Raw genomic sequence first — 71,639 nt, 5'->3', positions numbered from 1 at the left:
AACACATTTCCCTCACTGGCATCATAATGTGTACCATAGAGGGATATGACCATACATACATACATATGACCATACATACATACATACATACATATGAGCATACATACATACATATATACATACATACATACATACATACATATGAGCATACATACATACATACATACATACATACATACATACATATGACCATACATACATATGACCATGCATACATACATATGAGCATACATACATATGAGCATATATGCATACATACATATGACCATACATACATACATACATACATACATACATACATACACACATGACCATGCATACATACATATGAGCATACATACATACATATGAGCATACATACATACATACGTACATACATATGAGCATACATACATATGAGCATACATACATACATACGTACGTACATACATATGAGCATACATTCATATGAGCATACATTCATACATATGGCCAAACATATGACCATACATACATATGATCATACATTCATACATACATACATACATACATACATATGACCATACATACATATGACCATGCATACATACATACATGTGACCATACATACATACATACATACATACATACATACATACATATGACAATACATACATATGACCATGCATACATTCATATAACCATACATACATACACACATACATACATACATATGGTCATACATATGACCATGCATACATACATACATACATACATACATACATATGACCATGCATATATACATACATGTGACCATACATACATACATACATACATACATATGAGCATACATACATATGAGCATATATACATACATACATACATATGACCATACATACATACATACATACATACATACATATGACCATACATACATACATATGACCATGCATACATACATATGACCATACATACATACATATGACCATACATACATACATACATAAATATGACCATATATACATATATACATACATATTTAAATTCTTTTCATAATTCTTTTTAATTTAAAATTTAAAATGAATTGTGACTTCTTGATGTTATTGAATATTTTTGCATATGTTTATGAAATAAACAATGTTCAAATTGGAAAAGGAACGTTCTTTTTCACTTATGCACCATTATGGTACAATGTTGCCTACAGGCAACGAACCCCAAAAACTTCCAAAAATAAAAATAAAAATAAAATTTCTTCAGATTATGTTTATTTAGTCTATTTTGAGACATAAAAACACTCCAAACATTTTTTCCCTCACTGGCATCATAAAGTGTACCATAGAGGGTTAATGAAAAGAAGTCCAAATTCTCTGTTTTCAGTTTCTTAAATGTGGATATTTTCTGGTTTATTTACTTCTCTCTGACTGTAAACTGAATATTTTTGAGTTGTGGACAAAACAAGACATTTGAGGACGTCATCTTGGATTTTGATCAACATGTTTTCCCCCATTTTCTGACATTTTATGGGCCAAACAACTAATCAATCAATTAAGAAAACGATCAATCTATTATATCATTAGTTGCAGCCCTAAAAAACAGGCAAACAAACAATCAAAATGGTCTGAACAGTTTCCCCACATTTTATACCTTGGAAATCCAAAAGTAATCAAGTTACATTATTTTAATATCGTGATTACATTACTGACTACATTTAAAAAAAAAAAACATGGATTAAACACTGTGATTAACAGATCACACAATTCTGATCAAGGCCAAATCGATCAGTAAAAGAAACATAGAAGTGCCTATAATCGATAACCTTCCTGTACGGTGTGTGAGCAGTGAACGCAGCTCGGTCTCATATGATTACGTCATCGTCAGAACACACGTGTGGCATGGCGCATGGATCTCCTCGGTGCAGCACGTTTTCTTCAATATTGATGCGGTGTGAAACATGAGCAGCATCACTGGCATCACAACACCGTCAGCTGGTGGCGGCGGAGCTCAGCGACAATCACAGCGGCTCTCTGAGCCACTGACAGCTCACCGACAGAGACTACAGCTCCGTTATTCAACACGACCTCCATACACACACACCGAGCTCGCAGCGTGGTGGAGGCTGCTGTACTACAGTTAGTAAACTAACCTGCTGCAGGGAAAGCCCGGCTCACTGGACTTCTCTCTGCACGGAGCCGGATTCATGCAGTCTATCACATAACACCGTCACTACTGGGTTATTTCACATGGAGTCATATTAGTACCATAAAAAAGAATAACTTTGTGAGGCAATAACTCAATTAAAAATGAGGAAATATAAAGAGAATTATGTAAACTATAAGCATGAATGAAATTCATAAAAATAAATAAATTACATTATAGAAACATTAATATATAAAATATACAAAAATCTGATGAAGTTCTGGTCTGATAATATGTGCAGAAATAAATGAAAATGCTTGTAATTATTATTTTATATGCTTTGTGTCCCTATATTGTCACATGTATTCTTTTATGTATTTCACTCCACATATATTTTCTTATTCTTTTACAGATTTATTCTTTTTATGGCACTCCTGTGACTCCACAATTTAAAGACCATACATGTTTATATAACATCTACAACACTACATTAAAATGTATGTCAAACTATTATGATACACTGTAAATTCTGCATGTTTGTGTGTACTGATCCTTATTTTTATTTTTTTTATTTTTTTTATTTTTTTTAAATTCTGTACTGTTTTTGGATCCAAATTACAGGACAGGTTTAATTACTCAGAAATTATTTAACAAAAAAGTCTTAAATCAAGGTCCACTTACTCAGTTTGTACGTTTGGGGACAGTTCAGTTATCATCCTGTGACCTGTGAACCTTTGGTCAGGTGATATCAGGACACTGGTAAACTCCATCCTGCAAGATGATAGAAAGCTCTAGAAAAAGCTTGTAAGTGCGGACGTCTGGTTTTGAATTTTTTCTTCTTTTTTTTTCCAGACTACTGTTCCTCAGTTCATGTGTGATGAATTCACATGTGGATATCTACATGAGGTCTTTGCCCATTTTATGAGCATGATGACATTACTGCTGAAACAGCATTTCACATGTGAGAAATTCACATATAAAGCTTTGGAAAGTTTCCATAGAACTTATCATTATGTTGATATGTGATATCACATCATATCATTTGGTTTGGGTAGTAATGGATTATATGTAAGCGGGATTACCTAATCCAGTTACAAAAACAAGTAACTATAATCAGCACAGATTCCATTTGAAAATAAAACTGTAATTATTATAGTTACACTGTCAAGGATTACTTTTTTTTTATTATGTTTTTAAAATATGAGTTTTTTAAAATTATGTAATTTATTTTCATGATAACCAATGCTCTCCTCACTGATGAAAAGTCTGCCTGACATACAGGGTTTCTTAGACAACTTAGACCACTTTGTGGCAGACCTGGTGAGAGAAAAACTAACAGCGTTGAGCCAAGATGAAAGTTCAAGCAGAGCAGTCCCTCCAAAAAAACTGCTTTAAAAACTCACATCATTGTATAAAGGATACTACATGGGCTCAGGAACACTTTGGAAAACTGTTGTCAGTAAACACAGTTTGTCTCTGCATCTACAAATGCAAGTTAAGACTCTACCATGCAAAGAGAAAGACATATATCAACAACATCCAGAAACACTGCAGACTTCTCTGAGCCTGAACTCATCTGAGATGGACTGACGCAAAGTGGAAAAGTTAGTGGTGGTCTGACGAGTCCACATTTCAGATTGTTTTCACTAATCATGGACGTCGTGTCCTCCGCTCTAAAGAGGAAAGGGACCGTCCAGATTGTTACCAGCGCCAACTTCAACAGACAGCAGCTGTGTTGGTATGGGGGTGTGTTTAGTGCCAATGGCATCATGGGTAACTGTCACATCTGTGAAGGCCCCATTAATGCTGAAAGACACATACAGGTTTTAGAGCAACATATGCTGACATTCAGACGTCTTTTTCAGAGACGTCCTTGCTTATTTTAGCAAGATGATGCCAAGGTGTCACAGGTGTCCCAACAGTGTGTCTTCGTAGTAAAAGAGTTCAGGTACCAGACTGACCTGCCTGCAGTCCAGACGTGTCTCCCATTGAAAATGTGTGGTGCATCATGAAGCACAAAATTTCAAAAGAATTTCACTTTCAAAACTTCAACAATTAGTGTCCTCAGTTCACAAACAGAGTGTTGTTAAAAGAAAAGCTGATGTATCACAGTGCAGCTGAACCAACTTTTTTGGAACATGTTACAGGCACCAAATTCAGAGCGAGTGCATAATCAGTTTGAACATCAAATATCTTGTCTTGATACTATATTCAATTGAATATAGGTTGAAAAAGCTTTTGAAAATTGTTGCATTCTGTTTCTATTCTCAACATTTTTGGATTTGGGGTTCGTAACTCCAAATAATTAAAGCAGATTTGAAGAATTGACTTTTTTCACAGATCTACCCAAATCAGTCTGCATTTTGGCTTGGAAATAATTATCCCTGACTTATAAAAGCAGAGTTTGGAAATCTGTTTGGAAAAGGGCAGGCACTTAAAAAAAAACACTTGGCAGGTAAGCAGATGAACCACCTGTCTACCACATCTAACATGGGCTAACATCAAGCAATCAGATTGCACCTAAAACCACGCCCACAGCTGCCAGTAGTCCCTCCCAAGATGCTGATTGACTGCACCACTTTTGGCGCAGACACAAATGGATAACTTGAAGCCTGGCAAGACGGATTCTCTTGTGATCTTGCGAATCCAAGTGCCTGGAGGCCAGACATATAGGAAAAAAAGTTTTTGAACAAGAAATGACAAGAATAAAGTTGAAATTACAAAAATAAAGCCAAAATACCCAAATCTGAAGTTGAAATGTCAAGGGTAAAGTTGGAATATCAAAATAAAATTGAAAACCATTTGATTTTTTTTTTCTCAACACTTCAACTCTATTCTGTAAATGCAAAATAAAAAATCTTTCTCCTTTCATTTTGTTCCACGTGACAAAAAAACTTCCATAATTTGCAGAGCCAGAACTTTGGTGGTCTCATCTATTATTATTATTATTATTATTATATATATATATTTAGTATAACGATCCAGTTGTGTAATTTTAGAGGAAACAGGTAAGACCGAGCAGAGACATGTCTCTAGAGAGGGAGACAGAGCAGGACCATTAACAGAATAGATGGACACATGTCTCTCGTCTGCTCTTGTATGGATCAAAATCCCCTCCTTGCAATCACTGCACCGCTTTTTACTGCCCTCCATCCATCTGCGTGTCAGGCTGCGCTGCAACCGACCTCTATTTTCTACGGCTATTTTTATTATTGTTGTCATTGGTAAACACCACACATCTGCCTACCCAGACCGCCTTCCCATTGGTTGAGAGGATTGTCTGTCGCGGTACTTCCGTCCGTTTGGCCGCTTTTGATTGGCCGACGCTCCTCTTTTTTTCCTCTTCTTCGCGGCGGTGGGTCGGAGCCGCTGTGTCCCCGGTCTGGCACGTTCCTAGCCAAATTCTCCACGGTGTAAAATTGGATCCCCCGTTTTTCACAAAACCAAAAAAAATCCCCTCTTCAATCCCCTACAGCTGCCTCCACGTTTCGGCCTAATACACATCTCCAAATCTCCCGCAGATAGCTCTGAAGATGGCGGTGGTAAGCGGGATGTCGGGGTCGGCTGTAGCCCGGCTGGAGGGCCGAGAATTCGAGTATCTGATGAAGAAAAGGTCGGTCACCATCGGCCGAAACTCCTCGCAGGGCTCGGTGGACGTCAGCATGGGACACTCGAGCTTCATCTCCCGGCGGCACCTCGAGATATTCACCGCCGGAGAGGATGGCACAGGCACGGGGGAATTCTACCTCCGATGCCTCGGAAAAAACGGGGTGTTTGTTGATGGGGTGTTCCAGAGAAGAGGGGCTCCACCTCTTCAGCTACCACGAATGTAAGTTAAGATTCATATTTCCAGTTTGCCTCGACTGAAAAAAATGTGCGGATTTATGTGTTCATGTGTTGTTATTGTTTTGTTGTCCCGCAGCGGTGTTGCACGTGTTGTGTCAAGCAGCACCACAGCCTGATACGTGCTGCTCGTTTGTATGGCCATAACGTCACACGAAATCTCCATGCGAAATATGCAAGTGTAATCATGCCGTCTCTCAGTGTCAAATACAAAAACACCTTTAACTTGATTCATGACCTCATGTTCATCATTGGGGTTATCTGGTTCATTCGGCATATATACACTCTACCAATAGACGTCAGTGAGCCATCAGACAGTCATGCTTCACCCGAGTGGATTTAAGCTAGCCTTTTCTATTAAAATTAGGCTTTTTTTTAAATCTACCTAGTGTGCTTCATGTAGGCCGAATTTTAAAGTGAATCCTAAAATTTCAAAACTGTCCTAATACGTCTGATCCAATGTTTGTATGGACTGGTGGCAAAGGAGGAAACATTAAAATGACCATAATTGTAATTGAGTTTGGTTTGAGATGTCAACAAGATAACTTGTTGTATTTTGTGCGAATGTTCAACTGCTGCTGTCTCACCTGACATAATAGCAACACAGGCTTATAGCTGCGCTTGTGCTTGTTTCTGACCTCCTTCAAATCTTCATGCCAAATATGCTAGTATAATTATGCTGTTGCTCAGCGTCAAAAACAAAAACACCTTTAACTTGATTCATGACTTTTTGTTCATCATTTGGTGTGTCTGCTTTAATCGGCATACATGTAGCCCACCAAGCATACGTCAGTGAGGCGTCAGTCATGTTTTACCCAAATGCATTATGTGCAAGCTAGCTTTTTATGTTAATATGAGAAATTAGTTATACTTATATTTTTTATCCCACTACTTGATGTGTTTCATGCAGGCCGAATTGCAGAGTGGCACCTAAAAAATCACACCTGTATTAATACGTGCTCTCTAATGTTTGTATTTACTAGTGGCTAAGCAAAAAACCTTAAAATGGGTAAAAACTGTAACAGAATTTGGTTGCATTTGTTTTCAAAACTGGAGAAACTCAGATGCTGCTGTCCCACCCAACATGCTAGCAACACAGGCTAGTACTTGTACTTATGCTTTGATAGGTAATATTTCTGACCTCCTCCAAATCTCCACTCCAAATATGCTAGTGAATTCATACCTTTGCTCAGTGTCCAATACAAAAACACGTTTTAACTTGATTCAGAACATTATGCTATTCATTTGGGGTGTCTGGTTTATTCAGCATCCACCAAGCAGATGTCAGGCAGTGCACCCAAGTGCATGATGTGAAAGCTAGCTTTTTACATTAAAATGAGAAATAAGTTTTGTTATTTTTGTCAGTCAACCTTCCTAGTGTGTTTCATACAAGCCGAATTACGGAGTGGTCCCTCAAAATTCAAAACTGTGCTAATACCTGTTCCTCAATGTTTGTATTTACTGGTGGCAAAGTGATAAACATTAAAATGGCTCTAACTGTAATGGAGTTTGGTTGAGTTGCTCTCAAAACTAGAGATCCTCTTGTTTTTTGGACTAACACTCAAGTGCACCTAACATGTTAGCAACACAGGCTAACAGTCAAATGTTTCTGACCTCTTCCAACAGGTATACACTTACAAAAAGAGAATGGTGATGAATTATTGTTATATACTTGGTACAACACCATTTTTATTTGTGGTATAGCATTACAACTACGAAGCTAAGGTTAGCACTGTAGTCAATTTGATCTGGCTCACTGTCAGCTTGGCCTCATGTTGCCTGCTGGTATGTTTACACTGCTCAGCTTGTTTGTCTTTCAGATGTAGTACACCCCCAAAACTCACGGTGAAATGTCGTTTTGGTATCTTAACTCACTTTTTACATTCAGTCTTCATAAATGTTTAGATAAAGAATGTAAATGTCACCACACCTTAGTAGTAATTCATTTAAGGTGTCAGCAGCTGGTCCAAATATACCCTATTAATAATAAATTAGACATGATGTGTTACATAATGGTCATGGTGGACGTCCATATTTAAACTGTGTGTGTGAGGCCGAATCTCCTCTCTTGGCTTCAGTTAACCTCCTTGACCTGCTTGTTGCCAGGCAGGCAGCTTGTCTGTACAATGTAATAGACATTGTGTTTCCCATTCATTTCAACGCCATTCAAATGTAGATACATACATACATACATATAGTTATTCAAATATAAATGCTGAAATGTTGAAAATAAAGTTGAAATGACAAGAATACAGCTGAATTGATGAGAAAAAAGTCAAAAGGTCAGAATTAAAGTTGAAATGAGGAGAATAAAGTTGAAATGATGAAAATAAACCTGAATAGTTGAGAATAAAGTGAAGAGGTCAGAATTACGCTCAAAATGCAGAGAATAAAGTCAGAATGTTGAGAATAAAGTTGAAATGTCAGAATTAAACTCGAAATGCCAAGAATAAAGTCAAAATGCAGGGAAAAAAGTTAAAATGATGCGAATAAAGCAGAAATTTCCAGAACAAAGTCATAAAGTCTGAAAAGTAAAGTCAAAATGCTGAACATGAAGTTGAAATGTCAAGAATAAAGTTGATAGGTCGGAATTAAACTTGAAACAGTGAAGATAAAGGCAAAATGATGAGAATAACACAAGTAAAGTCGAAATGCTGAGAATAAAGTGTAAAGGCCAGAATTCAACTTGAAACACTGAAGATAAAGGCAAAATGACGAGAATATAGTCAAAATGGGAATTAAGTTGAAATGACAAGAATAAAGCCGAAATACTGATGTATCGACATTAAACACAGACTTGACGTTTTTTTTTTGTGATGCTCTTGACTTTGGTTCTCAGGTGCTGTTTCCGGTTCCCCAGCACCAGTATAAAGATCACGTTCACAGCCCTGTCAAGCGACAAGAAGGAGCCAAGGAACGTGCCGGAATCACCGGTCAAGCCCGTCCAACCCCAAATTTCCCCACTGACCATCAACATTCCTGACAACATCGCCCACCTCATGAGCCCGCTGCCTTCGCCTACTGGCACCATCAGGTGAGAGGGGGGTTCGTCTCTGAGTTTTGTGCAGTGCTCAAAGCAGCATATCATAACGTTGTAAAGCCAGTGGACCAGGCATGAGTTGCATATTTTCTGTCAATTTCACAGTGCTGCAAACTCCTGTCCATCAAGTCCACGGGGGGCGGGACTCTCCAGCTACAGGACAGGCCGCGTTTTGGCCTCTGACCTAATAGGAGACAACTCCCAATCAGAAAACGACAAAGAAGCCTCAGGTGAAGACAGCCCAAAGGTGAGGCAGAGAACTGCGAAATAAAACACGTGGATGAATGCTGGCAGCTCGACTGCTTCATTTTAAAATGGATTTAAACAAGATCTCTCAAACCAGTGGGTGAACCATGAAGGCGGCAGACTTCAGAGAACCTCAGTGGATTCCTGTTGTTGTTTGAGCACTGTGAACATCCCTGGTTACTCATTGAAGTCTAAAAATTGCCCAACGCTCACAACAACACAGACTTTGGAGTACAGAACGAACCTGGTTGAACTTTGCTGGGTCCCAGTCTGTGTGTTCATGCCATGAACAAACTAGAGAGAAAACAGGACTTGAGGTTACCTTGTGTTTCAGCAACAGGGTTCTCACAGGTGCTGGAAATCCTTGAAAACACTTGAATTTTAATGTGGTGTGTTCAAGGTCTGAGAGTGCTTGGATTTTACTGACTAGTTCACTTTTTAGATAAAGAAATAAAATAAGACAGGAAGAGATTCATTTCTTTTACCTTACACAAAATGAAGGAGACTTTGGTCGAGCATCACTTGCCACAATATGCTGGGGGGTTGCTGCTTCAAATAGCGTTAGCTAAAATTAAAAAGAAAAAAAAAATAATTAAGTGATTGTTTTATATTGGCTCAGCCAGGTTGTAAAGGACGCCACGTCTACTCACAGACCAGTGAGACATTTTGAAACATGAAACTTTGTTGTGTTTTCCTTTAATTTGTCTCTCTTCTGTAGAATTCTATCACAAAACACAATTTTGGTTGTTGATGAAGGGCGGCACAGTGGTGCAGTGGTTAGCACTGTCGCCTCACAGCAAGAAGGTACTGAGTTTGAATCCCCTAGTCGGCTGGGGAGTGTGTGACTGCGGTGGAGCTTGCATGTTCTCCTCGTGTCTGCGGTACTCTGGGTACTCTGGCTTCCTCCCACAGTCCAAACACACACAGAGTTCTAGGTTTATTGGTGACTCTAAATTGCCCCTCAATGTCTCAATGTGTCACCCCTGAGATGAAGTGGTCACTGGTCCAGGGTTTACCCCACCTCTCGCCCAATGTCAGCTGGGATAGACTCCAGCTCCCTGCGACCCTTCAAGGATAAGCGCAATGAATTGATGGTTGTTAATAGAACAATAACATCTGATTTATTGTGAGGAGCTTAATCTCTTTGATTACATACATAAAGCATATATGAATATGTCATTAACTCGGCTATAAGGTGCTTGAAAAAGCTTGAAAAGTGTTTGAATTTAACTCAACACATTTCCTCCCAGCAGCTCATATTAAAAACTGTCTTTTATTGTCCACAGGACGACTCCAAACCTCCATATTCATACGCACAACTAATAGTCCAAGCTATCACCATGGCCCCGGATAAACAGCTAACACTGAATGGAATATACACCCACATCACCAAGAACTACCCCTACTACAGAACAGCTGACAAAGGCTGGCAGGTCAGTTTGCACTGGTTTGTACCATCGTTTATACTCAGAGGAAGTGTGAGTGAATTAAGCAATATTACATGACAGGGTGTGTTTTAATGCAACTGTTTTTGTCTTGATTAATCAGTTACTAGTTGTTGGGTCTATAAATTGTTGCTTGTTGTGTCAGTCCAAGCTGACGTCCTCAAATGTCTTGTTTTGTCCACAACTCAAAGATGTTCAGTTCACTGTCAGAGAGGAGTAAAGAAAGCAGAAAATATTCATATTTAAGAAGCTGAAATCAGGGAGTTTTGACCTTTTTTCTAAAAAAAAAAAAAAAAACTCAAACCAATTTATAGCCTATCAAATAGTGATTAATTTAATGATAGATTCATCGATTGATCGTTGCAGCTCTACTGTCGATACTTTTGATAACACTAGTATTGAGACCACCTATCCAGGTCCCACTGCTCCCTCCACCGAACCAAACACACCTTGTGCAACAGCGTGGGAATATTCAAACAGTATAACTCAAACACTATTGTACAGCTGTTGGCACAGGAAGAACAAATGGAAGATTGATCCAAAAGCACTGAAGCCTGATGTCTGTGTGCTCCAGTGCCTTTGGATTGACTTCCACTTTTTTTCCCCGGGACAGGCCTGCAGTCCCTCTTAGTTGGCTGAAGTGCGTTTAGCGTCCTCCTCCAACTGTTGTACAGCTTTTATTCACGCTCTCTCTCTGTGTGTGTGTGTGTGTGTGTGTGTGTTTCTCTGTATTTACGGTGTTTTAGAACTCGATCCGCCACAACTTGTCCCTGAACCGGTACTTCATCAAAGTGGCCCGCTCTCAGGAGGAGCCGGGCAAAGGCTCCTTCTGGAGGATCGACCCCGCCTCTGAGGGCAAGCTGATAGAACAGGCATTCAGGAAGCGCCGGCCCCGGGGAGTGCCCTGCTTCAGGACCCCTGTGGGACCCCTCTCCTCCAGGTACACAACAATTTCATACAGATAATATGTGGGTTACTTCAACATCAGCTGGTAGGATTTATGCTTCAAATATGATGGAAAATATATTTCAAAAGATCAAGCAGCCACTTCAGTTTTTTTTAAAGTGGCTCACGGTTCTCTCAATGTTAATCAAAATATACATTTTAGAACCCCAATTCTTATTTAGCTTTGATTTAGAAGAGCTACAGAGTTATGGTTGAGACACGTCTGATAGAAATATTATTTAATAAATGTGTCAGAAAATAAAAAGTCTGGGCAGTATTCCCGCCTTTTCTAAACCAGGAAATGAGACAGGGGTCCTTAGGGTATAGCTAACCCTTTTAATGCCTGATTAAATCAGGTTTTTGTGTAAATCTGACAGAGTTGACAGAAATCTGGGACACAACTTTAAAGGGCCAACATTGTCATAATGAATCAATTTTTTTAAAAAAGGTGAATATATTATTTATATATATATATTCTCTTGTCTGGGACAAGAGTGTTTTCTGTCAGAGCAAGTTTAGAATTTGAATAAATAAATAAAAGCAAAGCAGAGAGTTCTTTCTGGCTGTTGGTGACTTTTCAGTTTGCTAACTTTTGTGCAAAAAAGAACAGAGTTTTTATGTTTTTAACATGATATCAGGTAGATGACACGTTTAACCTTCAGGAGCTCAGGCAATTAAATCATAATAATTATATGTTCGTTCAGATGTGGACTGTGTGAGAGTCCCACCCTGTTAGTAAATATTCAACAATACTTAATAAACTATAACTCAGTCACATGGCTGTGATGCAGCAGGACAGACATGAAGCCAAACAAAGGCCTTATATATAATAATAATAATTATTTTTTTTATATATATATATTTTGGTGAATCACATCAGTAGTGTAAATAACAATTGAATATGTATCCATCAGTATTTATCTGTATTTCCTTACATTGTGATAGATTTTCCATCCTGTTTCGTACATGTTTCAGTCTGGTTTCTCCTTGTTCGGTTTATGTACCGGGTAGAAATTTTTTAAGCAAACTGGCCATTGAAATAAAACAAAAGTATTTTTTATTGTGGTGAAGTAGCCAGCAAAAATCTGCAAACATGTTTGAGAATCTTTGGTTTACTTTCTTTGTAATTTGGCCCAACAGGAAAATGAAAGGAAATTAAAGTGTAGGACACAAACTTCAAACTGAGAAGGTGGGACGCCATTTCACGGACACACAGTACATCCTGAGTCACCGACAGAAACAAATGACCCTGAAACATTTCATGAACTACATTTATTCATATATATAAATCCTTAAAGGATAAATTTTCACCAAATTGGAATTGGAGTGTTGGTATTAATAATTCTTAAAGTTTTTTGGGGTTCTTTTTTGGGAGGACATGATTTGTCCCAACATGTCAGTCAACTCTGTGTCTTCGTCTGTCCCAGGAGCGCTCCAGCTTCTCCCAACCACACAGGGGCACTGTCTGCCCACTCCAGTGGGGTCCAGACCCCAGACAGCCTGTCCAGAGAGGGGTCCCCAGTCCCCATGGAGCCAGAGCCAACCCCACCGCCAGCCCCCACCCAGACCACTACAGTCCAGCCCAAACTCGCTGTCATCCAAGAGGCGCGCTTTGCACAGAACTCCCCTGGTAAAACTTTTGTACAAATAAAGTTAAATAAATGTTTTTTTTGTTGTTGATTTTTGTGTTCAACTCTGAGGTTTAAAGAATAAAAACTTGTCAGTAACCTGTAGCCCCGCCCTCTGACAGGCTCCCCCCTCAACAACCAGCCAGTATTGATCGCCGTGCAGCGCCAGGTGCCTCAAACGACCATGAAGCCTGTGACCTACGCCATGGCAACGCCAGCCATAGTAACGACGACAGTCAGCTCCGCCCCCGTCATGCAGACGGTGCACGTCGTCCACCAGATCCCGGCCGTCTCTGTGGCGACTGTTGGTGGACAGCCCGCCGCTGCAGTGAGCACAGAACCTCAGGAGAACGGAGGTGGAGAACATCAAGAGATCAAAGGTGAGAGCTGAGATCAGCCCGCGTGGTGACATGAGGTGACTGTGTGTGTGAACTGAGTCTGATACCAGTGTTTTCTCCCATCATTCAGTGAAAGTGGAGCCGGTCCCCTCCATCACAGCCTCGTCTATAGGTGGAGTCAGTCGCATCATCCAGAGCTCTCAGGCTGCTCCTCTGACAACAGTCACCATCGTGCAACAAGCCCCGCTCGGCCAGCACCAGCTCCCAATAAAGGCCATCACACAGAACGGGACCCATCTGGTCCCCATCGGAACTGCTGCTAGCACAGGTGACACACACACACACACACACACACACACACACACACACAAACACACACACACACACACACAAACACTGCTCTCCCAGCAGCCACCTGTCTCACAGAACATTTAAAGGCTTAAGAGTTTTCTTGTAAACAAACTACAGTTGTGTTTACACACTGTTACACACTATTAAATACAATTCACCCCTCATAAAACAGTAAATATGTAAAGCTGCATTGTTTACATCCATGTGTGTTTTCTAGCTGTCTTCTTCTTCCCTGCATTTGTTGTCACATCACTTTGCTTCTTTGCACCAATAATCGATTAGTGGAACAGCATGAAAACAACTGGCAAGAGAGTGAATCAACCTGTGTGTTCATGCGCAAAAAAGGATTCGCTACTGGTTATTAAAAACTCCACAGGGTACCTTCTTTAAATTTGGTTGAGATCTTCAGTCATAGTTAACATCACTGTTCATCAGCCCTAAATATCTAAAGCTCTGCGACAGTTATTGTTGACCCATGTCTGGATCCATGTGGGTTAATTATTTTGTTATCCTGAGATGAAAAGGCTTGTTTTCATGTGACTAAAGATGAATGATTTTGTTGTCTCGAGATAACAACCCTTGTTTTTCATGTAAGTGGGTTAATAATTTCATTATCATGAGATAACAAAGATTGTTTCTTGCTTTGTTATCAAGACAACATAGCTAATTTTCAATGGATTAGTTATTTCATTATCTCAAGATAAAAGTAGTTTTCTCGTGACAGCGGAGTATTTCGTTATTTTCTTGTGGCAGAGGATTATTTATTTTGTTACTTCGAGATAACCCTGCTTGTTTTTTGTGACAACGGATGAATGATTATCTTCATCTTATTTCATTATCTCAAGATAACAGATAACTGTTATGATGAGAGATGACAAGCTTTGTTATTTCGAGATAACAAAATAATTAATCATGAAATAAATGATGTTTGTTACCTAAAGATCACAAAATACTGAACGCGTTGTGATCTTATAATAAATAATTTTTAACCTGGTTATCGTGAAACACTTGTGACTCCGTACTCAGTGACGCTGCCGTTGTAATAACGCCTCTCTTCTCCCTCCCAGCCGTCGCGAACCCTCTTCACCTCCTCGCGGCCCACGCCTCGGCCTCGGCGTCCCTCCCCACCAAGAGGCAGAACGGAGAACTGCCGGACCAGCCCGACTCGAAGAGGGTGAAAACAGAGCAGGAAGAGGAGGGCGGCGGAGCAGCAGCAGCCGCCGCCAACAACAACAACGGCACTACGGACAGAGCCGGAGAAGGAGGGGTCAGTGAACAGATCGGTGACAAGTAGCCTCCCCACCCGATCTGCGTCCTGACCCCCTGCTCTCCTGTACGCATTTGAGCCTCACCCCCCCACCCCCATCCTACCTGGTTATTATCATCTACTCCAAGGTGCCAAAAAGAGAAGAGACGCGGAAAACACCTGCGGGACTACAGAATGTTCAAAACCTCCTCCTCCTCCTTAACCCCCCCGATCCTCTTCCATATATTTAAGACCACGGAATACGATGCAAAAACTAAAGACCAAATTGAAAATGGAGTCAAGAGAGTTGCTTATGACTGTGAAACCCCCACCCCCACCCCCCCCAGAAGTTTGAGACCCAGACGGCAAAGAAGAAGCACAGGAAGATTGAATCCTAGATTGGAAGTGACTTATCGGAAGAGCGAGGAGTCCTGAAAACTCCCCCACCCCCCCCACCAACCCCCCAAAGACGGAAAGCCTCATCCTGGTAGCATTAACAGACAAGCGCTTAACTGTGTCGGATAGAAAAAGCAACCAAGTGAAATCACCAGTAGTGTATTCCGCAAAGGGAAGTGCGTGTATGTGGACATTCCCATCTTCGGCAGCTAGCCTCCATGTCGACCTACCTAACCCGAGTCGTGAGTAGATATGCAGTATTCTGTTGTACAAGTGTATCTTTGGATCTTTTTTGAGTGTTTCTCCGTTTTCCCGAGGCACAGATACTATCTAGTAATAATTAAGATAACTAAAAAGCTATAAGTGGGGTCTTTAAGAACATTTAAACATCACAAACATATTTTGGGAATCCGTTTTTTCGTTGTTTTTGTATGTGGACTCTTTGTTCAGTGAAATGAATGTAGTCTCCTTTTTTTTTTTTTGGTTCCTTTTTGAAAGAAAACACTATCTATGGAGTGGATGTTCTTTTTTCTGCTCATTCACGCAAATGAAATTTCTTTATCACTGTACATCTACAGATTTTTTCATATTTTACAAATATCCTATGAGATAAAAAAGTATATTCCCATGCGTATTTGACCATATGCTTCATCGAGCTTGCATGTTAACGGATCTAGAGACAATGTACTTGAGCAGATTATCTGAATATGGAACTGAAGAAAATTTAGACTGAATCTACGCTATATGATTCTGACCAGTGCTGCACTTAACCCTCTTTGTTTTGTTTTTTTTTGTTGTTTTCCTTTTTTTGTATTTTTTAATTTGCTCTGTTTTCTCCCCCCGTCATCATGGGCCGTGTTTGTTACCTTTGTGTTGAAGCTGGCAGTCTCTTTGCTTGATTATTTTATTCTGTTCAGGCTACTAAAACAGTCTATTCAGATTGTATTCTATGTTACATGAGGAAAAACAAAGTGATAGGTGTTTGTTCTGCTTCAGTGGGTAAAATGCTTTTTTTTATAAATTTATTTAAAACACATAACCTCTTAGTTTGTATTTCTTTGAGTAAAAGCCTTCTCTGCTGGGCAAAATGCAAACTCAAAATCTGTCTGCGTCAACAATTCTTTCTTTTTCTCACAACGAGGAGGGATGAGCTAACTGATTAAAGGGATAGTTTGTGTTATTTGAAGTTAAGGTTGTATGAGGTTCTTACTTCACAGTCAGTGCATTGCCTACAGTTGATGGTGGTCGACATGATCCCAGTTTGGAGAAGCAGCAGGAGTAGTGGTGTTAGAAGGTAAAAAATGTCCTGTTGTGGACAGGGTCAACAGCAAAACACATTTTAGACACTTAAAAAAATCATCAGTTTAAGTGTAAGCTATATTCAGAATATTTTACAAGCCAAATATCACTCTACTCAAAACAACCAGACTCCTTTGGCAAAAACCAGAGGTGGCAAAGGTACACACAATCTGTACTCAAGTAAAAGTACGGATACTTGTGTAAAAAAAAGACTCTGGTAAAAGTAGAAGTACTGATTCAAATTCTTTACTCAAGTAAAAGTGAAAAAGTACAGGCTCTGAAATGTACTCAAAGTATAAAAGTAAAAGTCGTCCTCTGAAGGACTTTTCTATTGACTGTTTCTGTGTGAAACTAACTGAACCTCACCTTTTCTCTGCGGTCGAGTCTCCCTGTCTGTCATCTTCATCTTGCTGTGTCTTATGTCTAATTTGTCTTGTTGCACCGATTCTGTCATTTTCGTCTTATGTCTTTTAAGTCGTTTTTGTCTCGTTATGTCTTTTATGCCAATCAAATACTGATTAATAATTCCCCTCAAATGCATTAAGTAACAAGCCTGTTCTGAAAATTGAAGGAGCAGAAAGTACAGATATCTGTGTTAAAATGTAGAGAAGTAAAGTAAAAAGTTGCCAGAAAAATAAAGTACAGACATCAGGACACCGAAACAGTGGACGAAACAGATATTAGCTTCCTACACCGGTACTCCTGCTGCTTCTCCAAACTAGGGGTGTGTCAACCACCATCTACTGTAGGTTACACACTGATTATGGCGAAGAACCTGTAAAAAAAATCTGAACTATCCCTGGAAGAGTTAACATGTGAAATGGAGGGGTAGCATGCTGTTTGCGTTTGTTAAGGGGGACTTCAGAGTGCATTCCACACAGTTTGGTCAGACCTTCAGAGGAAGTGTGTGTACCACAGGGGTGGAAATGTTTCCTTTGAACATAATCAGCTTCCATCAGGGACAAAAACAGCTTGATTGACTCATGTCCAGTACTGGAGCTGACCAGACCAGAAGAGTGTTGACTGTAAGGACTAAATGAGCTACTTCATACCAGGGATGCACCAACATTTCCTCTGCCGTGAAAAAAAAAAAAAAAGGTCTCACTATCAGCAGACAGTTTGGCTTGTCATAACAAGAAAAGCACCGCTGTAATTGGTAATATTAAATGACTGCATTCCATTTAGGTGAGCTAGTTGCAGGTTGTTTGTCTGATCTGTGCACTTCCTGCTATGACAAGTCAAGACGTCTGCTTCAAGACCTCAAACTCACATCTACGGAAGCCCTGAGAGGCAAGTGAGGAAAAAAAATTCTGGTGTTCCACTTCGTAAATCTGATCTTAATCGTTTTTCTGCTGTGTTTATGACTTAAGAACAGTTTTGCCAGGTAAACAACAACAACAAAAAACCCAGCAAAGACAGTTTCTTTAAAGTTTAACTTGTAAAAATGAAAAAGAAACACCTGCAGTGTCTTCACTTGCTCAATAAAGAACAATTTAATACATAATGTTTCAGTCAAGGAGCTTTTTGTCTTTGATCAAAACATTGTGTATTAAAGGTGTACTACTGTCTTTTTGACAGTTGTGTACACTTTTGCACTTATCAGAAAGACTTCTCAGGTGTGCAAGTTTTTTTTTTACCTTTAAAGTCCAACTGAAATCACTTTTAGTCAGCTCCTTTCGTAGTAAAAAAAAATGTCAATGTGTTTTCAACATACTGTTAATAGTTTAGAATTACTAAAAGGAAGAAAGAAGGCCAAGAATAAAGTTCAAATTTCAGTGTATAGCCAGGTGTAAGAAAAAAAAAACAGAAAAGGAGGAAGTTGCTTTTTGCATTTTGAGAATAAAGTTGAGACATGAAGAATAAAGTTGAAATGTTTACAGTAAAGTAAAACCATCATGGATAAATCTGAAATGTCAAGAATAGTTGAAGGTTGAGAATCGCCTCAAAATGTTGAGAATAAAGTTGAAACGTCCAAAAGAAAAGTAACACTTTTGAGAATAAGTTTGAAAGACTGAGGATAAAGTCAAAATGTCATGTCAAGAATAAAGTAGAAATGTTGAAAATAAATTCAAAACATCATGAATAAAGTTGAAATGTCGATAAAGTTTGAGTGTTGAGAATGAAGTCAAAAAGTTGAAATGTTAATGACTGAAACGTCCAGAATAAAGTAAAACTGTTGAGAATCAATTTGAAATGTTAAGAATGAAGTCACTACGATTAGGATGATTTCTTTTTTTCTCATGTCTACTACTGAATGTTACTTTATTCTCAACATTGCAACGTAATTCTTGAAAATGCAAATATAATCCTCCCTTTTTCTCTTTATGCCCGGCCCTTGTACTCTTCTGTAGTCTTTTTTTAGAGCAGATAAGTATAGTGGAGCAGACAAACAATGCCATTTGATTTCAGCTGGACCTTAAGGCGCTCTGTAATGTTTATGGGGCCGTAAGTACAACAGAGAGTGACCGACCCAGTTACTCACAGATTCAGTATAAAAGGCATAAAACAGCCCATAAAGTTTTAACTGTAAAAGCAGATGTTACATTTTATTCACAAATTTAACTGCAGGTTTTACAATCATTCTGAGTGTGTCAGAAACGAGTTGGCTTTTCAGTTTGTGCAGCGTCTCTGCTGCGGTCAGTGAGCGACCGCCAAGAAGCGCTGTGTATGTTAACCTGCAGTCGTACAATCTGATGCAGAAAGCAACACAAATGAAATGTGTTTTTGCAATTGAATCAACAAAAACGCTGTCACTTAAGATGACAGATGAAAAAAAAAAAGAAGACCGTAATATATTTAATTATACATTAACACAGTTCTGCTTCTCTGCGTGTTCCGCTGTGGTGGATCCACACTGAACAGACCTCCTGTTTATGGCCACAGGCTTCAACAAAGCACTTCAGAGTCCCTGATTTGCATTAGCTGAACTGATCGATGCGGTTAGGGGCATGGTGAAGCAGTTTACAGAGATACACTGACAAACCAGACATAAACCACACCCAGGGATCAAACGAAAAGGTCCTGCACAGCTTTGACTGGAGAGCCACACTGGCCAACGAAAAAAAAAAAAGCAAAAAGCAACCAATCATCCTTCAGAAGATTCCTGAAATAATTATATCGGGCTGATTATGTATCAACATCGAACATGAAGTGCAGACTTGAACCGTGTCCAACAGATTCAACAGAATCACACGAACGTAGAGTGTTTGGCTCTTCAACTTTCCTGCTCAGGCAGGAACAACAAACCCTCAACTTTTATCAACTCTTAAAGAAATAGTTTCACATTTTGGGAAATGCACTTAATCACTTTGTTGCTGTGAATTAGATGAGAGAATTGATACCACTCTGAGGGAAATATAATGCTAAAGCTAGCGGCGGATTATCTTAGGTTAGCATAAAGCCTGGGAACCACAAACCGTGGGGAGAGAGTTAGTATGGTTGTGCCCAATTAACACATTATGTCACATTTGTTTAATTGACGGGGAAATACCAGGGCCAAAAAGGGGAGCAAGATTTTTTTCTATTTTGTATTTTAAGAATAAAGTGGAGATGTCGAAAATTAAGTCCAAATGACGAGAGTAAGGTTGAAATGTTGTTGACAACAACATCGAAACAACAAAAATAAAGTCAAAATACTGAGAATAAAGTCAAAATGCTGACAAAGTTGAAAAGCTGAAAATATAGCTGAAAACTTAATAATGTGGAAACTGATAATAAAGTAGAAACATCAGGAATTGAGACGAAAAGACGAAGCATCGACAATAAAGTCAAAACAAAATCAAAACGTCAAAAAATCAAAGTCAAATTTTGGAGAATAAAGTCAAAATGTCAACAATTAAGTCGAAATGTTGACAATACAGTTGAAAATATAGTTGAAAACTCAATAATAAAGTTGAAATATTGAAAAAAAAGTTAAAACAAAGTTGAAACAAATAAAAAACAAGATATGCAGAATAAAGCTGAAGCGTCAAGAATAAAGTTAAAATGTCAATAATAAAGTCGAGCAAAGATGGGAATTTGAAATGAGGAGAATAAGATCAGAACATCAAGAATGAAGTGAAAATGTTGAGAATGAAGTCAAAATACCAGTTCAAGGTGAAATACCAAGTTGAAATTTCAACTTTATTCTCAAAGTGCAAAACAAAACCCCAAAAACTCCTCAGATTTATTTGTTCTCATGCTTGGCTCTAATACCGAGAATTCAACTTTATTCTCAACATTTCAACTTTACTCTTGCGACGCCAAATAAAAAACGCCTGGCCCTTCTGCAATCCAAAAAGTAATCACACATTACTCCCAGGAAACCACAACCTGTTTTTACGCCGTTTTTGGTTTATGCAAAACCAAAAACACAATCTGACACGTTAGTGAGTTTCAGAGGTGTTGGATAGATGGATTTTGTTGCCATCTGACGAGCCGCAGCGTCAGAGTCGTATCAATCTTTCTCATCTAACTCCGGGCAAGAAGGCGGATAACCAGATTTCCCCAGAAATGACCGTTTCTCAAAGCTTTCTTGGTCACGTAGAAAAAAACTTTCACAAGCTCTTAACAAAAAAAAAAAAAATCAAGGAAAACATATATTGCACCATGTATGACAAAAGGAAGAAGTGAAAAAAAAAAAAAAAACTTTTTTCTCTGCTACTATTCTGTACAGTTCTATGTAGTTAGAAGTTCAGTCTGGCGCGTTGTGTTTATACAGTGAATATAAGAAAATCTAGTAATACTAAGGTGACGCTTCACAACGCAGGAGCAGAGTCTCTTCCAGATGTTACTGTGAGCCTCACGACAGATGTGGAACAAACCTGATTCTGATCCTGCCTTGCGAACACCTATTATGGTACATTGGTATATACACAAACACACATATGTATATATGACAGCTGTAATATGTGCACACATACAGATTCTCTCCAGTCTCGAGGCACTCCCTACAGTTAGGTTAGGTGGTGTTAGTTGACAAAAATCTCAGTATTTTCAATCCGTCTAACTATCAGAATCATCTATGTGATTAAAAATAGCCATTCTTTTGTAAATTCCTCGGAAGACGTCTTAAAAAGCGGCGTGGTGTCCGTTCAAAAAAATAGCTTTCCCTCTTTTCTCTAGTGTTTGCTTTGGGAGTCAAGTGTGTGTCCCTCCGTCCAGAGACGATCCTCAGAGGAGGAGGCTGTGAGAGACTATACGTCTGCGTCCACGCGTTCAGCTTTGCTGTGAGGGTCTGTGTCCCCGAGTCTGTGCTCTGTCTCTGTCTTTGACCTCCCTTCACCTGACGCTCTGTTGCAGAGTCTGTCAAGAGAGGGACAAGTGCAACGAGGGACCTCTCCGTCCTCCTCCATTAAAAAAAAAAAAAAGGAAAGAAAAAAAAAATCAGGCTGTGTAATAGTGAGTCTCCAGAGGGGTCAGAGGTCATATTTTCTCATCGGTCATCTCCAGGAACTGGGCGTACACGTCTCTGGAACACTCCCCTTTCTGGTTGAACAGGAACTTGTAGTAGCTCCCGTCAGCACAAATGGCTGCGTGGAGAAAGCAGAACACACTCAGTCAGCAAACTCAGGCCACACACACACACACACACACACACACACACACACACACAAATCCTGACAATTATCTTGCTATTTTATTAAGTTTTGGGGTGTGCTGCAAAGACAGGGGACAGTTTAATAAAACAGAACAGGCGTGATTTTGAGTAGATGCACGCCTGCTTCTGCGCCTGACGCCTGCGACAGTCGTCGGGGTCAGCTGAGTAGAAAGAAAATAGTTCCTACATGGAACAGCTCACAACAAGGTCTGTGGATTATCTTGGCTAATCCGGTCATGATTTCTGAAAAGAGACACTACTATTGAGTTTATCACATGTATTTATTTGGTGCTTTGAGCAACTCAAGCAGAGTGTCGTCTACTTCTATTATACTGGACAGAAGGCAGATGTCTCTACAGTAGAGCTGTCACAACAACAGAATTTTAAACTCTGATAAAATACTAGTAGAAAACTAGGATTAGAATCTGTCCAGAATCATATAATATATAGAGCAGCAACAATTAATCAATTATTAATGGACTACTAAATAAATTGCCTACTTTTTTGATAATTATTTGTTTTGAGTCCCTTTTTAATATAAAAAATTTACTCCTTTGTGACAGTAAACTTCTGATTGTGGACAAATGAGGACATTTGGACTTTGAGAAACACTTATCAACATTTTTCACCATTTTCTGACATTTTATGGACCAAACAACTAATCGATTGGTGGAGAAAGTGACTGAAAGAATGTGACAGGATTAATTAACTGATTAATCAAGAAAATAATAAACAGAAAAATTGCTAATTAAAATAATTGTTAGTTGTAGTACTAATAATACATGTAGTGAAGACTTTGTAGGAATTTAATAAAAAGTATCACAACCCTGAATCCAAAAAGTTTTGAACGCTGTGCTTCTGGGCTTAAGGAAAAAGGCCGTCCAGTTTGTTACCAGCACTAACTTCAAAAGTCAGTAGCTGTGATGGTACGGGGGTGTGTTAGCATCATGGGTAACTGTCACATCTGTAAAGGCCTCATTAATGCTGAAAGGCACATACAGGTGTTAGAGCAACATACTGAGAAAGAATTTCACTTTCAAAACTTCAACAATTAGTGTCCTCAGTTCCCGAACACTGACAGAGTGTTGTTAAAAGAAAAGCTGATGTATCACAGTGGTAAACACGCTGCTGGCACAACTTCTGTGGAACATGTTGCAAGTATTAAATTCAGAATGATTGTATATTTGATCAGTTTGAATATTAAATATCTTGTCTTTGTACTGTATTTGTTTGAATGCAGGCTGAAAAAGATTTGCAAATCACTGCCTTCGTTTTATTTAGCTTTTTTCACAGCATCACAGCTTTTTCAAAATCAGGATTGCAAGTGTTTAATCACAATGTTGCTGAAACTGCAATATGGTCAAGTGCAAGATCCAAATTGCACAATTCTGCCATTTTTTGATGAAGTAAAGATGCGTGAAAAAACTCATTTATTACTCACTACTGTAGTGCTACAGAGACATCCTTAAAATCTTGTTCTCCAAATGTGCAAAAACATATTTTGTTTGGTACAGACCCCAACAAATATCACATCAGTATAATTTTAAGTTTTCTTTTTTTTTTTTGCTTTTTTTTTGTCATAAATATAAAATGTCATCACTTCATCATTTTATTGTGTTATATATTTGTGTGAAATTTTGTCATAATTAGAGTATGAAATCTTGAGATATGACCAAAAACTTGTTTAGTGAGGTCACGGTGACCTTTGACCTCCAAATTCTGCAAAATATCACCTTCAGGAGAATGGGACAATTCTTTTGTTGTGTACAATGTTATTATGATTTATAGAAACTAAAGCCAAAACTACCAAAATAAGAGCCTGGGTGATCCTTTAGATTCCACAGCACAGATATTCTGTGAGCTGCAGCAGTTCTGATAATGTTGACCACCACTCTGACTGATCACAGAGTGACAAGATGAGACCTGAATCCTGAAAAGCTGCTCACTCTGAACTGAACTCACCTATGACGGCATTGGGCTCTGTTCCAAAGGCACACACACAGGGGGAGCCTGACGGGACCTGGAACTTGGAGAAGCTCCACTTGGAGCTGAAGTATTTGGGAAGAAAGCTGGCTGACGCCAAACTGTGGAGACAAGGACACAATCAATCAGAACGCAGGGCTGGGACAAAAAAGAAGTCCAGTTCACTTTTTAATGCTAGTGTTTAGTTTTTCTGCTCAGCTCTGGGCTCATTGTCATCCAGCAGACAGATGTGACGTCACTCGCAGCAGAGACTAACCTTGACTGTTTGTTCCTTTTGGGGTCCTCTGCAGCGAAGATGTGCACTGTGCCGTGGTCACTGGACACACAGATGAGTGACGCGTCCTGGTTGAAATTGATGCTGACAAAGACAGAGCAGATGGACATGATGACAAGAAGATGACAAGCTTTCATGAGCTCAGTTACAAGCTCATAAAACCACTCACATCAACACAGGGTACAAGATATAAACATGTTACATATCCGTCTTCTCAACACTGTTATTATAAAAGACTGAAGACACTTTCTGTGACAACTACATGATTACTATAGTGGAATTAGGTAATCATTCACCTACACTGCAGTAGTGTTGTTAAAAATATCAAAATATTGATTAATATCGATACTGCATGTTTAAAATACTTTCAATACTTTTTGGAGTACAGATACTCTGTTACCCGCTGTATTTTCTTGCGCTGTCTTCTGTCTGACAGTAAGTTGACACACGGCTGCAGTTTCCACAGTCCTCCTCTCACGTACTCAGAGTGCTGTCTTCTTCTAGTCACTCCTTTCATTTGTTATATCTGTTGTCATGTTACAGCCTTGTTGTATTTATCTTTTAATCAAAATCTAAAATTGTATGCCCTCCATGTTGAGTCAATTTTTGCCTGTGGTATCGACAATCAATATTTTGTATTGCATCAAAATGTGAAATTCCGGTGTCATGACAACACTACAGTGCAGCAGTTACCAACTTGTGGGTCGTGGACATAAAACAGCCTATAGGACCAGATTAATGGAGGGAATACACCTGGACAAACCTTTTAAGGTTTTCCATAAGTCCAAAGATTAAAAAAACTGCAAAGTAATAAGGTCAGTGCTGGAGAATGTGTGGTAATACGTCTGCTGGTCATTTTCACATTTTTCGGCAGTGTCGTAATATTTCTTTCTATTGGACAGATGTGACAGAGATCAGATCTATAATCAGCTCAGAGCTTGAATTTAATTTCAGTGTTATATGTTTGGGGAAAGTATCAACTAGGCTGAAAAAAACAGGACAGATACTTGTTACAAATACTACTAGCAGGTAGTAAAAAAAAAAGCAATAACCAGAAAATGGCTGAGTAAAGAATCTCCTACAATCCTTGAGTGGATAGAAATAGTTAATGAAACTTATACTATGGAACGATTGACTTTTTCTCTGAGACATGCTACCAAGAAATGTGAAAAATACTGGAAACAAATGGAAGTCCTATTTGAACCTGAAGTGATTTCTTTATATATATGTTTGGCTGGAGAAATGAGCCGTTCCTCCTTTGTATTTTTCCTTTGCTCAAACAGAATGGACTTCTAAGTTCAGAAAGAATGGAAGACATCTCTCTGTGTAGGAAACATTCAGGACTCACATTAAACAGAGCCAAGGATCATAAAAACCTCTTGGACCTCAAATGTCATTCATGGACACAAAGGATTTATAGATTTTGATAATGAATGTAACTCAGATTCATTCAATCTTCATTCCACATGTTAAGCATTTCTCTACACCTGTGATGACCCTGTCTGTCTTATGTTCTGTTTTTGTTTAAAAGAAAATAATGAAAATAAAGTTTTAAAAAAATCCTATAGGAACATTCTGAGTGGGTTCATTTGGTTAACAACAACAGCAGAAGAACAAAAACCTGTAAGTGTGTCGACTGTCACACTAGAGTCAGTAGAAGTGCTACAACACACGACTTAATGCAAGTTTCTACCAATCCCTGCTCAATCAGACATGTGACCCTTGACTGGGGTGGTCCTTCTTGTAGATAAGAAGGAGCTAGCTTTTGCCATAACACTGCCAGTATTACACAGCCCTAATTACACTCGCTTGTTGCTTCCAGGGTACAAAATTAGAAACAGCCACCAGCCAGTTGCTGGTTCCTTCCTGCATGTTCCTCCATGGCCTCAGGATGAAGGATGAGATGGGCCCATGGTGCCGCCAATGCAGACCATGTGCTCCAGAACATCTTTCCAAATGGACTCGGGCACAGTTCACACTTCTTAAACGTACTGGATTTTGGGGTCAAGTGTGCTCAGATTCATGCCCTGTTCTCTAGTATCAAAGCTGCCTTCTAGTCGCATCATCTATAAATCCTGCTCTTCTCAATCTCAGAAGTTCTTGAGTATGACTATAAAGGATGCAGTGGTGCATCAACTTTTCATGAGGTCCCCATATAATGACTTCCTGTAGTGACCTCAGTGCAGCTACAACTTGATAATATACTGCGTGTGCTTGTGGGAAGAGTAATTCTGCAGCCAAGGTGGAAGAACTTTCAGCACACAGCTCTGCCCTTTTGTCGTCACGTAGAGGAAGCTGATTCTAGACAATCACGATGTTTTCAGCAACTTTCTGTTGTTCATCTAATGTCATGAACATGAACAAAAGGTCAGAACTGTTGCAATGCTGTTAGGTAAAGATTCAGCGCTCACCAGTAAATGTTGGCTGTCTGCGAGCCTCGTCTTAGCTCCAGTATGAGCTGACCTGCAGATGTGTCGAAAATTCTAATAAGAGTCCCCTGCGGAAAACAACAACAGAAACAAATGACTCAACAACTGAAGAAGACATGAATTTTATTTTTTTTTTCACCTCAGCTCCAGTATTTCTTACTTTCTCTGATGCAGTAGCTATTCTTGTGCCCTGCAGGTTTAGTGCGATGCAGCACAGCGCCCCCTCATGGGCAGGGATGTCGACTGGGGGCTTCTCTGTGTTGGCCAGGTCAACTATCTGCACGTGGCCTGAGTGAGTCCCAGGGAAAGCCAGCAGAGAGTTGTTGCTGTTGGGACACAGCACACACAGACCTGAGGAGGACGAGAGAAAAGGCCGGTTAGAACGTACGGCTGGGACACATTTACACTCTTTTGGGTCACTTTTTGTACCTTTCAAAAGAACAACAACACAGATTTATGACTAGAAAAATGTGACACATGCTATGAGCTGCATCTCAAATTAATCTTCAGGCTCTCAGCTTTCAGATTCTATTTTATTCTCTGCCTTCTATGTAGTGCTGAGCTGCTATATTGATCTGTGGTGGAGAGAGATGGAGTGGAAGAGGTTAAAAGATGCTTCATCAGGCAGTACATTTTGCTGCACCCGCCTGAGAGTCTGTTGTGGTTAACAAGATTAAACAAGTGTGTGGAGCATGACAGGCTGATCTGAAGTCTTGTAGTTTAAAGAGAGTGGACTGACCTTTGGGGTTGTAGCAGGTCTCAAACACATGCAGCTGATGGGGGTTGTGGGTAAAGGTAAACACTTTGATCATGGAGTCCAGGACCACCACGATCCTGAGAACAAAGGAGAATCGACACACGGGATAAAGTTTAAACTCCACGCCCAAAAATCCACTCATCCGGCTGACAATCAACGTGAGAATCAGTACTAGAAATAAAAGATACCACACAAAATACCACTAGGGTTGATTCATTACCACAGTGCAAGTGTGTGATCATGTTGAGAATGCCTGACACACAAGATATCTAAACACTGTGGTTGTGTCTAAAGAGGAAACCCCCATCTTCTCACTAATCCATTACACAATGCTTATTTTAACCATCATAGACAATGAAATGAGTTTTCGACTTTTAGCAGGGGTGATTTCTTTACCTGTCACGCCGAAGCTTCACTGCTTTGACTTCTGTTGAGAACTCGATCTCAATAACTGTCTTCTTCTTCAGGTCATCCCAGATCATCACTACAGGACCAAAACAAGAAGAATATTCAACAGTCACATGAAGAAAATGGACACAGTGTGGTAAAGCTTCCTGCAGAGTTGACTAGAAGACTTTTTAACACAACGCAGAAGGCAATTTAATACCCATTTCATGGTCATACCGCCCAAAGAAGGACACAGAATTATTTATATCACATTTCTGCATTATGCAAAAATAATTCTAAATGATGTAATTAATTAAAGGAGAATTTTTTATATATATTTACTGGAATAAAACATAAAATGGCCATGATACTCAGAGATCAAGGAAAAATACTACAAGGAAATACTCCATGGCTTCCCCCTTTGACATTTCTATTCCAGCCTGTAATAACTGTTTCTGTTTGCTCATTTCAAGTTAATTAGAGTTCAAATTAATGCAGAATGTTCGCTGAATGAGTAGGCGTTTATGAGTCACAACATTAACAATCTTGTAGAAGGCTTAGATGTATCTGACGGTTAAATTGAGTAATATGTTAATGGTGTCTGGCAGACAGTCTCTTAACTCAGAGTCCAGAGTGTGTATTTTCAGAGCAGTGAGCTTTTGTTTTCAGGATAACAGGCTAAACTTTACAGTGACAGACAACTGACAGTTATAAATAGATGACCAACTTAGAGTGGAGGACTAGTCCTCACTTGTTATTGTCAATTTACAATACTGAGTCTGGGGAGGAGGGGGGCAGTAGGGAAACAACTCACTACTAATTTTTGTGGGCACACTTCCTTTAAGTTGACACGATCTGGATCTGAATATGCAGGCTTAAAAGGATGGATGGATTAACCAATGAAAAATCATTCATCTACCGAAGTTTTTGCTAAAATGAACTCTGGCTCATTATAAGCTGATGAGCGTCTTAGCTCCTGTAGCTAACAGCAGTGACAGCGTTTGCTGCAGATATCTGGTGCTGCCGACTGAAACCACACAAAAAAGGGAAGGAACAGCGTCCTGCAGCATGACACACTGTCACAGCAATCTCACTGTTAGTTTATAAACCGTTTTATATGAGCTCCAGACAGTGTCCTTATATTGTCTGTCAGGTAACTTGATAATGAAACTACGTGCCATCATGTGACAGCAGAGTGGCCTGGCATGAGTCCAGTACAAACAATACTGTTGATGTTGAAAGAAAAAAAAGCAGTCCATCAACATTGTTAACTTAAGAAGACCAAACATACCTTTGTTGGTTGGGTACTTGGGTTTCTTTCCTCCTCCCACAAGTGCTAAATAGTTACACCTAAACAGCATCTCCACGTGGCCGACCCCACCCTCCAGGAACTCTGAAAGTCAGCATCATTAGTCATGAGCATCAATAACAACAAGTAAACTGTTAATTGTTGTAAGAAAAGAATGCAGCCCATATCTACACAACGAAGTGTAAAACAGGGTTGGAGGGATGACTGAAAGATTATGAATCAATGCAAAAAAAGACGTTATGATCGCCTGTAACAGTTTTGTTAGACCAGGCTGCATGTTCATTACAGCTGAGCCAACTGGACAGTGAAATGTAATGGACGTGAACATGTGCGTTGTGTTTACTAAACTAGGGTATGTCTTGAATTATTGTGAGGACGACTTTGTGTGAGCAGCTGCAGAGGGATGCAATCTGACCAGCAACTCCATTCTTAAAAGCCAGTGTATGGAGGCATTATGGCATCTATGAGATGGAGGGGAAAATGGACCTGGACGAGAGCCAGACTGGAGACAAGTTGTGTCTCGCTTAACTATGGATCATCACAAATATGTTATGTTTTAAAAGTAGCATGCAGCAGTCACACAGTGAGAAAAAATAAATACTGTATAGAAATCAGGGCTGCAACAATTATTTTTTTTAAAGCTATTTTTTAAGAAAAAAAGTCAAAATTCTCTATTTTCAGCTTCTTAAATATGAATATTTTCTGGTTTCTTTACTCCTCTTTGACAGTAAACTGAATATTTTTGAGTTGTGAGTAAAACAAGACTTTTGAGGACGTCATCTTGGGCTTCAGGAAACACTGATTGACATTTTTCACCATTTTCTGACATTATGAAACAACTATTAATCGAGAAAATAATCGCCTGATTAATCAACTATGAAAATAATCAGTAGTTGCAGCTCTCAGTGTATTAATATAACAATTAATTTACCCCAAATAAATAACAAAAACAGTATATCATTAAATCATAATCCTGAAAAAAACAACACACAGGATAAGGAGTATTTCTACTTAAGTACTTGACTTAAAACTTAAACTGATTATGACATGAATTTATGTCAGTGGACTAATATGCAGTTAAGACCACAGGCAAACGTATTTATGCATTACTGTGGGGCAAAGAAAATAACTGAAACAACTGCAACACTAGTCGTAGCAATTCTTTCACTCATACATGGTTGCTAAAGTAAACAGAAAGTGTAAAACAGACGAATAACAGATTTAACGAGGTGTAAAGTTTAAAGCAGCGGTGCAAACTAGGGCTGCAAATTTTAAGCACTTTCCCAATCATTAGTAAAATCATCGATTAAGGTAATAGGTTACAATCTGCAAACATTTTGGATGATTTTTTGATGAACATGATCAATTAATCGATATTAATACTGCATAAAAACATCTACATTTTGCTTATACCAAACAATACCAAATGCACTTCTCCCCCCTCAATCAAAGCTTTATTTATTATTATAAAAATAATCTTGATTACATTTTACTTGATAGATCAAATTCTAAATGATACCTCATGCTAACATTAAATTTATCATGGGGGCACTGAAGAAATAATTAGAAAATAATTTTAAATGACAACTCCTCATACAAACTCATTACATGTGTTGATAATTCTAGTGGATTGTGCTTGAGTGTTAACAGAAAGTAAACAGGACGTTCCCATCTCATTAAATCATCAAGTGCCAACAGAGTCCCAACCTTACTGTAAACTGTGCTTCACACAACATTTGCTTTGTGCTTCTGATCACTACTGCATACTCATCTCTAATGGCTCAGCTCTCCTCAACAGACCACAATGACAAGGAATCCTTTGCATTCCACACAATGAGACTTGCCTCCCCCAGCTCATGTACAGCACACAAGGCGTCAGCAGGACAGAGAACGGCTGCGTGGTGTGAACACCGTCGTCATTGAGCTACACATGCATCAGCACAGAGCAAGAAACACCGAAAGGGCACTCCTGGTCAGCTTCACTACAGAGGTTCAATCCTTTGAGTTAGAGAAGTGACTCTTGGGCAGCGGGTCATGTGCCGAGTCACATTTTCAGCCCCCGTTTGGGGGCAAGCTTCCTCTTAAATTCTTCCACATTGAAGGAGGGGCAATTCTGCCATTATACTTGTCTTCTGCAGCACAATTTGGCTGGTTTGACTCATTTTTCTGCAGTCAGGAGCCAATAGCCTTGAACATTACAAGGACTTCAAATTAGCTGTCAATCACTGAACACTCCTCTATTACTACAGTTTGGGATGGATAATTTAGAGCTGCCTACAACGTCAATATTAATAATCCATTAATCATCAAAAGCTTATAAAACACATACTCTATGGTTTTACTACATGGCATATATATATTTTTAAGGAACTAAGTACCAGAAAATTACTAAGAATTTGAATATTCATAGGCAGATAATGGAAAATTTATATAATTTATTTACTACTTTGATAATGAAATTATAGCTATTAAAAAATGGCTATAAATTCTGTCTAATTTTACAGAAATGCCAGACCATTTAATCTGAATTCTTAGGCAAAATGTTCTATAGAGGACAAAGTATATTTGTAGGGCTGCAATTAATGATTATTTTGTGTTGATTAATCAGTCCATTATTTTCCCAATTAATCAACTAATAGTGGTTCACCACTAAAATGTCAGGAAATGTTGAAAAGTGTTGCTCAAGATGACATCCTTTAATGTCTTGTTTTGTCCACAACTCAAAAATATTTATTTTACCATCAGAGAGGAGTAAAGAAACCAGAAAATATTCACATTTAAGAAGCTGAAATCAGAGAATTTTGACTTTTTTTTCTTAAAAAATTGCCAATTCTTTAAAAAAAAATAAAGATTAATCATTTATCAAAATAGTTGGTGATTAATTTAATAATCGATTTGTCTATATATTTGTGAAGTTTCTGGACTATCTTACTACAAAACAACTGACTGAATGAGTCAGAACTGATTTTTGTTTCTGTTGTTGTAGTGATGTCAGTGTGGTTTGATTCAGTCAGAGATGTGGAATATCAAATCATCCATCTTTGCTCACTACATCTCAGCCTTTCATACCCTCAGGTGTAAACTAAACAGGTTGTATGAACATCTTTTTAAAATACAAACGTGAAATTATTGGTTATCTCATCAGTATCAACAACAACACTGTATCAACTTAAAAAAAATCTATACTGTGCATCCCTAATACTTTCATATAAACAATGGATGGGACTACTTTTACAATACTACCTCAGAAAATTTGGTATTTGTATCATGCATAGGCACAAGTAAATTAAGTGAATATAAATTAAAACATTATGCCATCACTTCACAATAATAGTGCACTGCTTAGACACAGCCCTGTCCAGACGTGCATCAACAGAAAGACCTAAAAGCAACAAACGACATCAGGTAGAAAAATGAACGTGACCACTCTGACTGTAATCACACTGAAGCTGTAACTCCTCGATGAAAAATTGGCAGATAGGTTTTGCAAATGCCGGTGCTGCAAAGGAAGGATTGTAAGAAGGAGCAGCATCCACAGCAGATGAAGAGCTGCGGGCGACAGGCGCTCACTGCTGTTTGGATTAACTCTAACCCTGCAACGTGTCATCAAGCCATCCCTGTCATATGGAAAAACAGTCGCAGTTTTTGCTAGAGCTGCAATATGACAGTCGCTTGACAGAAAACCAGCTATGATTGACTGTGTCAATAATCGATTCACTGATAACAGAAATGAATTTTGGCTGCAGTCATAGTGTGTCCACAGCATATTCTCTGAACACTCTGGTTCAACAGGGTTGTGAATTACATGAGTTCATACAGGAAAAAGACTTAGCAATGACACAATATATTTATGACAGGGATGTGCAATATCATGTCGTTCACAATATATGATTAGAATTTTTTTTCATGATAAAAATAATTCAAAGCATGACCATGGCAATATTCTCAAGATGTGCTTCTGAGCAGTTAATACAGTATTTCAACATGCTCCCCATATTCTTACGGTATATGTGGAGTGAGTACTGGTGTAACATAACATGATTCTGTAGTGGAAGCATTATTCGACAAAGGATACTGGTCTATCAAAATATGCTACCTATGAAATATGACTGAAGAATTATGAAGATGTTATAATAAGAGTATCAAAATATGCTCCCCATGTTCTTGCAGTACACTTTCCCCTGTTCGTAATCAAAAAGTAGACTTGGCTATTGATTCGCACTACGGTTGCATTTCTGATAAGGCAGCATAAATCAGCAGAACGCCGGCTTCACGGTGGACGAGTTAGTACCAAAAAGGGGAGCGACTTTAGTCGTGTTGAAGCGGTTTGAGTACAAAAGATAAGACGTACAATAAACTACAATAATCTGTAGAGTTGCGACCATTAATAGATTATTTATCATTTGTTAATCTATTTATCATTTCAAGTAGTTTTTTAAAGTATAAATGTCCAAATCTTCTGATTTCAGCTTCTCAAATGTGAATATTTTGTGGAGCTTCAACGAATAATCGATTATTAAATGAATCGCTATTCTCTTACTTCCATCCTCTTAAATGTGAATATTATTCCTCAGTAAAACTGAAGATCTTTGGGTTGTGGACAAAACAAGACATTTGAGGACGTCATCATCTCAATATTTTTCACCATTTCCTGACATTTTATAGGCTATTAATTGATTAACTGAGAAAATAACCGTTAATTGCAGTCTTAATATTTTCTGGTTTCTTTAGTCCTCCAAGACAGTAAACTGAACATCTTTGGGTTATGAACAAAACAAGACATTTGAGGATGTCATCTTTTCAATTTTTTTTAAAATCCTTTTATGACATTTTTCAAACCAATCAACTAATTTGCTATTCAAGAAAATTAACTGATAATAAAAATAATAATTAGCTGCAGCCCTAATAGTATGCAAGGAGTGCAAGAAAACTGAAACAGGATCCCTTTGAGTGCAAGAAGAGTTTAACAGCTATTGTGAGTTTGAAACCAAAAATATTTTTCAGTATTTTGCCACATCATCAAGAGTATCGTTACTGCAGAATTACCCAGAAATATCGTGGCATTATTTTAGGATCATATCGCCCACCTCTAATTAGTGAGGACTGTGTTTAGTTTGTAAATATTACTCTGATTAACCAATAGCCTACAGTCGGTTACACATGTACCGACAGAAACCAGGCAGCCAGGTTAACTTCATGTCTAAACTTGCTCTGTGACAGGAAACACTCTTGCCCCACACAGAATCCACAACTTCCAAGTTCAAAATGTGTTAACAAAAACCTTCAAAATCTAAAACTAACAATACCTACACATACCTTATGCCTACTACATAAGCTTAAATGAGCTAATATAACCATCTTTATTTAGAAAATTGTTTTTTTTTTGGGGGGGGGGGTTTATGAAAATGTTGGCCCTTTAAAACTGTGTCCCAGATTTCCATCAACTCTGTCAGATTTTCACAAAAACATGATTTAATCAGGTATATAAAGGGTTAGCTACATCCTAAGGACCCCCGTCTCACTTCCTGGTTTTAAAAAAAGGTGAGAATACTGCTCAAGCACTGGTAAACTTTCTATTTTTCTACAGATTTATTAAATAATATCTCTATCAGATCTGTCTCAACCATAACATGTCAACTCTGTAGTCCTTCTAAATCAAAGCTAAATAATACTTATGGTTTAAAATGTGTATTTTGATTAGCATTAAGAGAACTCTGACCAACTTTAAAAAATAAAATGGCTGCTCACTACAACTATGAAATGAATTTTGTAAACTCTGTAAGACATCTACGTGGCCATTTACAAGGTTTAATAGCCAAGAGTTTTGTCATTAATTTTCATAATTGTGGAGTAAAAATCAAACCCCGTAAAATAGGGTTTTCATTCTCAAGAATGAAGAGCAACTTGAGAATTATTTTTCTATTGCTAATAGTTTAAAGGTTAAGGTCTGCAGTGCAGAGTGTGTTACCTTGTTTCTCCTTCTCCTTAAGAGGATCTGTGTTGTAGACACGAAATCCATTTTCCATTCCACAGGCAAAGCATCCTGGAGAGACAAAGATCAAATCAGAAATTCATCACTAACTGAAGAGAACATTACTCAACAGTTGCTGTCATATCAGGCACATTGTGCAATTTCAAAAGGAATCACCCCAACACCCTCAACCTTTGCAGTATCGGCAACACACAACATGACAGCACTGAGGAACTCATTTCAGTTTGACCAGCTGGCACAGTTCTGTGTCATTTGAATCTGATTTGTATGTGCCAGTATTATTTACCTCAATGGTTCCCAAATGGTGTGCTATGGAATTTTGTGACGGCCATACATTTAGGACTGCAACTAACAATTACTTTTCATCAACGATTAAATAGTCGATTATTTTCTTGATTGATCAAATAGTTGTTTGATCTATACAATGTTCAAAAATGCAGCTCTACATACATTATACATTCAATACTCAGCTATGCAAAAATAGAATGAACACAATTAAAATTTACTGTACGAGTTCTTTGAAAGCTCTCATTCCCCAATACAGAGGCAAACAAATTATAAGTATCTGTCTCTTACCCATTTCACCTCCTTTATCACATTTTTAATTTTGTGACCTGTCTGTTGGAAATGGGTGTGTCCCTGGTTTCATTTGATTTATTTTACTAAGTTTCCAGTGAATTCTCAAACTATGTCTTACTAAATATTTCATAAGTACTATAGCAGTTTGTCCAGTTTTATTTGGCATTAGTAAATAAAAATAAATCTTTACAGAATAATATTACATAATATCATATTATAATAATAAACTAGTCACGTGTTACGGAGGCTATTTTGTGTATACACATACATATATGGGTTCTTTGGTGTATCTTGTTGTGCCGTTAGGTTTTGAAACCAGTAGATTACCTGAATATTTCATCATTTCAAAAACTGGCCTTGTACAGTGATACAAGTGCGGCAGAACAACAGCCGTAGTAAAGCGCTGACACAGATCATGGGACAAATGATTAACTTTTAGTGGAATCTACATAAAACCAGTCCGTACGTTGAGTTATGGTGTCAGTGATGTGGAGAGCCATGGCTGGTTCTTTAAGGGGTCATGTGAGGTCTTTGATCACTGTACCGTTACTCCACCGTCCACTTTACAGTACAACCCACATGTAACAAAGCTAACTGACACCAGTAATTTCATTCAATTGTGATAAGTTACAGGCCTACCAATTAAGAAAAATACTTATACTTCACGGCCTGGGTAACTGTGTGTGGGTGGGGAGCCAAGAAAATGATAACAGTCCAGAGTATTACGATGTAGACATGGATTAACAAAATGTCTTTACTTATGAAAACTGGCAAATTAAAAAACGTCTGGACTTCTGTTAGAAACATCCTACACTCTATTACTCGAATAATGCGACAAAAATTGTAAAACTTAGCTTGGGTGTACAGTAGCTAAGCTAACGTTAGCGGTTAACGCTAGCCGCGGCACGGCTATAATGGACGATGGAAATTCAGCTAACAGTTAGCTTTTACGATAATTTTACTTAACTAACCCAGCTACTTAGACACGACTCGCACTTGAGTGCTTTAATTTACTCGACATATTTGTGTCTTAAAAACCCTTGTCATGTTGACGTAACATTAGCTGGTTAACTGACAACAAAAAAGCTAAATTAATGTTAGCTTTAGCTGGTTAGCTACCTCAGCCAGCTAGCTAAAGCTAACGTTAACTTAAGATTCGGTACTTTGGGGTAACGCTTGAAAACGCTGAACAGTATTGTCTCTAGGTAATGTCAAGCCTAAAAGATGTCAAACAGCTGTTGTTAGATAATGTTATGGTTAATTTAAACTCTAAAATGACATCAGTTTAGCAATGTTAGCTTAGCATCCACGACGCTGCCAATTTCCATTTGGGAAAAAACACACATGACAGCGTCGCTTCTTACCATGATCCTGGTTAAATCCAGCATAAAGGAGCCCGTTCCCGTGAGGATTAGACGGTAGTAAATTCATTATTTTAACGAAACAGACGGATGCCAAATAACGTGAACAAGTTAATCCAGAAACCGCTGCTTGAACAGCTATCCAGCCACCATTCCTCCAGACTGTTGGGCAGAGCGAAGGAAAACAGCGGGGGCTGGTTCCTGTTCGGAGAGAGCTGTCACCAGCTAAGATCAAAGGGAGTTTTCATTCAACTTCGAGCAAACATTCAACACTTATAATTTCATCATCATCTTCGTTGATGTTTTTAACTAAAAGGAAACACTTCACAATGCTTGTGAGACAATCATTGATCAAAGAATGGCTTTAATAACCAAACTGCGACTTGAGAAATGTTAGTTGCCGTCCGTTATTTGATTACAGGTTTGAGCCGGAGGTGGTTGTCATGTGGCGTTATACCATCGGTCAAGCTAACATACAGCAAATGTAGCTAGTTTACTTAGGTTAATTAAAATGTAGGAAAACAGTTACAATTATGCGAAGAGGTATTGTATATAAGCCAACAACGCCATTTTAAACATCAACTAGCCCCAGTGGCCTAATGGATAAGGCACTGGCCTCCTAAGCCAGGGATTGTGGGTTCGAGTCCCATCTGGGGTGAACGTTGTTTTTAAGTTTTCAGTGATGCAAAACTGCTGACTGTGCAGATAAAATCCTTCACAATTCAGATCTGTATATCAGCATAGAGCGTAACACTGGAATTCTCTGGACAATGATTTCAAGTTTTGCACAAAAAATATTCAATTTAATAACATTTATGGAGAAAATAAGGGGACACTATGAACTTACTGAGAAATAGTTATGGTAAGATGACTCATCGATGGTCCTTGGATATAGCTGAAGCTTTCAAGTGACTGTATTTGAGTATGTATTGTTGAATTTTTATGTGAGCCGTGAATAGGAAAAAAGGTCATATGTATTTGTGTTATATTATTACTAGGAAAGAAAGAAATATTTGATTTTTCTTCTTCATGCTCCTTTTTTGGTCATGGAATGTATATAAATAGTTTGTTTTAGTATACTATTTTTTATGTCAAAGTGTTATTGGTAAATACGCTTTGAAATTAGTGATAGTATAGTTTTGTGATGAAGTTCAAGGCCCCTCTGACCTGTGTCACAGCAGCCATATATGAAATAGTTGGTAAAAACAGGTGTTCGCAATTATACTAATTAAGAATGTTTTATTTAGTGTAGTAGAAGCTTTCCAGTGGGCCAAAATGCCAACTGACTGTTTGACCCAAATGAAACATTAAATTAGTGCATTATTAGTGCAAATTAGTGTACATTTGTGCTCTGTGCTCTGTTTCATGCCAAAATGGCTGATGTGGTCAAATCTGTAAAGTTAGATGGAACTAATTTGTAAAAGGTGTTTTGAACATTATGCTATGTGACCATGTTTGGCTCATGAAATTGACTTTAGTCTGTTTGAAAAGGAGGGTTTTAGTGGCATGTCTTGTATATTATACTGTAAAGTTTGTACCAATTTGTCTCACTTATGTCTCGGCCTGTGCTTTTCCTGCTACAAATGAGATGCCGTGGGTAATATCTCTTCTGAGTAAAGCTTTGCACCTGTCTCAGAATAATGTGACTTCATAATAGGAAAAGCACAGGAGTTAGTAACTGATGGCGTTATTCTAGAGAAGTGCCACAGTTAGATTTGATTTGAACAATACAAGGATAAGATATACAAAATAATAACAGCATGTCATCAGTATCAGCTGATAAAGGCCTCAATATTAAAAATTGGTACTGGCCTGAAACAAACATTTCTGCCGGCATGTCACTTTAATTATTCACACGTATCACAAGTATGTCTGTGCTGTGGAGAACACACTTTTTTGAAGTGTGCAAAACAGATCAAGTTGTTTGCAATGATTGTTCAGCATCAACCAGAGCAATAGGGAGCCAATCACATTCTTTCAACACTACAAATTTACCTGCCCATTTCCTGATCATTACAACAACATTATTAACAATGAGCAACACCAGCACCAGTGGAAGAAAAAAAAACTGCAGTTTTCTTATTTTGCGCAGTGAATGTTTACATTTTGAAAAGCATTGTTTTATGTCTGCATCTGCTAGTGAGTAATAGTAAGAGTAGGCATGATATATTAATCCACTACAAGAGAGACTTGATGTTCCCTGCAATAAGCTGGAAAAAATGTATTTCTGTAGCAGCAATCAGCCAAAATGACTTTGAAAATATTAGCAAAAATCTAACAGTGGGCTACCTGACTAGGGCCGTGAAACTGAAGCAATTATGTGCAGTTCAGCTACCATTCATGATATTATTTAACTGTCTTCCTTCTGCAATATATCAAAATGTCTTAGGTAGGATAAAGGCATGTAGGCTGTAAAAACAAAATCAAAACCCTAGTACTAAACATCCTTGTTTGCTTGCTGATTATAGTTCTATTGTTCCAAATAATCAAACTAATCAATTACTATCTAGTGGTTGCCACAATTTTAAGCAACTAAAATACTACTGTACATACTTCTTGTAAAACAGCACCTATTTAGTGGTTCCCATTTCTTTCTTAAACTTTATTTTTATTTCATATACACACAAAAAACCATATATATATATATATAAATATATGTATATATATATACACACATGGTTTTTGTTTTTGTATATATATACACACATATAGATAGATAAACTGTATGTTAACATGTTAGTTTTTATTCCTGTCTATCAGTTTTCTCTGGGCCCACGGATGTAGGTATTAGTCACTCCTACCTATTGGAACAATGGTATGGACATTGAGGGGATGCCAAAGCTCATGGACTGCCTCCTAAAGACGTACAACATTGCTGAGTCTTTGAACACACGTGTGTACTGTATGACTGTAACTGTTAGAAGGAAATAAAAACTTTTAAAAAATGACCTCACTCCTGAGTAAATCAAGTAACTTTGAATCAAACGTTCAATTTATTCAAGGAACAGAAATAAATTCAAGTTTTATATCATTTATACATACAAACATTATGTAGAACTACAGCAAACATTTCTGTAAAAAATACAAACTTACATTTTTATAACGCACTGTACAATTACACAGTTCCCAACGATTCAAGCTGTGACATCCACAGAGATAACAAGGAAAACATCCTTCAACAACCATTCTGCTCAATGGTCCTTGAGCAAGATCAGTTCAGATACCTTACATTCGGGTTGTCAGTTGAAGCTGACCTCCGATGTCCTTCAATAGGAGAACACTGAACAGAACATCCCCATTGGAATTGGCATCATGTTTAACTTTAACTACGCATGAACAAGTCTTCTATGTCGTTTTAGGCCGTGCAAGCTTGAAAAGCCCTTACTACAAACTGTACAAACGTACGGCCTCTCTCCTGTATGGGTGCGCATGTGTAAGGTAAGAAAGCAGGACTGGACAAAACCTTTTTCACAGATGTTGCACTTGAACGGTCTTTCCCCAGTGTGGTATCTTCTGTGGATCTTTAATTCTGCAGAGGATCTGAAAGACTTATCGCAGTCATCACACTTGAAAGGCCTTTCGCCTGTGTGAATCAGAGTGTGCCTCACCAAAGCGTCCTTGCCAAAGAATCCTTTTCCACAGTGCTCGCACGGGAAACGGAGTCCTTTGTGATGAAAGTTGTCGTGTTTCAGAAGGCATCTCCGGGAGGTGAACGTCTTCCCGCACTGAGCGCAAGTGAAGGTTGGCATGGGTTTCTCGGTCACAGGTTCACCAGAGTGATGCACACGCTCCACGTGTCTTGTCAGTGTCACGCCGTGCCTGAATTTCTTGCCACACTCCCAGCAGAGGAATGGATACGCTTTAGTATGTTTTTTCTGGTGCTCCACAAGGTCGGAGTACGATCGGAATCTTTTGGTGCAAGTAGTGCACTGAAATGGTTGGTACCCGGTGTGTTTCCACTCATGTCTGATGAAACGTTTCAAACTGGCAAAAGTTGTCTGACAGTGGGTGCAAGTAAAAGGCTCAGTGGGATTATGGACGTCGATGTAGTGCTTATGAAGGGCCTTGAACACTGGGAAGTTCTCCTCACACTGGTTGCACTGAAATGGAGTGTGAGATTCTTTGTGCATGGCCAACGCTTCAGAGTCACGTACCAGTTTCATGCACACCTCGCAGTAGAGCGGGTTGTGGGTTTGTTTGTGGGAATCCAATGTTGATTTGTACTTGAATGCCTTGTCACATTCATCACACCTGAAACAATGCTTAACATCCTCGGGCTTCTCAGGATCCACCTGTTGCTCAGTGTAGCAAATGTTTCTTAAGTGGAACCTGAAAGTCTGTTTGCACTTGAACTCAACGCTGCAGTGAGGACAGTAGAATGGACCTTCTATCAGACTCTTGTTTCCATCTGGGCTTTTTTCTTCCGATTCTTTGGAAGACCTGTCAGCAGAGGGTGAATAGTCTGGGTCCTGGCCTGTGTTGTCTGCCAGCTGCTCTTCACTGGTTGCCTCACAAGGAACCCCACTGGATGATTGTTCGCCCTCATCTGTCGCAGTCTCTTGTTCCTTTGCTTTCCTGCCAGGCTTTGCTTTTGTCTGATTTGGACATCTGTGCTGCTGCAAGTAACGCTCACTCTTGTAAAACCTTTTACAGTCAGGACAAGAAAAGGGCAGCTCCTCTGAGTGCCGATTCATGTGACGCTCCAAGAACTTGGCATGACTCACCACCTTGCCACACACTTTGCATGTTCTCTCGTCCAAGTCCTTGGTTTTGGTTGAACCCGGGGGTCTGCCAAACTTTCTAGTGCCACTGTTGGCAGTATTACTGCCCTGTGTCTTTCCCGATTTCCTCCATTGTGACAGGTACCGTTTCATCTTGAGACCACGGTTCTTTCGTACCGGTCTTTCCCACATGACATCAAATTCTGGATCATCTCGTTTGCCCCTTGTTCTGCTTGGCACCTCAAAGTCTTCATCTGCAGGACGTTTCTTTTTCCTCCCACGTCTATTTGGCTTTTTCTCTACACCATCAAGCACTGTGACTTGGCCGTCTTCTCCGATCATCAGGGTTCCAGACTGATCCTCGTGGTGGTCGTCTGCCATTTCACCCTCACTGGCCTCAGTGCCTTCGATGGGATCTGTCACCACCATTGAGTCCATTTCTGCTTTCACTTCGCTGCCGATACCAAACCACTGGGTCTGCACGCACTCTTCAGTGTTCCCAGTTCCCTCCAGGTACACCTCTTTGTTCTCAGATTCCACCTCCATCTCTGTGCAAACTGTATACACGAGCCCACTCTCTGCATCGGTTTCTGTTTGTTCATTGACAATAACAACTCTTTCCACAGGAGGGAGACACAGAGCTGACAAGATGCCACTGTCAACCATGTAAGATTCTGAAAAGAGAGATCAAGAGAAAAGTCAGACTGACAAATTAAACAGAGATTAAAAGGCACTATATAGCATGATCAAAGCTGTTCAATAGTCTTCGTTTTCATTGTGTCAAACAAAGCACTGGGCATCTATTATATCCTGTGAATAGGTCATTGAAATTTAGTAAGGAGCTCACCTATGTCCTCTAACTGGCTGAGGTCTTTCTGAGTGCCGAGCAATGTTTTGAGCTCTTGAGGCTGAGCGAAAGTCTGCATGCATTCATTCAGAACAGACGATGTGTCACTGAGCAGAGAAGCAATCTGACAAAGACAAAATGAAAAATAATGTGAGGAAACAGCATTGATTCTTTCTGATACTAGGCAAAATTAATTATTGGGCCAGGCAATATGGACAAAATCAAATATCACAACATTTTTTACCAAATACTTCAATATAGATGTTTGTTGACTTTGCGACAATACTGTGGAGATGACTACACAAAATATTAACACGATGACATTTTTGATAATTATCAGTAATATGGATATGACTTAGTGTGTAAAAGCAAATAACACAAAAAGAAGAGAATGAGGGAAAGAAACATGTAAGCCATACCACAATAGATATAATATCAATACATTTACCAGCCCTAATTCAATATATCCACAAATACATATGAAGCAAATGAAAAAACATCTGACATTTTGAAGAGCTTCACAACACTGCAATGAAAGACTATTACGTAAGTTACAAACATGGACTTTGACTGTCAATGCTCCAATAACAAAAGCACTGAACCTTATTAAAGCAGACTAAACTTCTAAAATATACATGGATTAGTGTCTCCCCTGTGAAGCTACATGTCAGTCTTTAGTGTAAGAGTATAAAGCACTGAAGTAAAAATACGCTGTGTGCAATAATCTACCTGCTGGAGAGTTTGGGTGGGAAGAAGCTTTTCAAGCCTGGACAGAAACAGCCACATAAGTGTCTGGATTGCTTTGTCATATGTGGGGCCAAAGTCTCCTGGGAAAACATCCTGAAACACAAAGAAATTCATAAAAACCAAACATCTGAGCAGAACATACAAACCATGGACTCTCAAGTACAGGAAAAACAGGAGTATGTCATAAGACAAAATGTACCTGGAAGAAGTTCCTTCTCTCTTGAGGATCTCTCAGCAGATTCTGGACAAGGCCCATGAAATGTGAGTCAGACGCCTCTTGTTCTGTATTCTCAGTCTGCAATAACAGGTGGATTAAAATGTCAAATGTCACTTCTGATATTACAATGTCAAAATATGTGCCCTGGTACTCATGAATACGAATTATTTTAGAATCATAATAGCGGATGACTGAAGCAATAAAGAAAAAACATAAAAGGCGAACACTCGGCTCAGTGCTGCCCAAATAGTGATGTAAGCATGTTGACTGCAGGTTTAGACTCACCTCCACCTTCCACAGAGATCTCAGGTTCTGCATTCGGTCAAGGTGTGGCTGAATAACCTGGGGGTCAGCAGTCTCCTCAGAGCGACACAGCTCCAGGATCAGCTGCAATCAAAGGACAGCAGCAGTGTGAGTTAGATACAGTCCCAGTGCATCGTCTTCCCTAAAACATCTTTGCAGGTCTGTGACAACTTCCCCATCGACATCTTGTTAAGACACAAGAATTACAATCCCATTCAAGAAAACTAGTCATTGCTGCTAGTCATTGTGGTGGAGTGATGCTGGATACAGTCCCAGTAGGGTAATCCAAAACAAAAACAACATGAGCTGAAAAATGACTAATATTACAGAAGGAATAGGAATCATATCGGCCTAAAATGAATAATTCTGCTGATATGAGGCTGATAAGGTGCTGCATTAAAGCACATGCATAATTTTAAGTGTCTGAAACCAATAGCAAAGCTGCTGTTTGCAATGACTGCACAGCATGCAAGGAGGAGCGAATCGCATTCCTTCAACACTACAAATTTAATTGTCCATCTTGAGTGCTGTCAATACGATAAATCTGTGAAGACCAAAGAGAAACAGACACCAGTTTAAAAAAACCTGTCAGCCAATCAACACTGAAGGTTGTGTGTCAGAGAGAAAGCAGACAGATGTCACTGAAGTTAAAAATCACACTCTTGTGATCTATTTCTGTGACAAACGTGCAGTTTCAGTTAAATCACTGAAAATGCCAGAAATCATGGTCTGGATTTCACTTGATGGAGGTGAAAGCGGCTTTTAAATACATTGCTCTTCCTGTTTTTTTAAGGCTGTCCCACACAGCATTTCAGAGTAAAACACAGCAAGCATCTGTCTTGTCTTTTTTATTCTGCATCAAAGATTGAGGGAGTTATCACTTTAAAAACTAACCGCAACAGCAAAACTGTATTTTCACACTATGGTGGTTACACTTAGTCACTTAGCTGATCACGTGTCAGCTGAACCATGGGGGGGCAATCTGTACAGGCCATGGACCAACTGTGATCTGTTGCACCCCAACTAATCAATTTAAAAGCCAAAAAAAAATAGTCCATCATCCTCAGTAGCACCTGCAATTAAGTGTGTAATATAATCTAATGTACATTTAACTACAATTATTCTGTTCTTTGCACACACTGCAAGCAATGAAGCCCTAAGATGGCCTTGTTTCAGGTCTGAAATCCACCATACTGCCTGTATGACTACTTCAATGTTAATTTTCTACCATCTGCTTTGAGGCACTTTTAACACTGTGTAATATTAACAGTTGTCTGCAACTTCATTGCAAGTGCACTATGTGTGAGATTGGTCAAATGAAATCTTGGTGGCAATCAGCACCAAACTCTGCAATATCAATTTGAGGCTGTCAGCAATGCAAAACAAGCTTTGGCCATAGTGCTGACACTGGAGTGCCATTTTTCTTTTTTTTTTTTAGTTTCGCCTCTGATGGTTTTGGTTTATGTCTTTACGTCAACGCAAAAATTGTACTTATAAAATGCAACACTTGACCAGTGTATTTGGAGTCATTTCATATTGCAGCAGATAAACTAGCATAACAAAAAATTTCATGAGCATATTCCCATGTCTTTGATGTTCAACACATTTTCAGGCTTTGGTGCATTTTCGTATTCTAGATATTTCAAATTAACTTCATTTTATATAATGATCATTGTGGCTGATAAATTCAAGTTGCTTCAGCTTTTACATATCCCCCTACCAGGGCTGGGTACCTGTACTCAGTCCCTTTAAGATACTGATTGAAGTAACCCAGCACCAAGATCCTTACGCCCTACCTGTGAATTGCTATCGTTATTTCCTATTATCTCCACAAAAATCTACTCAATCTTATTTGGCTTACTTTTCAGTGGTTCTGAAAAACAAGAACTTCAACTCTTCCTCACCCGTGCTCTGAGACCCAAAATGAGTTCAGCCCGTTGCCTCATGGAGAGAAGTTGAGGCACAATCTCTGTAACCATGAATACAAACTCCTCGAGCAGCCCATAATCAGACACTATTTTCTGCTCCACCGTCTGCCAGATAGCTGCAGAGATGAGCCGGATCGGAGGGACCAGGAGCCTCAGAGTGGAGAGAGGAACAGAGGAACCTGCACACAGGAAAATGCATTTTGAAAGAAATGCCTGACAGGATGAAACACTTTCACATTAGAGCCACAGTGCAAACAATTTATATATTGAAAATACATTATTTCATAAAAGATAGCACAGGTTTCTCATGCCTTTTCTGGACAGAAATTTTGCTGTTTATTTATTCAGATGTAATTTGTCCATGCTGTGAACACCACAGATAAAATTCCCATCATCTACATTTTATTTGGTCTCAGTGGGAATATCTCAAAAGTTATGAAAATAAAACCACAACTATCTGCATGGAAAGACGCTATAATGGGAAAATGTTTTTCATAACCAACCAATTAAAAAGACCAGTCTGTAGAATTTAACTTAATCTACTCATGGGCTTGCAGACTGCAAACACTTCATCTCACTCACTCCTTCCTAGTGTGCAGGACCATGGTGGCCATGAAACTCATGCAAAATATGAAAGGCTGGATCTGGAGCCAGGATTTGTTTTATTCTGTCCAGTGCTATCCTTTTATCAGTCCAGGGCTGCTGTAGAAACATGACGATGCAACATGATGGCGATCAGGGCTGGGCATTGGTAGTCAATACTGGTAGGGTAGCTATTTTGCTAATACAGTACCAAATAGTATTGAAACTCCTCCAGTCAAACAATACCTGCATTCAATGCTTTTGAAGTGTTCAAAAGTGTTCTTCATAATGAAGACCCTTCAAAAAAGATATTAAACGAAACACTCCATAGGTATCCGTGTCACCTTAAGAGTACTGGTGTTGCCACTGGTATTGTAATTTTTTAAACAATATCCAGCCCTAGTGGCCATAATGGAATAAAACCTGCGCCCTCTGTAGATATTAAGGGCTTATTCTAAGGTAATGAAAAGAACAATCCCTATTTTCTGTATGGAATAAGGCTGCTTATTTCCTATGCATTCATTTATCTGTAGGCTACAATTATTTAAACCCAAAAGGAGTTGTCTAAGAAGGCTAACCGCATATTAGACACAAGGCATTTTAAGTTAAACATATATACTACAATGACTTATATCACCACCTTTTAATAATCTTTTTATCCACACAAAGAACGTCATATATGAAGGTATCACAAAATAAGTATCAACCAAGCCTAACATACGGCACAATGTAGTTTTAAATATAGTTAAAAACATCCACCATGCAAATTAGTTTGTTTATAAGGCTGTTTTGGGTTGTAAAAGTTCATTAGAAAAGAGCAGTTAGCATTAAATAATCAGTCTGAATTTACTGTAGCCGGGTTAGCTAGCGTTAGCTGAGATAGCATAACATATGTGCTAGCGTTAGCACGTATCCCAAAACTGCCAATTAATGCAAGTCATACCATTAACTTAGCACACAGTTTCCATGGTATGCTAAATAACTGGATATGTGTGAATGTCCAAGCTCAATATAAGGGCGTTATGTTATAAATTATCTACAAAAACTAAAAATTCTCTTCATAGTTAGCAGTGGTATTCCCGCGCGCGGGCTGCGGTGCGGCCTAGCCAAACAAATCCGTGCGACGTGTCTGTACTCACCAGGTAACTGACAAACACCTCCGTCCATCCTGTCTGTTCACTGCACTCACATTACACTCAGCGAAAACTACGTCCGTCCGGAGTTTGACCGGAGTCAAACTATATATTTTAATGGTGGTTCAGTCCAAGAACGCCAAGCAGGCGATCTTTGTGCGTCAACGACTGCTCTACGTTCCGTCCGGAATAACAGTCCGACGGGAAGCAGCAGGCTGTGATTAGTTCCGCATCTGCGTTCTTGTGTTCTTCCATCTTTCGCTACCTCTGTTACATACATAATTTACAGAATATCTACCATATCTTAATTTTTAGTTTATTACTCACATTTGCTAAGTATTGGATTTGATAATTTTACTGAGTATTACTGTCAGTAATAGTTTTGAATGGGATGGCCCAAGTTGGACAATTACCCATAACCCACCCTATTAGTAATATTTTAATTGTAGTATTAATTTACCATTCCTAATATTTCACTGTAATTACTGACATTATATTTTCTTACATTCCTGTGTTTACATGTGTTTACATGCTACTCTCTACTTCTACTCCACTACATTCTATGGGAGATATTTACTTTTTACTTCACTGCATTTATTTGAGTTTTATGTACTAATAAGTTTATAGAAACAAAACATATAAAGAGCTAGTAACATGTTATGTTATGTTATAAATTAAACTGCTGTACCCAACAACATATACAAGTACAGCTGAAACGATTAGTTGATTGCCAGAAAATTAATTGGTAACTATTATGATAATTATTTAAGACGGTTTTCATGTAAAAACATTTCATGGTTCAAGGTATTTAAATGTAAATTTAGTTGTTTTAAAAAGTTTAATTTATTTTTTATTAATTTTGAGGTTTGGATGGTTGGTTCTACAAAACATGCATTGTGAAGTTGTCACTATACTATTTTACAATTCATGCAGTCAGTTACTCTGCTGTATACAAAACAGTTCAAAATGAGCTCCACCTCAATCAACTACAACAGTAAAATTTAGCTTTTACATTCATGCATAAGTAATAATAATAATCTGACCATACATATAATTGTATAACAGTCACATGGGACATTTGTCTGCACTGAGTACTTTTACTTTTGACACTTTAAGTACGTTTTCCTGATTTTAGAGTTTGGTGTTGGTACATGTACTTAAATGAAGGATCTGAACACTTCCTGCACCACTGACAATTATATCCTACCCTGTGTGTATTCATAATCAACAGACTCACAACCCTATATCTTTAGTCTGGTGGTAACATTTTCCTTTCCAATTCTCCAACCTCAGATTAACCAAAGTTAAGTTAAACAAAAGATTAGACTTTGACACGTTCGATGTGTAGGCTCAATTTCACACCGTTTCAATGTACTTTTAATCCTCCCTTTCATAAACACATAAAACATAATGAAAATGAAATTAATGACAAAAGTAAAATGCTTTTTTATGTCTTAAAGAAGAAATAACATACAAAAATACATCTCTGCTGCAAATATTTTCAAAACATGAAATAGTAGATAGAATGGTATCAGATGTCACTTTATAGTGAAACGATAACAAAAATTCAGGTAACGTCTTTTTTTCCCATTAAAAGTATTCACTGGTTTTATGCAAAGTCTAACTGGTTTGATATGACTGACTTACTCTGCTACAATTTATATTAGAGAAAAGCCAGACAGACTCTACGGTAACAGACATTTTTGATAAAAATGTAGGGAGTAAAAGTTGTCAGAGAAAGAAATACTCAAGGAAAGTACAGATACCTGAAAACTTTACTTCAGTACAGTAACCAAGTATAGTTACTTCCCACATCTGGTGTACATAGACCTGTTTCAAAACTTCTGTGGGTGGAAAAGTGACTCACTGATTGTGATTTTGGCACACCACTGTTTACCTGAGCATTCCTGCGATGTGGGGTTACTGTGTTGCAAACATGTGTATGAGTTTTTTGTGTCTTCGCATGCTGTAGAGTTTGGGAAAAGCTTTGCCACAGATATGGCAAACAAATGGCTTCTCTCCTGAGTGTACTTTAGCATGTACGTTGAGATAACACATTTTAATAAAGCCCTTCCCACAGATGTTACATTTATAGGGTCTCGCTATATTATGGTGTAGAAGGACATGCCTCTTCACCTCAGAAGTTGACCTGAAGTCCTTGTCACACTCAGGCACGGTGCATTTGTAAGGTTTCTGTCCCATATGGATTAATTTATGTCTGGCAATGGATGATGCACAGAGCATCTTCCCGCAGTATGGGCACATATGACGGAACAATTCGTTCAAGTGTTTGCTCCTCTGGTGTTTTGTCAGGGCGCCTTTCTCTTTAAAGGATTTCTCACACTCGGAGCAAGAATACCTCTTCTCATTGCGAGACTCGCTGTGAGTGTAATTCAAGTGTCGCAACAGGTTGGACTTCTGGGAGAAAGTCTTGCCGCACTCCGCGCACAGGTAGGGTTTCTCTTTTGAGTGGACTCTCTGATGAGAAATGAGGTCTGCGTCGGTTCTGAATCTCAAGCCACACTGCGTGCACTGGAATGGCAGGTGACCCGTGTGTTTCCACTCATGTTGGATTAAAATGCGCAGCTTGGATACGGTCTTCGGACACTGGTTGCATTTAAACGGCCTGCTGATTTCATGGACGTTTTCGTAATGCTTGAGCAAGGGCTTAAAGAGAGGGAAGGTCTTCTCGCAGCGGTTACATTGAAACACGGTGTGAGAAACCTTGTGTCTTGCCAGTGTCTCTGCATCTCGCAACACTTTCCTACACACGCTGCAGTAGAGTTCGTTGTGAGTCTGTTTGTGCCTGTCCAGTGAAACTTTGTACCTGAATGCCTCATCACATTTGTCACATTTGTAAAGATTCGTGGCTTGGTCCGGCCTCTCCGGATCGACCTGCTGCCGACCGACCTCGAAGCAGGTTTTAGAAATGTGTTGCTTTAAAGAGTGGATGAATTTAAACCTGCTGTCGCATCGAGGACAGGCGTACTCATCAGTGGGAAAGTGGGTTTTCATGTGAATTCTCAGCCTTGTATTCAGGCGCTCCTTGCAGATAAAACATTGGTTGACTTGAGTCTTTTTTGGAGTGCTAGCTTTGGTGTCCTGCTTTCTGCTGGTTGCTGATACAATTGTAGGACTCATGAAAGAAGGGTCCTCGTTTGAGCAGCTAGACAATGAGTCATCTTCAGGAGTCACAAAGGAAGACTCATCATCAGAGTAGTTAGACCATGAATCAGCCATACTGGGACTACTACTAGTAGTCTTATGGAAAGAGTCCTCATCCGAGTAGTAAGACCATGAGTCTTCACTGCAGTCACTGACAGGAGCCATGAACGAGTCTTTAATAAAGCTGCTTGAATCCTTATTGTTGGGAACCTCTGAAAGAGGCCTTTTTGAAGGTTTTGTTTTCCTAGAAGCTGAGTTGCAAGCCTCTTCGCAAAGACCTCTTTTCTCTTCTACCAGAAACCTTTTCATCTTCAAGCCTCTGTTTTGTCTAACAGGTCTAGACTGCAAAGACAGCGGCACGTCCAGTCTTTCTAGCTGAACACGGCATTGTTTCAGATGACAAGACGCATCCTCCACTTGACTCACGTTTTCTTCATTTCTCGTAATATCGCCATGAAGCACAGATGTTCCATTTTCCCCAGGAGTCCAATTATTTTCAGTCTTAATCTCACTTGCCTGATCTTCTGTGATTCTGTCTGTTTGTACCTCTATTATATGAGACAGTAATAAAGACTCATTCTCCAAATCTGGTGTAAATGATAAGACATTATCCAAAACGTTGGCTTGTGGTTGTGTTTCAGTTCCTTCTACAGCGGGAAGTTTGAGAGCTGAAACAATGCAGGAACCATCCAAGGAACCATCTGAAAGGAGAATAAATATTGCCATAAAATGCTGAAAAAGATTAAACCTTGACACCCGCTGTCAAGTGCCATTCATTGTTCAATAACCTGCTATATGAACTCTTTACAAGCCGATAGAGACAGTAACTTGTCTTAAGTATCTAGAGCTGCATTCTTTTATGTTTCACATGATTTAACTCATTTCTCAAGCAAAAGTGAAAAAACGCTTCTGTTTCTTCTAGATTCCAGCTTCTAAAATGGAAGGACGTCCTGCAAATTCATTGAGAGAAGCAGTAACAGCAACTTACCCTTATGGACACATGATAAATAAGTTATTGAAATGAATAAGTATAGAAGCTCACCATTCTGATCCAGTCGGCTGAGGTCTTTTTGATGCTGCAGCAGAGTTTTGAGCTCCTCATTTCGAGACACAGAGTCCATACATTCCTCCAGAACTGTGGACGCCTCACTAAACACGGACGCAACCTGAAGATAGAAAGAAATGTACCTCTGTAAAAACAGATAAATTGAGTGCTAGAATAAAGTGACACCTGGAGTCATTTATAACATTTGATATCTGTTCTTTATGTACCTGTTTGAAAGTTTGAAGAGGAAGGAACTTTTCAAGTCTGGATAGAAACATCCACATCAAAGTGTGAAGTGCTTCGTCATATGTGGGACCAAACTCTTCAGGGAAAACGTTCTGAAAATAGATTATATTTAGTCTTTGCAAACACTTGAAAAATACAACTCTCATTCTCATTAAGGCATCAGATATAAAACATTTCAGACAAAGATACACAACAATAACACTGACCTGAAAGAAGTGTTCCCTTTTGTCAGGATTTTTCAGCAAGTTCTTAACTAGATCCACAAATTCTGAGTGCGGCGCCTCTGCATTTGCAGCACCAACCTGCATAACATGAAACAAGCATCATTATAAAGAAAGGAGCAGATGACACCCACCATGATCAAGTGTATGGTTATTTTAAGGAGACCTTTATTATTTCAGCAGCACCAAGATTGAAAAGTGCCTGATGGGACGCCACTATTGCTTCAACGGCAAATACCAATCTGCAGAGTGGTACGCTGCACATTCAATGGTATATGCCAATGTCTATAATGGTATCCCCCTTGTTCTACAGCGGTATGATACTGGTGTGGCATATGCCAGTGTCTAGAAGGATGGTATGCCACTTGTTTTCCACTGGCACGTCCTTTCCTAACAGCAGGCCCATTCAAAAGTCAACCTGTAAAAATGTTCACCCCATGCATATGCAAAGCAGTTTTTGCTAACATGACGCAAAGGTTAGCCTAGCCACCATAGTGAGTCTGACTAATTCATAAGAGAAATTTAGACCTAAGTAACCAAATAATATTAGGATTATATTTGGCATGTTTAATTTATTTGCAGGATTGCGATCACAGATTACATCAGATTATATTCCACGTCACTGAACATTAACTGGGCATAAATATGGCATATTATTTATTATTCACCATAAACACATTGAATGAGTAACTGCCTCATAACCTCATGGCATAAACCGTTTTATACTGGCACTTATGATGATGGCAATGTATGTACTGATTACATCTGATATACTTTTACTGTAAATTCCAACATTGGTGTGACTCTACAGAGGCAGGTTCCTATGTGCCAGGAGGGGGCACTCAGACATATCATTTCTATTTATACCACTGCTTACATACTATTTATGGTGAATAATAAATAATATGCATATGCCTGATTAATGTTTTGTGACTTTGAATATGACGTAATGTCTTCTGTGATTACACTTTAATAACAAACTAAACATGAAAAACATAATGGACCTAAATTAAGAGTAATTAAGTAAAAGATTAAGTAATTTTTGGGCAACTGGCTCTAAATTTCTGTCATCAGTGAGTAAGATTCGTTACAGCGGCTAGGCTAACCTTAGCCCTGTGAGCTATCGCCCAGGAAATATGAACTTAATTTGCATATATATTGAGCACACCATTATAAGCATCAGCATATATGACTGAAAGAGTGGCACGCCACTCTACATATGATGCTAAAGCACTACTGGCATACCATCAGCCACTTTTAGATCTCAGCATCACTCCATTATTTCTCATGCAGCAGTTTTTTTCTCAGTAATTTGCAGTAAGGACACTTTAAACTCACCTCCGTTACCCACTCCTCGATGAGTGTTTGCACTCTGTCCAGATGTGGCTGAACAAGCTCAAAGTCAGCAGTAGCTTCAAACTGACACAACTCCAGAATCAGCTAAAACAACAAAACAACAGTGTTTCAGAACCACAGTGGCAGGAAACTCTTCCTTCAAACTTTTGAAAAATCTAATCAACGGCAGATTCATCATTAGTGTTTTATAATGGACCTCTGCTCCTCCTCACCCGAGCTCTGAGGCCTAGGATGAGCTGGGCCCTCTGGCGAGACGTGAGAAGCTCTGGAATGATGTCTGTAACCATGGAAACAAACTCCTCAATCATCCCATAATCAGCCACAACTTTCTGCTGGACGGTTTGCCAGATGGCTGCAGAGACCAGCCGAATCGGTGGAACCAGGAGTCGCAGAGCGGAAAGGGGAAAAGAGGTACCTGAATATAAACACAACAGGGTTATCTTAACACCAAGGACTGTCTTCATTTACCTCATCGAACATGTTTGTTTTTTAACTTAAACCTCAAAGTGAAAATTCATGGATGTTAAGTCATTGTTGATGGTAAATGGAACCAATTGGAGCAATATATTCCTCAGTCTGTGTAATATTGGCCCAGAAGTATACAAGCTTCCCACATTGCCATGTATCACTACCCTATTACTATTACTTTGTTGGCCAAAACATTGTATTAGGTAGCAGAAATACTCCTCTGACACGCCTACAAATTCAAGCTGAGACATCCTGAAGTTCTTCCTTAACATCAACAACATCACGGCAACACAGGGCTCGGCAGTACATCGATATTGTGACAAGGTTGGGAAGGTTACTTTAAAAATGTATTCTGATATAGTGACTAATTACCTGTTTAAAAAAGTAATCAGTTATGTTATCACTATCAGTGACAGTAACAGTATCACAATATTAATGTAATTACTTTCTGTTACTGTTATATAAAATATAGCCTGAAATTGTGTTTTTAGGGCTATGGCTAATGGTTACTGTCACAATAGAATAATCAGTCAATCCATGATATTACAGAAAATGGTGAAAAAGATGACAACATCAAATGTTTTGTTTTGTCCAGTACTCAAAAATAGAGGAGTAAAGAAACCAGAAAATATTCACTTTTAAGGATCTGAAATCATATATATATATATATTTAAATATTCAAACCAATTAATCAATTATTGAAATAGCTGGCAATTAATTTAATAGCGAACAACTAAATGGTTATTCAATCTATCACTGCAGTTCTAATCTATAATATCAGGGCAGTACAAGTAGAATATCTTAGATGTAATTTTAAAAAAATCAGATTACATTAAAATTACGTGAAAGCACTATCACAGTGCGTTCACGTGGTGTCGGAATAATGGGAAAAATGATTTACCATCTGAGAAAATTCATTTCAACGCCCCACTCAAGTCAGAACAGTTCTTCAAGTTGGAGATAATTTTGTCACGAGTTGACGAGTTGTTGTCTGTTCACATCATACATACAGGAATATGGTGGACGAGAGTAAATGTTTGGTTCATACCTACTTATTAACGTAATAACATATTACATATCAGTTTTGGTCATATGTCATTTGTAACATAGTATTAAGTTGTAACCGTTAATTGCTGCCCACAGAGTGACCTGGACTAGACAGACATTTTTATTTATTAGCATTAATACTGATAACTCTGCTATTACTGGCATCCATGTTGTTTCGACTTTACGATTTAAACGCACGTAAACACACCAAAGTCGGAATAACGACTTCCCATTTAGGACACCGGGACCGTCCGAGGAGCACTGAATACATCCTCATCCTCCATACAAGAGTTTAGTGGTCACACAGTCAGTGTGTTGCTCTAAGTTACCCTTCAGTGGTGTAACGGGGGTATTTGGTGAAGAGTTACTCACAGGTCTCATTTGAAGTGTTGTCTTCCATCCTGTTTATCCACTGCACTCAAACCCCGTATGTTCTGACAGGTTAGCAGGACATGTTCACGTTTATTGAAGAAATTCTCCTGCTGTCTCTCTAAACGCTTCAGACTGAAGATTGGTCCGACGGTGTTTTTGTTCCGGGTTGTACCGCGTCGAGGGTTCCCCCACAGATGTACAATCCAGACTCAACCAAACCACAGTTACAGATAAAAAAAAAAAAGAAAAGAAATCAGATTACAGATACATGTAGTTAAAAATAGGGATTATTAGCAGGATTACAATTTTAATTTAAAGAACGGCATCCTACCATGTGCAGTGCTCACACAGCTGCCAATTCATTATCATGACCTGTGCTGAAAAAATACTTCACTCAGTGGAAATTTCACCATTTTCTGTCTGTATTTTGTCTCATATATCAATCAGTGAATAAATTGTGCACAACAAAGGAAGGAACAACTGGACAAACTAATAAACCTAACAACAAATATATAACACTTGAGCCGCAATGATTAATCAGTTATTAATCGACTAAATTAAAATATAAATTAAAAAAGTCAAAATTCTCTGAATATTTTCTAGTTTCTTTACTTCTCTCTGACAGGAAACTGAATATTTTTGAGTTGTGGACAAAACAAGACTGCAGCCAGATACTCGTGGACTTTGGGAAGCACTGATCAACACTAATCAAGTAATTGAGAAAATAATAGACCAAGTGTTGTTGGAAAGAAGGTTCAGATTGGCTTAAATCCTCAGGTCTTCCAGTTGATTCAGTGAGACTTGAACCTCACTGCACCTCAAGCACAGGCAGTAAACTGAGGGCTGGTCTGGACAACAGCACACTGAAGAAAAACTGTTTGGGGTGGATCCCACCTTTTAGCAGTTTTCTGGGGCTCAACCCTTTACAAATTTGGGAATCTGACACCATTGTTTATGAGACAGTTGATTAAAATGTATTTTATTCTGTCATTATTTCTGTAACTGGACAGACTTTAGCCTGTGAGGTTTCAATAATCGCTCCCTCTACTGGTCATTACATATAATCCATACATTTTACTCCACCAAAATGTTCAGGGTTCCCTTGACAGTCAAAATAAAAATGAATAGCACAAGACCTTTAATACAACGTTAACCTTACCAGTGGCAAGGAAAATATTACAAAGGGAGTATGCACAGTTGCATGTATTCAAACAGCAATAAACAGCTGAGTAGGAATATTGTCTTACTCAGAATAATGGCAAAAAACTATTTTGTGTCAATTTACCTGCACTGTGGGTAGTAAGGTGCTAGATTTTAATTAGACTGTGTGGAATAAAGATCACTGGTTCTGCTGCATTGACTTTGACCTTTATTTTTTTAAAAGTCTATTATGAGGCCCACAGTGATACAAGATGCTAAATCAGTAGAGAATTCTTTTAAAGGTCATGTAAGGCATAAATGTGCTCTGACTTTATCACACTACAGAAACAAGTTTAACCACCCACTCAAATTTGAATGATTAAAAACATCTGCCAGTATATAAAATCAGGTCTCAAAATCATGAGAAAATGAGCAGTTTTCTTGCTCTTAAACACTGGGGTGTGTCCACTCCACCGTCTCAGTGTCACACACCACTACAACCTAAAAACGCTCTGAAACATGGACGCTCTGCCTGGCAGCTTGGAAAGGACGTTATTTTTTTTCTTGTGTCAGGTTGTTGGAACTGAAGTGCGGATAAGCATTGTCATTTGTGTCTGTCTGGGGGGCTTATACAGTGTTGGGGGACCATGGCTATGGCACATCACCGAATCCTGAACATAGAAATAGTGAACAGCAGTTAAACAACTCCACAATTCAGAACTACATAGTTATATCTTTTCAAGTTTTTAGCAACTACTAACATGTAAAATGTGTTTAGAAGAAAAACTCCCTTTTTCCCTTTACAGACTTTCAAGTGATCTGAACCACAGCATTGAGACAAACTTTTCCCATAAAGTCTTTATTTGTGGTGGCAACATCATGCAAAAGCTCTGGTAAGAAATTAAAAGGAAACTTGGAATGATCTGCATGAAAAACTAAAAGAGAATCAGATATGTCTTGGATTTTGTGTACCAGCGTTCGCAGGATTGTGCTCAGACTGAGCCCTGCTGTTAAAAAAATTATGCACAATTCTACAGACTCTGTATAGCTGAAACCAGGACGAAGATAACAAAATAAATACATTGGCACCTAAAGGAAAGATGGAAGCCGTGACAAAGTCACATTCAGCACGTGAAATGAATGGGTGGGCAATGATGTATACTTACAGGTGATATACTGTCCTCAATTGGGTCATGAATGGGGTATTCAAATGAAGAAAGCCATTTACAGTGATGAGAGTTCATTTCCTTTCATCATCAAAACAGAATCAACTCACACCAGTCAATTTTGAAGACATTTGAACAAAAATTTAACTTGATAGTTACATCTGATTTGGAAGAGAATGTGAAATGATTGCATCTATATTGAATTTATATTCTACCAAGGTCTTGGGAAACTAAAATAGATAGTCTTTATACATGGGAATGCACAGTGGTCAAACATACAAGAGCAAAACATGAAGAATTTGACCACCAAAGTCGTGAGGATTCAACAAAGTCCTCCCCAAATTGATTCAGGAAAAACAATGCACATTTATTTCGATTGCAAATACTATTACAAACGCTTGAGTCAATAATATCCCACCACAAGAAGTCCGCTTCAATATTATACAGTGCCAAATCAGAGGCAATTTTACATCTGCAGCTCTTATTCACCAATGTGTCAAATCTTCAGAGTACACATTTTTCTGTAGAAAACTTTTCTCGCTTTTTTTTCTTCCTTTATACAGAGTAATAAAAAAAGTTAAGGCAAGATGCATCAAACAGAAATCCGAAGGCCAATGGACCAGCCTCTGCAGGGGTTCTGATTCCGCTGATTCTGATCAGAAGAAAAAGTGCAGCCAGCAGCTCCACTCGCTCTCTGTCTCAGGCATCTTACACTGGCGGGAGGGGAAGGAGGTGGAGGAGGAGGAAGCGGTGGTGGAGGGTGGGGTGGGGGACGTCAGAGGTGTCCGCTACCACTCCTGCTCCCCTCCGATCCCCCGCTATGAGTCTGCCGAAACTCTCCTCTTTGGCACTTAAGCTGGCAGACTCAGCTTCTTTCCTTTCAGTACTGAAACGAGACGGGACGGCTTCGTGGTTAACAGACTGGATCACACACTGTTAATATCAACACCAACTAAACATACATGTTGCTTCATGTTTGTGTGGGCGTGTTCACAAAAAAACAAACTGTTCTCACTGGTTTTATGTGTTAGTTCCCAACATTTTAAGATTAGGGCTGCAACTAACGATTATTTCCACTGATGATGAATCTGTTGATCATCTTCTCAACTTGCATCCATGTGCTGTGATTTCAGCTTCTTAAAAGTGAATATTTTCTGGTTTCTTTACTCCTTTCTGACACTAAACTGACTATTTGTGAGCTGTGGACAAAATAAGACATTTGAGGACGTGATCTTGAGCTTTGAGCAACATTTTTCACCATTTTCTGTCATTTTATGGAGCAAACAACTAACTGATTAATTGAGAAATAATCAACTGATTAATCAATAATGAAAATAATTGTTAGCTGCAGCTCTAAAAATCAAGTTGTTTCTGACACAATTATTTTCACTATCCATCAATCAGTAGATCTTTTCTCCATTAATCAATTAGTTGTTTGGTCCATAAAGTCCAGGAGGACGTCCTCAAATGTCTGAATTTGTCCACAACTCAGAGGAGTAAAGAAACCAAATAATAGTCACATTTAAACTAATTAAAAAATTACTAACACTGATTAACGATTATCAAAATAGCTGGTGATAATTTAATTATCTATTAATCACTGAATCAATCTTGCAGCTGTATTTAAGATAGTGAGCCTTTATATAATATTTTTATATAAATAATTTTTAAAGCCCTTACAAGATAAAACCATGCAAACTGATTAAAAGGTGAGAAGGATGCATGAAGTGAACATGTTAACATTAACATTATTAAATACAATAATCATTATTATCATTATTAGCATTATTATTATTGATCACACTTAAGACTTTTTCAGGTCATGATCATTTACAAAGTGTTTCCCCTGCAGTATAATGAATAAGAATACATTAGAATAAACTCAAACTCATAAACTCGAGGAAAAAGTTTCAGTTAAATGCTGATCTAGGATTAGCATCATTACCCCAAATCAATATTAAAGAACATTCAAATAATCATTAAAAACAAACCCTAACACTAACATTAGTCAGTGAGTGCAAATTTGCAAGCTGCCTTGTTAATTTATCTCATCTGTTGTATGCAACATTTTGAATTGAGGACGGGCTGGTTAATGTAAAAACTAGCAGCATAAAACTCCTTAAAACTTTCTGCTGCTTTTAATGAGCACTAGCTCATTACACATCGTCCCTGCAAACAGACTGAAACTTTCTGACAAGTTTGCAGCCCTGAATTAGACATCTCATAGCACCTCAGTACTTTAAGGCGCCCTCTGCTGGGAACCAGCATGCTGGGATATTGAGATATTCACCATTAGAACTTCTGCTGCCACTCTAATACAATGAGGATGAATGAATTTTTGTTTGCGGTGCTCTTAACATATCTTTTTCTTTCTTTTTTTTAAAGTAGTTCCAATGATGGCTCAGTGTCTTACTGTCTGTGGATTATGCAGATAATTGCTCATCAGATGGTCGAACAGCTCTTAAGTTTAACACTGGAGCCAGCACAGGATATTTGGAAACTGATGTGAGGACAAACTTGTACAGCAACAGCAACCAAAATGTTAAAGTGCAAATGTCTGAATTAAACAGACAAATAAGATGCTGTTTCCATCCTCTGATCAAGTCTGCCTGCTGTCCAACCACAGTCAATAATAATGACCTGTTCATACTGAAAGAAGCTTCTAAAAGTGTCAATGATTGACACAAGAAAGTTCAGTGGAATATATGTATTAAAGCATGAGGAGCATAACAGTTAGTCTGAAATAAAATATTTATTATTATGATTGCGTGAGTTGCACAGCAATGTTCTAAGAGTTTAAATATTAACATGCATACTGGACAGGAAATGCATTTTGATGTCTGGCAAGTCTGGAGCCATTTTAAAATATTAAGATAATGTTGGTCTGGAACATTTGACTGCCAGTGTTTTCTGTCTCCAATCTGATGAAGACTCATCTTCAGTAAAAACTGTTTGACACTGATTTATGGCTAACTAACCATTCTATTGAATGTGTAAGGCTGCACTGATTCTAAAGCAGCATTACTTGATGTCTAGTAAAATAATTTTAAAAAGTACTGCAGCACTCACCTTTTGTTACATACAAATAGAAGAAATCGCAGTAGAGGATGGTCTGCACCACCCCAGCAACAATGGCGATCATGTCGAAGAATCCCTCAAAGTAGAACCTCCATATCCAGTTGATTAGGTAGAGGGCTCTGTAGAGTCCCAGGAAGAACAGGTAGTGGGTGGTGATGGTCTCAGCCTCACCAGTCTTGCTGATCATGAAAAGCTGGGGCAGGATGGCCACCGACTCCAAGTAGATGGAGAATGTCCACAGGATCTGGGCCAAACAGACAGAGACACAAGAGTGTTGGTGGAAAAATAACAGGACGTAGCTGTCACGAGACGGGGGGGACTAGTGTGTCTTGACTGATTTCAAATACACTGGCAAACCTGTCCCAGACATGTTTTAGCATCTGCAACTCAATGATATGACTATGGCAGATGTATCCAACTTCTGAAGACAGAGTGAGTGACAGGAAAACAAAAAGCACACGTGGGAGAGAAAGACAGTGATGTGCGAATACAGACAGAAGAGAGAAGTAAAAGTGAAACTTAACTTCATCTGGTGTTGACATCATGTAAATCTATGACTGGAGTCTCTGGTTACAGTGACAACCAGATATTGTTTGGAAAGTCATTTTAACATTTAATCAGTAGGGCTGACTAGTGGTGATTTAGTTTTCACTAGTGGAAATGACATTTGGACATGTCACTCTGAAAGGGGGACAAGTTGCTGTAGTTAGAGATATTTAGTCAGAGATATGGATGGACATTTCCACTACTAAGAAATTAACTGTTGCCATCAAGAGATAAATTTTTTAGAGTTGCAACTTACAATTATTTTCATTGTTGATTAATCAGGCGATTATTTTGTCCATTAATTAATCCTGTCACAATCTTGACAGATTGAAACTGAAAAAAGGGAAAAAAATTTCTTTTCCTTTCCTGTAACAATTATTTGCTTAACTAATCAATTAGTTGTTTCATCCATGAAATGTCATAAAATGCTATAAAATGTCAATCAGTGTTTCTAAAATGTCTTGTTTTGTTGACAACTCTAGTCAAAAGTAGATTATAGATATGTTGACCTGGAATTGGTGAACAGCTTGCCATAATAATCATTATTCTTCCTAGGGAAAAATGAATTACTGACAACTTTAAATCAGTTCTGACTAGTTGAAATGTAGTTTCTACATGCAGCATGTTGAAATTCTTAAATTAACATTTAGAAATGTCAGAATATAATTTCCAGCTGTGAAACTAAAATGTTACTAGTCAGCCCTACTGATGAAATATTGGTTTGCCGTAGTATCAGTGTTTGTGCAGTATTTCTGACCTCCAGGGGAGAGAAGTCGTGGTTAACCAGGAAAGCCAGGCCACCAACAGGGACGACCAGGAACTCCACTCTGAACGTGTCATGGTTCCCGTCATAAGTGGCCTTGAACTTCAGGTAGATCAGGTACACGGTGGCGTATGCACATCCGATGTAGATGATCTGAAAGACACACACAACATAGTCAGCTACAGGTCTGTCATGAATACTATCAAACGACACACGTCTGTCACATCTTGTTGGGCAACGTCATTCTTTTAGCAAACACAGGCGTGTCGACTTGGTGTACTGGTTCAGCCTCAACACTGTGTGCTCAGCGCTGAAGGGAAGAATGCTACAGGATATGAGAATAAGAGCAACGTGTGAGTGTTTCACCTTCATGGTGGTGTTGTAGAGGGAGATGAAGGAGGTGAGCAGGTCCAGGTAGCGAGTGGTGAACACTAAGGCAAACAGAACCTGACTCTTCCCAGAAATACCTGCAAGGAGACAACAGAGGACAGTCATCTTTACATCCTAGTGACAAGTTTGTATCTTGACGTTTAAAATAACAGTTGACAGAATGGGTGCTCTATTATCCATCTTAGCAGCTCTGATGCAACTTGCTTAGGTTGTCAGGCAGCAGATATAACTCACCCTGCAATATCACCTTATGTTACATTAGGTGTGCCTAAATTCAAAGAATGACATTTTAGAGCAAACAGCAACGTTACTATCCAAATACGACAGCCTGCAGTCACTCACAGTTGACCACAGACCTCACACATTGCTCAACAGCATATGCCCACCCACTTTATCTCTGTGTGGAAGGGGCAAAACTTTTTATTCATTCATTGTCCTGCGTCCAGTTCTCTGCAGCCAGTCTGTGTACTCATATCAGATACCAGTGCCAAGACAAAAAACGGAAAAATCAAACCAGAAAACAGAGACTCTCAACCTCAACTGTACTGGTATTTATTTTTTAATTTTTAGTTGCACTGCAGCCCTCTAATAAACAGTTGGCAGTGTGTCTGCAACTCCACAGTCCTCTCATCATCTGTACTAGTAACCACATATCTCTTTATCTGCTGTGCTGGCAAATAACAGTGCATTAAAGTCACACCCATAGGTGTGGAGTCACATGACTTGGACTCGAGACAGATTTGAGTCACACATTTGATGACTTCAGACTCAAATTGACAAAATCAAAAAAGAAGTGACTTGGACTTTCACCAATTACTTTTTTACTTGACAATACTCCCCTCCCAAATCCCAAAGATGGAAAAGTCTGATATTTAAAAAGTTTGAATCCTCAAATAAATTCATGTCCCTTCATTTCAACTAACATCAGCACTGTTCTCAGCAAGTCAATGTTAAATTCCCCAGATCTACTTTGTTTGAACTGACAGCAGCCAATCAAGTTGCAGGAGAGAACCACGGAAACTACAAAGTGGTCAACAAAAAAACAAACCCAAGCTATATTGGATTTTTGGGCCAGATGCAGATATAAATAGCATTCCTATATTTATATTATTCCTGTTCCTCAAGGCTGTATATTAACACGAATCTGGCAATTCAATACATATCATAATACAGGGATTACAATTCAATATATTGAATGTATTGATTTTTTTTTTCTCTTATTTTCGAAAATGTGTAAAGTACACACCACCACAGGCATCAAATCTGAGTTACAAATTTCCTTTTTTATGCAATCACAACAGTGAAGATAGAAAACTATGCTGCTATGTATTGTTGGAGGTTTAAGTGCAACACAAATACCACAAATCTGTGAATGTATCACGATATTATGATGCAGTGTTTTTGAGAATGGTTATAGCATCACAAAACATATTGCACTACTCAAGTGTATTTATGTGTTCTTACACCCTCTAATCAGGGCACTGAAACTGTTAAGTATCACTGGTTAATTATACATAGCTATATATAAAATAACACAAGAAAATGTTAGATGTGTTAAACTTGAATTAAGAAAAAGGATAGAATGCTGCCTATGTAAAAAATGTTAAATAACTAAAACAATCTGCATTATGTTCTCTAAGATTTCCACATTAACGCATACTTAACAAAACAGACGCCAATATAGATACAGATCAATATAGCTGTGACAGGCCAATGTCGGGCCAATAATTTTAATTTTAATATTAGCCAAACGATTTATCTGTCTGTCTCCAGTGTGGCTCAGAAATTACAGACAAAGGCACAGAAACAACTTCCAACTTTGTTGGTGATTTGAAAACGCACAAAGAATGGTAAGTTGAGGTTCTGTTGGTACAATAGTGTCACATTTGGTGACATTATGACTTGTTTGGGACTTGAAACTCAACGTTTAGGACTTGAAATCTGTCAGTCTAGACTCAGGCTGCAAAATTAATCGCATGATTATTGAAATTGCAATTTGGCCAACGCAATATCCGAATCACAGAACTGCAACAAACTTGCAATTTTTTGCAAAGAAAAATGTGTGCGAAAACAGCATAATAATGAAGTACTGTAGTACTGCAGAAATTTCCTGGTCGACAAATCTTGTTCTTCAGATGAAAGAAAACACGTTTGTTGGTACAGACCCCAACAAATGTCACATCATCACTATTTTCATTTTTTTTGCAGTAAAAATGAAAATTGCAATGCAAGAACAATCATTACCACAAATCATATCGCAATTTCAGTCAAAATAATTGCAATATGATTTTTTTTTACCATATGGTGCAGCTCTAGTCTTGATTTGGGACTTGAGTGCAAAGACTTCAGACTTTCTTGTGGCTTGCAAAACAATCAGTTGGTCTCAACTCTGTTAGACGAGGAGTGTGCTATTGGTGATCACTACAATATTAAACAAACATAGCCAAGTGCTGTCTCCTTCAATAAAGCAGATACATAGCCATAGATGGCTGAATGCTGGTATTGGTGCTTTAGTCCAATATGCACTGGTTTACTACACTAAAGCTTGAACAGAACTGACTTGCATGTGGCCTGCTTTAATCTCATGCAAACAGTGGTAATGACATAACTCAGGTGACTGGCTGTCTTGCAGTGATACAGGCCTTACCTTTGACCGCTCGAAGAGCAGCAAAACACAGCAAAGTTTAGATATGATAATACAGGATGCAGCTGCAAAGGCATGTATTCATTTACTGACTTTGCATGTCCAACTGTCAGCTGGTGAGAGCTCCATGCTGCCACGTCAGACAGGTCAAACTAACGTATCGTACAGGGGCCAACGTGGTACGTGAAGCCAGCACAGAGTCCCCCAAATATTGAGATGAGGAGGCCCAACATGTCATAAACTAACAAATGCTGTGGCCCTCCGGTCCCCTTGTACCTGCCTCAGCGTTACTGCGGGGCCCCGCAGTTCTGTCAAGGCTAGCTGGACTTGACTTCTTCATGACAAGAACATTTATCAAGTTCAAGGTCTCACCTAACGTGTTTTTAACAGGAGCTCAGTGTCAGGAATGACCAGCTAACGTTAGTGTTACTAGCAGCTAGCTAACGTTAAGCTAGCCGACTGGCTAATGAGCTGCAACTAACTTACAGGAGAAGTTACACAGCAAAGAGCATTTTTCGTCTGGTTAGACAAGACATTTACATGACAGGACACGTTCCATTCTGAAACAGGGCGTCATGCAAACTGAAAGTGAAGGTGTTACGACTACTCACCGGCACAAGACCTGGTTTTCCATATTTTTAGCAGCAGGATGATGATGGCTGCTAGGTGGGAGAGGTCGCCGGTTAGCCTGAAAATGTTCATGTTCGCGGGAGCGCCGGCAGAATTAAACCGATGTAAGACTCTCTAGGGAGCTCAGTTTGTCTCCGGTAACGATTAATTTCCGAGCCGACTGCGCTGAATGACACCGTGACACTAGGACTGACTGATTCTGGCTTCAGAAGATGGGAAAATGGCGAGCAAAGCGCGACGTGGCTTGGGGACGTGGCCAAGACGACAGTATCCAATGCAAGACGGGAAACGCTCGTGCGCCTAGCCATTCAGGACACAGGGATGCTTAATTTGCATAAATTATGCTACACGAATGCTGCCTCCAAGCTCCGTGGAAAAAGATAGTAAATCCGAGTTTCTTCTTTCAGCTCCTTGTTGCCATGTACAAGGAAATGCAACTCAGCAGTGTGGAGGAAATACTTGACGTCACATGAACAGAGAAATACATTCATTTAAATTAAAAGTAATGTTTTATTTTACATTTTTTCAAAAGTGCAGAAAAGCTATCAGAAATAACCAGTCTACTCCCAGCATTGTGTTTTTTGCATGTGCAAATGTGTGGTATATATAAAGTGTTTAACAGCTGTCAACAGGAAACACTCACAATACACTCCTTGTGTTTGAAGTTCAAAGTTGGGTGGATGTGACAATAACGCATAGAAAAGACAATTTCCTGGTGTATCCATCAGTGCATATCAAGACAAAAACAACATAAGGAGACAAAGACAAAAATGGTTAAAAACAAAAAAAACTTAATGAGACAAGGAAGATGGAACAAGAAAAACAACATGAGAGATGTAACAAGACTTTAAAGAACATAAGATGAAAAAGCTATAACGATGAAAACAAAGTAAAAGACAAGAAAGATGAAAAACATAAGAGGTAACAAGACAAAAAAGACATAATGAGGCGAAAAAGATGCAAAAGGACGACAAACAACTTAAGACGTAACAAGACAAAAAACAAAACAACATAAAAGAGGTAACAAGACAAATGACATAACAAGACAAAAAAGACATAATGAGAAGAAAAAGTTGCCAAGAGGAAAAACATCTTAAAAGATGTAACAAGACAGAAAAAGACGAAAAACGACATAAAAGAGGCAACAAGACATAAGAAGACGAAAAAAGACATAACAAGACAAAAAGGACACAAAAAGACAAAAAACTATTTGAAAAGATGTAACAAGACAAATAAAAAGAAAAAACATTATAAGAGATGAAACAAGGCAAAAAAATGGTGAAAAAGATGTAACAAGGAAAAACAGCGTAAGAGATGTAGCAAGACAAAAAAGGTGCAACAGGATGAAAACAATGTAAAAGATCTGACAAGAAAAAAAGACAACACTAAAAAGTATGAAAAAGACATGATGAAAACAAGTGACAGAGGCTGGAGTGGAGAAAACGTGAGGTTCAGTTATCTTTGCACAAAAACAACAGGTCTAAATGTCCTTCAGAGGGTGTTTTTTACTTTCATACTTGGCCTGTACTTTTTTCATATTTACTTCAGTAAAGAAGTTGAATCAGTACTTCTACTTTTACCAGAATCACCTGTCACACAAATATCTGTACTTCTACTTTGCCAACTCTGAAGAATTGTAAAAGAATCTAAGTATTCCAAGGGGCATACAGGAGGGGGTCCCCACTATTCTCTGTCTTCTGGTCTAGATGAGAAAAAAAAAAATCCCTGTGCAAATGTGACGTGACTGAAGATGAGTCCAGATAAACTAAACCTGTTTTTGGGGAGGGTCTCTGGGAGTGTTCAGGAGCACTGCTGTGAACTGACTGTAACTCTGACAATTCAACATTATCTAAGATAATCTCAACTAATTACGCATCACATTCATTTCATGACATGAAAAAAACAGAGGTGAGAAATGCCGAAAATAATGTATATTCTTTATTCTGGAACCCAGATTATATACTCTTTCAGTACAAATGTTGCATTCATTGTGGCACGTTTTGAATAGTCAGTTGTGCGTTAACATCCTCGGTGCACAATGCTAATGTAAAGTAGAAATAACAGTATTTCTCTTACAAATAAAACATTGAATTCAAAAGCAACAAGACATACTTAATTCAATTCACTCGGTTTTGCTGCTACAACCGTTCATGGTTTGGTATGACCATTAGCATATGGTGGCTAATATTAGCTAACTTTAGCTACATATTACAGTGTAATGAATCTGTTTGGCAGCTTTATGGCTTTTTTCTACTTGTGCTATGGTTTCACTGTTTTAGCATTAAAGCTGCACTGCTTTTCACAAGAACGATGGGTCAAATGACGACAAACTTACTGGAGATAAAGTTAGCTAATAGCTGGAGAACATGATGCCGAATTTTAGCATCTCAAGAGCCAGATTTCAAAAACAAAATGTCAAATGAATGCTTATGATGCTAATCCTGCTTCTGTATGTGTAAATATGTAATTATTTGCTAACAAGCTTGCTATAAACACTTATTTGCATATTATTGTTTTGTTTTCAGATTGCTACACTGCCCCCTAGTGGCAAAAATATATATCAATAAATGCAGCTTTAAACTTTATTTGATAATAGTCACTTGTGGCCACAGGAGCAAGGAGTACTTGGTTGCAGCCTGCAGAATGGGGCAGGGTTCAGCGTCACACCACTGATCACACCCGCTGTGATTGGTTTAACTGTCAAATCTGGGCAGGTTAAACGTCAATTGCACATCAATGCTAGTTGTAAGCATGTCGCCCCAGTAGTTGGTTTATGGAGAACAACGTGGTATGGACAAATTGGTGTTATAGTCAAATTACACCTTTACACTCTGGCTAATGTACAGCTGAACAGAGAATGTATCTACATTTTTAAACATCCTACTTCAGACATCAGCTAGCTGAGGTATTAGCTATCAACACCTTAGCTAGCTATTGATAGCCACAAGAATTATAAATAGTCATAGTCTGGTGGTGAAGATGCTAACTGACAAGCAAACTATCTAATCATTTCAATCAGATTTGTCTCATTATATTGATCAATACAGAAGACTAAATTAACTGCTAATATTAATAGGGGAGGAAATCTGAGCTGTCTGTCTAGATATGTAGTTTGAAGGCACTTCAATGAGAGGATTTTAACAAAAATGTAGCTTGACACTAAAGGCTCATTTATGCTGATGTTACGTATGAAAATAGACTTTAGACAAAGCAACTATAACGGCCCACAAACTTCCATGTGTCCTTTATGTTAGCATGGATGTAGAGCAATACATCCACTAGAGGGCGCCACTCAGAGTCAAAAGTTACCACAAAGAAGAAGAGTCGAAGGTTTCTGACAACATCGACCAACATAATTTCCAATACTTTAAACTTTTTAAAACTTCTTCCATCATGTCTTGCTTGAAGTACTGGCTACGCTGCCCCCATCGACTACTGAAGGTACTGTTCTGTTTCGTTTCTATCCGTAAGCTTTCAGAAAATGTGCATGAATATGGACGAAATGAACGCAGAATATGGACTGAAGGCACCATCCCTATCTGTATGCATATCCAAAGTTATATTTAAGTTAGTTCTTAATTAGGAAATGACAGATTTCTCTGAGGATACAGGTTAAAGTTGTTAAACACCAGCTACAAAGTTTCTGTGTTTACCTCACAAGTATGTAATGGATGTGTAACTTGTCAACAAAAGATGCATAAGTGCCTTAAGGGTTTGTTTGTCTTGTTTGCCTGTGTTGTGTCATATATTCATGTTTTATGACATTTTCAAATGTATGCACAGCTTGTTCTAATGGCTGTGTCTGTAAATCTGTAAGTATGAGCATGAATGTGTCAGTGTACATGTGTATGTAGGCATGTATGTAGTATATATTATTTTTAAATGACGGCACATTGGGTATAGAGGTTTCTATTTTAAATGTAAATTGTGCTTTTATTTGGTTATTAACTCTGCTTCAACTCAACTCATGCTTCAAAGTAATAATTATGAGCAGTTCCTCTCATGACATTGTTAGCTAAGTAACGTATACTGGTAGATTTTCCTTAATTTCATGAACTGACTGTTTAAAGCAAGCACCCAGACGAATTTGAATAATTAAGTATGTAAAATTTCGTCCCAAAATAATTACAAAATGAGCAGTTTTCTCTGCTCTGAAATGCTGGGGGCGTGTCTGCTCTGCTGTCTCAGTGTCACTGTCAAATTATGACCTGAAAAGCGTTACTGTACATGTCCAGACATGTTTGAGCCACAAGAGCCAGAGGACAGTGACAGGAGGGTATTTTTTTTCTTCTGTGTCAGGTTGTTGGAACTGAAGTGAGCTGAAGTGAACTGCTGGGCTGATTTGGACTCAGAGAGTCGCTGAAGGGATGTTCAGAACTGACCGTTATGTTCTTGGGGCTTAGGTAGTGTCGGGGGACCATGGCTCCAGCACATCACTTAGCCATGTTTCAGGTCCACCCAACCGTAACCGTTGCTCAAACCAAAGCCCAAACAAATTAAATGGCAAGCAAACTGTAAAAATTTGACAGTTAAACCCTTCCATCGACAGTGGGTTGGATTAAACATTCAACATTGGACCACGCTCTGTTCTACAGGCTGCAGCCAGCTACACTTTTTTACATAAAATTACATAGATTTGCTTTAAGAAGGCCTCATATTATTTTTTTCATCTCTAGTTTAAAAAAAGTAGCATTAAAATACAAGAAGCCCAATTCAGAGCGATTAAATCGAGCGTGTGCATACACTGGTCCTTTGCGTTAGGCACAGAAAAAATTGAAGAATAAATTCAACAAGGATCGAACCATGATTATCCCCACAGAACCATGAAACACTAACAGTAAACACTTCTCACAAATAACAAATTTCACACAACGAACACCTACAATAACAAGTGATGATATGTCTTAGAAGATCTGCTCTTCAGTTCAGGCAAACTGCCATTCAGTTATATTTTTTTTTGCTTAAAAAGTAGAGGTATCACTGTCACACAGGATGGCTGGTAAATGCTGGAACTACAGTACCTGAGCTTCACACCTGACGCACCATTTCTAAACAGGTCAGAAATACTGTGTTTTATGAATGAAGCGTATGAGAATTGCACTAAAATCCATCCAGGAGTAAACTAGAAGAGGAGATAAAGTTAGGATAGTGCATTTGGTATTGAATGAGCTGACTCTGAAGTCTCCTCTGAGGCCTTGAGGACAAAAACCGCATCATCGAGAACGTAGTAATCATTATACATGTCTCCTTCGCAGAGGTATGGCAACCGGGTCACAGCCTCCACTTCAAACCCTGCCTTTCGGAAAACCGCATTAGACAGTTCGGTCACTTGCTCCTCCCATGTTTTTCCTTTTATTTTCAGGT

At 38.7% G+C, this 71,639-nt stretch overlaps 6 protein-coding genes and 1 non-coding gene across 8 annotated transcripts in view; 2 read left to right on the top strand and 5 right to left on the bottom strand.

Annotated features, from left to right (window-relative positions):
- Positions 1-5,422: 5,422 nt before the first annotated feature.
- foxk2a (forkhead box K2a) lies at positions 5,423-16,673 on the top strand. Its single transcript, XM_084740817.1, has 9 exons — positions 5,423-5,923; positions 8,777-8,971; positions 9,083-9,224; positions 10,510-10,656; positions 11,415-11,608; positions 13,041-13,243; positions 13,364-13,621; positions 13,710-13,907; positions 14,998-16,673. The coding sequence occupies exons 1-9, from the start codon at positions 5,628-5,630 to the stop codon at positions 15,222-15,224; spliced, it is 1,860 nt and encodes a 619-aa protein (XP_084596943.1). The 5' UTR covers positions 5,423-5,627; the 3' UTR covers positions 15,225-16,673.
- A 4,197-nt stretch (positions 16,674-20,870) lies between these two features.
- On the bottom strand, positions 20,871-37,719 carry wdr45b (WD repeat domain 45B). The gene is made up of 10 exons (XM_084741068.1): positions 37,524-37,719; positions 35,557-35,631; positions 29,571-29,672; positions 28,289-28,376; positions 27,875-27,969; positions 27,296-27,486; positions 27,118-27,203; positions 24,689-24,790; positions 24,412-24,533; positions 20,871-22,381 (listed from the first exon to the last, which is right to left on the bottom strand). Exons 1-10 carry the CDS (start codon positions 37,588-37,590, stop codon positions 22,275-22,277), a joined length of 1,035 nt encoding a protein of 344 aa, XP_084597194.1. The 5' UTR covers positions 37,591-37,719; the 3' UTR covers positions 20,871-22,274.
- Positions 37,720-38,105: 386 nt separating this feature from the next.
- On the top strand, positions 38,106-38,178 carry trnar-ccu (transfer RNA arginine (anticodon CCU)). Its single transcript has one exon. It is a non-coding gene; the product is annotated as a tRNA-Arg (tRNA).
- A 2,316-nt stretch (positions 38,179-40,494) lies between these two features.
- Positions 40,495-48,253, bottom strand: LOC146311558 (uncharacterized). The gene is made up of 7 exons (XM_084741509.1): positions 48,176-48,253; positions 46,260-46,496; positions 44,338-44,439; positions 44,035-44,130; positions 43,818-43,928; positions 43,089-43,212; positions 40,495-42,915 (listed from the first exon to the last, which is right to left on the bottom strand). Exons 1-7 carry the CDS (start codon positions 48,251-48,253, stop codon positions 40,847-40,849), a joined length of 2,817 nt encoding a protein of 938 aa, XP_084597635.1. The 3' UTR covers positions 40,495-40,846.
- Positions 48,254-49,572: 1,319 nt separating this feature from the next.
- On the bottom strand, positions 49,573-56,108 carry LOC146311557 (uncharacterized). Its single transcript, XM_084740646.1, has 7 exons — positions 55,919-56,108; positions 54,244-54,446; positions 54,014-54,115; positions 52,661-52,756; positions 52,436-52,546; positions 52,206-52,329; positions 49,573-51,864 (listed from the first exon to the last, which is right to left on the bottom strand). Exons 1-7 carry the CDS (start codon positions 55,944-55,946, stop codon positions 49,919-49,921), a joined length of 2,610 nt encoding a protein of 869 aa, XP_084596772.1. The 5' UTR covers positions 55,947-56,108; the 3' UTR covers positions 49,573-49,918.
- A 2,431-nt stretch (positions 56,109-58,539) lies between these two features.
- kdelr2b (KDEL endoplasmic reticulum protein retention receptor 2b) lies at positions 58,540-66,513 on the bottom strand. The gene is made up of 5 exons (XM_084741083.1): positions 66,257-66,513; positions 62,978-63,078; positions 62,606-62,764; positions 61,294-61,546; positions 58,540-59,110 (listed from the first exon to the last, which is right to left on the bottom strand). Exons 1-5 carry the CDS (start codon positions 66,345-66,347, stop codon positions 59,076-59,078), a joined length of 639 nt encoding a protein of 212 aa, XP_084597209.1. The 5' UTR covers positions 66,348-66,513; the 3' UTR covers positions 58,540-59,075.
- A 4,066-nt stretch (positions 66,514-70,579) lies between these two features.
- mettl9 (methyltransferase 9, His-X-His N1-histidine) overlaps positions 70,580-71,639 on the bottom strand; it is an 8,368-nt gene continuing 7,308 nt past the window's right edge. The window contains exon 5 of one of the 2 annotated variants that reach the window (XM_084741666.1): positions 70,580-71,639. This exon is cut by the window's right edge and continues 27 nt beyond it. In XM_084741666.1, the coding sequence (XP_084597792.1) occupies positions 71,416-71,639 (224 nt within the window). In that variant the 3' untranslated portion in view covers positions 70,580-71,415. The other variant, XM_084741665.1, reaches the window with a different exon arrangement.

Source organism: Lutjanus erythropterus, chromosome 17, assembly GCF_056507025.1.
Source record: "Lutjanus erythropterus isolate fLutEry1 chromosome 17, fLutEry1.hap2, whole genome shotgun sequence".
Classification (NCBI taxonomy): domain Eukaryota; kingdom Metazoa; phylum Chordata; class Actinopteri; order Lutjaniformes; family Lutjanidae; genus Lutjanus; species Lutjanus erythropterus.
The sequence above is the reverse complement of the archived record's forward strand: the minus strand, read 5'-3'. Positions and strand labels throughout refer to the sequence as shown.

Excerpts from the sequence above, each read along its gene's own strand:
- LOC146311557 (XM_084740646.1), bottom strand. The coding sequence starts at position 55,946 with ATGGAAGACAACACTTCAAATGAGACCT. Across the intron at positions 52,330-52,435 it reads CTCTTCAAACTTTCAAACAG|GTTGCGTCCGTGTTTAGTGA; the intron begins GTACATAAAGAA and ends TTCTATCTTCAG. Across the intron at positions 51,865-52,205 it reads CAGCCGACTGGATCAGAATG|ATGGTTCCTTGGATGGTTCC; the intron begins GTGAGCTTCTAT and ends TTCTCCTTTCAG.
- foxk2a (XM_084740817.1), top strand. The coding sequence starts at position 5,628 with ATGGCGGTGGTAAGCGGGATGTCGGGGTCGGCTGTAGCCCGGCTGGAG. Across the intron at positions 10,657-11,414 it reads CAGCTGACAAAGGCTGGCAG|AACTCGATCCGCCACAACTT; the intron begins GTCAGTTTGCAC and ends ACGGTGTTTTAG. Across the intron at positions 13,622-13,709 it reads AGAACATCAAGAGATCAAAG|TGAAAGTGGAGCCGGTCCCC; the intron begins GTGAGAGCTGAG and ends CCCATCATTCAG.
- wdr45b (XM_084741068.1), bottom strand. The coding sequence starts at position 37,590 with ATGAATTTACTACCGTCTAATCCTCACGGGAACGGGCTCCTTTATGCT. Across the intron at positions 27,487-27,874 it reads GACCTGCTACAACCCCAAAG|GTCTGTGTGTGCTGTGTCCC; the intron begins GTCAGTCCACTC and ends CGTCCTCCTCAG. Across the intron at positions 22,382-24,411 it reads AGAGCCCAATGCCGTCATAG|CCATTTGTGCTGACGGGAGC; the intron begins GTGAGTTCAGTT and ends TTCTCCACGCAG.
- LOC146311558 (XM_084741509.1), bottom strand. The coding sequence starts at position 48,253 with ATGGAAGAACACAAGAACGCAGATGCGGAACTAATCACAGCCTGCTGC. Across the intron at positions 44,440-46,259 it reads TTTTGGGTCTCAGAGCACGG|CTGATCCTGGAGCTGTGTCG; the intron begins GTGAGGAAGAGT and ends CTTTGATTGCAG. Across the intron at positions 43,213-43,817 it reads CCACCCAAACTCTCCAGCAG|ATTGCTTCTCTGCTCAGTGA; the intron begins GTAGATTATTGC and ends TGTCTTTGTCAG.
- kdelr2b (XM_084741083.1), bottom strand. The coding sequence starts at position 66,347 with ATGAACATTTTCAGGCTAACCGGCGACCTCTCCCACCTAGCAGCCATC. Across the intron at positions 63,079-66,256 it reads GAAAACCAGGTCTTGTGCCG|GTATTTCTGGGAAGAGTCAG; the intron begins GTGAGTAGTCGT and ends GTCTCCTTGCAG. Across the intron at positions 62,765-62,977 it reads TCTACAACACCACCATGAAG|ATCATCTACATCGGATGTGC; the intron begins GTGAAACACTCA and ends TGTGTCTTTCAG.